Source organism: Natator depressus, chromosome 10, assembly GCF_965152275.1.
Source record: "Natator depressus isolate rNatDep1 chromosome 10, rNatDep2.hap1, whole genome shotgun sequence".
In the NCBI taxonomy this organism is placed as follows: domain Eukaryota; kingdom Metazoa; phylum Chordata; order Testudines; family Cheloniidae; genus Natator; species Natator depressus.
In genome coordinates, this window is record NC_134243.1 from 2,384,478 (window position 1) to 2,456,566 (window position 72,089).

The 72,089-nt window shown below is 42.0% G+C and overlaps 1 protein-coding gene across 2 annotated transcripts; it reads right to left on the minus strand.

The window, feature by feature from the left end:
* Window positions 1-3,757: 3,757 nt before the first annotated feature.
* On the minus strand, window positions 3,758-46,513 carry RBBP6 (RB binding protein 6, ubiquitin ligase). 2 transcript variants are annotated; one of them, XM_074964969.1, is made up of 18 exons: window positions 46,313-46,513; window positions 35,141-35,240; window positions 33,240-33,278; window positions 31,275-31,311; window positions 25,964-26,008; window positions 23,352-23,440; window positions 23,145-23,241; window positions 21,774-21,913; window positions 19,673-19,845; window positions 18,138-18,241; window positions 17,264-17,568; window positions 15,148-15,247; window positions 14,988-15,066; window positions 14,844-14,901; window positions 13,229-13,594; window positions 12,768-12,869; window positions 8,665-10,413; window positions 3,758-6,708 (listed from the first exon to the last, which is right to left on the minus strand). In XM_074964969.1, the coding sequence occupies exons 1-18, from the start codon at window positions 46,476-46,478 to the stop codon at window positions 5,130-5,132; spliced, it is 5,328 nt and encodes a 1,775-aa protein (XP_074821070.1). In that variant the 5' UTR covers window positions 46,479-46,513; the 3' UTR covers window positions 3,758-5,129. The 2 variants fall into 2 exon arrangements, with proteins under 2 accessions (XP_074821070.1, XP_074821071.1); XM_074964970.1 differs by lacking the exon at window positions 33,240-33,278 and having other exon boundaries at window positions 3,759-6,708.
* Window positions 46,514-72,089: the final 25,576 nt, after the last annotated feature.

Genomic DNA, 72,089 nt, shown 5'->3' on the forward strand with positions numbered 1-72,089 from the left:
TGTGTTCAACTGCAGGGAGAAGCCTAAAAAAATGCAGTGAGAAACAGTGTAGCTTTATAGACCTTCAGAGTGCAGGTAGAAATTAACGGCAATTTCTCCCCACCCCCACCAACCATAACTTGATCGAAGACTTTGTGGAGTGGAATCGGTTGCACGGCTGGCGCCGCTTAGGGGTGTGGAACATTACAGGAGATGGAAGAAAACAAAAGATACCATAAAAATAGAGCACAATGCCTGTAATTATAAGAAGGCCATTGTGGCAACATAAGGAAAGACCATGTAGTGCATCAAATTCCTATTTAGCCAGATGACTTCCACAGTGTAAATTTCAGGCTTTATATCGTGGGACTCAAACTTTTGCTTGAAATTCCCCCCCTCCTGATACGAGTCTCCATTCTCCTTTAAGGCTGGCAGGGAGCTCAAGGTCTGAGAGGAGACACAAGCAGTTTTGGAGTTTTTGATTCTTGCCCCAGCACATTAAGGTATGTATCTAGCACCAAGCAGCCATTAATGGGGAATGAGGGGTTTAAATGCTTTCCCATATCTGAGTTTCATATACTAATTTCAGAACATTCCAGTGCTTTATAATAACTGGTAGGATCTTGCACGTATACCATCTTTACATCTCTCGACTATTTCATTTATTAAGCACCGTACAAAACAAGATGCAGACGCTCCTGGCCAGAGTTTACCGAACACTAGAGATGGGGAGCAGAGACACTACATGGAGGCATTATCTAATACAAGGGCTTTAATTTTCTTTTCATAGCATAGACTAGATCTGAAAAGAGAGATTGCCTTAAGGGCCATCTGTTATTGGCAATTAAACATCCCTGTGCCAACTACAAGTAGTGTTTACATGGAAACCAGTAGTAGTATTTAAATTTATTTACATTTATAAAAATGTACAAAGATACCTTAGAGTGGAGGCATCTTTGTCATAAGTTACAGAAGCAATCAACTAAAACTAGCAATCCAGGTATGTTTAACTTCTTCTAGCACAATTTAGTGCCAAGATGAGTCAGCACAATAAACCAGTCAGTGCACAACAGACTTCTTTGGGAGCTCCGCTCTAACAACGTATGTTCTTACTGGATTGGCCATTCTTGCAGTTCCCAACCCTACCAGGGCCCCAGCCTTGACTGAAGTCTCTGGGTAATACCACAATATACATTTTAATGGGTTATTTTAAAAACACCTGTGCATGAGTATGTGGGGGGGTGGGTGGGGAGGAAGTGTGTGTGTGTGGTGGGTGTGAGAAGCAGCCCTCAATCTTCTACACTGATCAGTGGTACCATGTTCTCAGAAGAGGGACTAAAACAGGTACACATTTCACTGACAATTAGGACTTAGGAAACCAATGTAGTTAAAGGCCAGGGCATGTTCCTCTAGATCTCCAAAAAGTTTTTCAAAACCTTTATCCAGAGGCATAATAGGCAGTACATTTTGCAATGAATATTTATTTTTGCTGCAGAGGCAGGGTAGTGGTCTTCAAGCTTATAAATTCCCAGTTTCAGGATCAATATCTCACTGGGCAGATGACAATGTTTTGTGATCTCTTTCTGTTGCATCATTGTATTTCAACTAATGTGACTGCAGTTTCTAGAGCCAATTGTTGTCACCAGCCCAATGCCAGTTCTTCCAGCAGTTGCATGAAATGTGATCACCTGGCTGGCCTTAGCGAGGGCAGTGACAACAACATACACTGTGTATAAAGCAAGCCTAGTGGGGCTGACAGGTGTATTCAGATTGGTTTTTTTGTTGCCCCCCCCCCCCCCCCCCATAGGGGGGTGTGTTGGGGGTGGGTGGGTTTGTTTTTACCTTAAACATTCAGATTGGAAGAACTGATGGCTAATACAGGACAAGTAAGTTTATGGCAGAAATAGTGAAGTCTGATTTTAGAAAGAATTAGTTTTAATCATACTGTTCAAAGCTCTTATTTCAGTTCATTTTTGTTAACATCTAACATGCTTTTGGGAAAGTTGTTCAATAAAGAGACAAGCCTCACACCTCCATGCCTTCAGGTAATGGCTGAGCACTTAATCTCTGGAACACCAGTAAAAACAGGTGTAGGTGGGTGGAGGGAGCCTTAGTTGCTAAACATTTATCAGCTTGTAAAACTGAAGTGATCACTGATTGCAAAGCCACTTTCAATATTTAACTGTGCCGAATAGATCGCAAAGGCAATAAGGTCCTCTGCAGTTCATAAGAGCCATCTCTACATCTCCAATTCCTGCACTTTACCTTAAAGTACCACATTTCATTCTGACAGGCCATTCCATGTTAGCTCAAATCACAGCATCAAATATCTAATTCCTTCTGTATTGCAAATGCATTCTGATGGCTGATTAAAGACTGGATCAAGGAGAGAGACCCTTCATTAATAAACAAAACCTTAGACCACATGGAACACTAGTGGATTTTCCCAAGGTTGGAAGACAGAAACTCTCATAGGTCATTCTGTGGAAGCGATTTATATCAAAGGGACTTGGCCATTTTGACAAAATTTGAAAAGCTGGTTTAGATGTTAGAAACAAGCATCTTTTGCTGTGTGCATCCAGCTCTCTTGACATTCTTGGTTAAGGACATCTCAGTTTCACTACATTGAAGTCACTGGAGTTGCATCAGAGATTAATTTGACCCCACAAGTCTAGAAAACATGTTTGGAGCTACTCCCTTCATAGCACACTATGGACTGCATGAAAACAGAATACATTAATACCAAAGCACATTTCCTTCAGAAATTTGTTGGCTATAAAAGGTTGCTCAAAAGTGACAGTGGTACCGAATCCTCTTACATTCAGGGTTGAACACAACAGCTGTATTTCAGTCTTTTCCATCCCAAGAAATTTGTAAAGGAAGATAGGTGATCACAGAGATTCTGCACATATTACCTCAAAATTTACTGGAGACAAGTGTGAAAAATCTCCTGAAAAACCCTAATGTAGGTTTTACAGCTCTGACAGCAAAGGATATATAAACTGAAGTTCTAAAAACAGCGGCGTTGAGAGTTTTTTTAGCATTGGGTTATGAAGAACTACAGCATCTTGTCTTTTTTGTGAAGGCACATGGTGGTAATCAACTTCCAAAACCTGATTGCTAAACAGATGTCTTATTTTGAGCCTAGACAATAAAGAGCATGTTAACATTTTCTTCTAACTGGAGTTTTAAGAATTTAACTGAAGCCTGAAGAAGGCTGCTGTACTCATCAGGTCCAAACAGGGCCATAGTGGTGAACCCTTTTCCATTTTCAGTGGCATCACTCTAGTGAGTAAGAGATACAGGAATACAGAGAATAGAAGGGGTCAGTTTTACAGATGCATTCGAATACCAGCACATTTGCTGCTTACTTAGCTATGAAATAGTTGCACTGGATTGGAATGTAGGAACATTTAGAAAGAGGTGCATGCAACAATTCTACTTCCTTATACATTTGCATAATTGTTTTGGTTCTTCAAAGCAAAAATTTGACTGCCTTATCCCTAAAATCTGCTATTCCTTTGTACAGCAGAAGATTCCTTAAGTCCACCATAAGAAAAATGCCTTACCATAAAAATGGGAAATTTGCTGCTGGAAAATGTAGTCCAAAATTCATCCTGATTTACTATTGTTTTAGCTAGCACAAACACCTGAATGCTCATCTTTAAGCCAATGCTTACTGCACGAAGGCCCCCCTGTAAACCGGCTGGAATGAGTTTACTTTCTCTCCTGATTGACTTGTCAAACTGCTGCCACCACAAACAACGCCACTTTTGAAGAAAATAGTCTCCACAAGCAGGAAGCCCTGAAATGCCACTTTTAATTTAAATAGTTTCAAACAAAACTCAGTTTAGATCAAATCCCAGAGCCACTGAAGTCAAGGAGTTTTGCCACCAGCTTCAACTGGTTATCAGGATTTGGCTCTTAATTCACAGTGAAAAACACTTCTCACCATGTTAACTTTCCAACTGTTGAACAACACTGCTGTCACTTTAATAAAAGAAAGTGACGCTATAGGTCTTCTTTACATTATCAAAATCATTACTTTTACACTTTTTCTGCATTTCCTCTCACCATTCAGAAATGTTTATATAAAAAGCTTGCCTTTCTAATTGGCTTCTTCCTCTTGACAAACTTATTCACGAACCCCAAAATTCAATGGTAGCGATAAGTCACTTCCATGATGATATACAAGGAACTGTGTCATCACAGTATAAAACAGCCCATTATAAAGCAAAAGCTTCTATTTTGAAGACGCAAATATCTTGGTGATCAGCAATGATACAAAAGGAAATACAGAATATAGGACATGTTTCCTAAAATACATTTGTAAACATTTGCCAGAGTGTGGCAATGGCTCTTTAACATAAATTGGAACAACGTTGACATGTGACAGCTTCATATATATGACATTTTTAAGAGTCAGTACCGGCTACGTAGAGTGGCTATTTATTCAGGTAATATACCTTTTTAAATATAAAAACATCTAGTTGGCATAACCTGGCACATAAAAAAAGCTCTTTTTTGCAACACCACCCTTATTAGCTCAGCTCAAAACTTTCCTCACGTTCTACTTTTTTTTTTGTTTTTTTTTTAAAAAAGGTTAGAACTGTTACGTTCAGTACATTTCGGCTGCCTAAAAGCTTTTATTTGTCATTTTTGTCTGCTGCTGTTCTTATCCATACCCTGTTTATGTTCAGCTACTATTGCAAATTCCACCACATTGAATAAAGTTTACTGAAAACTTTTTATTGTAATCAAAAAGTGACATAACAGGGCTGTAACGTATTCTGCAAATCATTCTGCTGATATTTCAGAACGGATATCAGCTTTTTCTGCCAGGCAATTAAAAAAAATTCAAATGTGAAAATTTTCACAGTACAGTAAACTCCACCCAAACTAATTAACGGTGGTTAAAAATAAGATGCCTTAGCAAAACCTTTCATGTTACATGGTCACAACTCACAATTCTGTACAAAATGTTCACTTTATAAAGCTCTGATGTAAAAATCAAATAATCAAGCAGCAGTATTTTAAGTGCAGCACAGGGTCTTCCATGTCATTATTTACAAAGCTTGAATTTGTTTACATTATAACAAAATTTAATACAGATGACTTAATAATTAAGTCAATTTTTCTTATCTGTCATTTTATACAGCGACAGATTTCACTTTTTGGTCATCTTTCTCTTTCTCCTTTTCTTTATCTTTGCTCTTCTTGGATTTTTTCTTCTTGTGTTTGTGTTTTTGGCTTTTCTCCAATTCAGATTCATTTCCAGTGTGTTTCTTATGTTTCTTGTGTTTTTTATGCTTCTTATGTTTCTTTTTGTCTTTTTTCTTTTTCTTTTTCTTGCTGTCCTGACTCTCTGCTGAGCTTGCGCTGCTGCTGTGGCTCCGAGTCTGACTTTCAGAAGGGCTCTGACTACGACTGTGGCTAACACTCGGACTACTTTGACTCTGGTTTCTACTTACGCCAGGTTGGCCAAGTGTTGCTTTAACTGCAGTCTCTTTAGATTTATCCACTGCCTTTTCTTTCAGTTCTCTAGTATTTCTTCCTATAGAGTCTTCATCTTTTGTCGACACATTACTCTCGCTGTCACTTTCATTGTAGTCTGGTACAAATGCAGCCTCATCAGTTTCTCTAGTTAAGTCAGAAGAGAGTCGAGAGGAGTGGCTTAACGGAGGCTTAGGTTTGATGGTGCTCTTGTCACTTTGCCCAGTAGCATGTTCTCTCTCATTTTTTGCATCCGGTGATCCATGTTTGTAAGATGATTTATTGCCACTTGTGTCTCTGTCTTTATTGCTCTTTGTTTCTGTTATGTGTTTCTCTCTCTCTTTACCTGAACTTCTATCTAGAGATTTGTGTTCGTCAGATGAACGTTTGGACTCATAAGCTGTTTTGTGATCATGCTGTCTTCTGTCCCTCTGAGGACTATAGCTGCTCCTTTTGGACTCTACGGTTCCCTTTTTGGACAATTCTGTACGTTCTTCTCTTGGTTTACTCTTCTGGCCTGATCCAGACTCTCTATTTCGAGAAGGGGAGTCTTTTCTCCTTGTTAACTCATTCTTTTCATCTCTACGCTTGAAACTAGAATGATCCCTGCTGCTATCATAGTCAGATTTTTTGTCCCTGTTAGGAGTAAAATCTCTAGTGGAAGAGCCACGCCCAATATCATGTTTATCTGAAGATCTGCTGTCTTTGGAAGATTGAGATAGGTTTTTTAGGTTTCCTTGTTCAGTCCCACGTTCTGAGTGGCCTTTTTCTGGTTGAACACTGCTCTTCCTTCTCTCAGAAGTGTCCTTGTCTGACACAGAATGATCCCGCTCTTTGGTTTTCCCTTTTTCATTTGACACAGAACTTTTTGAACTTTTTGCTTCATGCTGGGAGCTTTCATAATTTGCTTCTTTTGCAGTTTTCTGTGTTTTTTCCAAAGGCTCATTTTCTTTTTCATTGTGTTTCACAGGGTTTGTGGGCTTAGCACTGACATTTTTTACAACACTAGCAGGTTTTCCTACATTTGAAGGTGTTTGTGTAGATTTAACGTCTTCCTCTTCAGACTCAAAGTCATCTTTATCCCACTTTGACTGAGGAACCTGAATCATAATAATGACATCTTCAGCAGGGGCTGTTATATCATTATTATACTCTTCCATGGTCTTAATGACCGTTCGTTTTGCGTCTGGCTTTTCTTCAGACTTTCTAACAGGGCTGCCTCCAGTAGAGCTAGTGCTATGGTGGAGGGGTGGGGGGGTGGGAAGTAAAATATATACATTAATAAAGACCTAAAATCCAGTTACAGCAGATTATTTTTGTTAATCAAAGTGATATACTCTATAAAGTGGTTTTTGTTTAATTTCACAATTTAAACTCTAAATCTTCAATATTCCTTCCAAACAAATTCATATTATAAAAGTGGGCAAGAGAGGATGATTCCACAGGGTAAGAATTACGAGCAATAAATTAATATAGCATCTCCCTACTATGCATTTAATTAGTTTATGCACTAGATCATCAGATTGGGGAATCTCATCTGTAATTCCTGTGTCCCCTAGTTCCACCAGTACCAGACAAATAAGATAGTCCTCTTCAACTTGCAGTTCAGCAACCAATGACACTCTAATTTTCATCTGTCCAGCTGACACATGCCACCTCTGTGTTAGTTTTTTTTCTAGATATCACATTTATTTTTAAAATGCATGTTACAGTAATCCAAATCTCCCATCCTGGATGAGTATTATCTTGTTTTTAGCAGTAGCTACACCTGATGGAACAAAGGACAGCAACATGTTCTTCCCAGCCCCCACAATAAATGAGGCATAGTACACACCGCCAGTTGGGCAATACTATACATGAGTAGGTGACAGATGGGAAGCAGTCGCAGCATCAGGTGGTGTATCTCTGCACCCCCAACCTGGGTCCTGCGTGGAGTGGAACCTGTCTGAATTCGAGGATTTCGCTCAAAGCATGCTTGTTTTACACAAGTTTGATTTTTAATAGATTAGATTGTAGTTTAAGGGCTTGTCTACAGGAACAATTCGTTCACAGCAAATTGGGGTATGAATCTAGCCCCACACTAGCCTGCTGCAGACTAAGGCCTGGTCTACATGAGGAAATCAGGTCGGCATAACTACATTGCTCAGGGGTGTGAAAATCCACACCCCTGAGCAATGCAATTAAACTGACCTAATCCGGGTGTAGAACAGTGTGAGGTGAATGGGAGAATTCTCCCGCCGACCTAGCCACTGCCTCCTGGGGAGGCGGAGCACTTATCACAAAGGGAGAACCCTTCCCCGAGGTGAAGGTAATATCTTCACTGAAGCACTGCAGCTGTGCGCCACTGTAGCAGTTTGTGCTTAGACAAGCCCTAATTGCCCATGTGGACCCTGCTGATGTGCATTAACAGTTCGTTAACGTGCTTTGATCTAGTTCCATTTCAAAGAGGACCAGATAAAAGTGCATTAAACTGTTAGTGTGCCTCAGTAGGGTCAGACCCCAGCTTGCTGTGAACTAAATGTTCTGGTAGACAAGCCCCGACACTACAAGAGTTTGTACAGGTTGAACCTCTCTAATCCATCCGGTACCCTCGGGACCTGACTGGGGCCAAACCAGGTAATTTGCCGAACCACGGGAATTCAATGCAGAGTGCCAGCGGGTCTCCACTGGCATTCAAACTAGGGGTGCAGCAGCACCCCCAGGCTTTGCGCTGAGTGTGGCCCCCCACCCAAGGGCCCCGCTGCCACCCAGCGTCCCTGCCACCGGCCCCCCACCCAGGGGCTCCGATGACAGCCTCAAGTCCCAGCTGCTGGCCCCAGGTCCCCGCCCCCAGCTTGAACGCTGCAAATCAGCCGTTCGTGGCACTCCAGAAGCGCTAGGAGGGAGGAGGAGGAGGAGATAAGCATGGGGCCGCCAGCGCGCAAGAGGTGCTGGTGGAGGCAACAGTGGATGCTCCGCACCCGCTCATTTTCCCCCGTGGGTGCTCCAGCCTATGCCGGCCCACAGATGTTGCCAGACCAGGGAGTGCCGGATTAGAGAAGTTCAACCTGTAGTATAACTCTACCATTGCTTGATTGTGGTTCATATGCTCATTTTATTATCAATTTAGTTGTTCCTGTCATTAGACAACTCAAAGATTTTATTTTATGGAGAGCAGAAGAGAAAACGAGCAAAGAGGAAATCAGAAGGTACCTGGTGTAATCTACAAGAGTTGAACTGGATCCATCAGCTGCTGTTACTTTTCTTCTCATTTTTCCTTTCACTTTTTCTTGTTTAACTTTGCTGCTGGGTGGCTCAGGTTTCTCGGCAGGTTCTTTTGTAGGAGGTACATTTTCCCCACTTACAATCTTTTTGCCCGTTTCTCGGTTTAGTTTAATCTTTTTTGCTGGGGCAATCAGAGAAGCACCTTTGTCCTTTTCAGGGGATCTCTCTGCTTTTTCATCATCAGGCTCAGTTTTTCCCTTTGGTGATGGTTTCACTTCAGCAACTTCTGCTTTAGAGGTTTTTAATGAAGTGGTTTCATGTTCCTTTTCTACCTTTTCCTCTGCCTTTCTTTTTCTTTTTTCAGGTTTTGTATCAGTAGGTTTGCTTTTTTCCATCGGTTTTTTTGACTTCTCTTCCTTGCTTGATGGCTTTTCTGGCTTGGATTCTTTTGGATGCTCTTTCTTTGCTTTTTCGTCCTTGGCTGGTCTGGTTTCTGGATGCTCTTTTGTCACTTTTGGGTTAACTTTCCGTGGTGTGCCTAGCGCCTTCTCATCCTTTTGCGATGAAGTCGATTTAGTACTGTCTGTCTTTGGCAACTCCTCCTTTGTTTTTTTCACAGGAGGCTCAGTTCGAGGAGACTTTTCACGATCAGCCTCTGCTTTTTCTTGGGGTGCTTTAGATGGTTTTACTAAACTGTCTTTCTTGGTAGTGGCAGTTCCTTCTGTTTTCCGTTTTGTCTTGTCAACTTTTACTTTAGGTTTATCTTTCTCTTTTTTCTCCTTTTCAGATACTGGTTTAAAAGCAATAGAATCTGCTTCCATAGGCTCATCTCTGACAGGTGTAGCATCATCCCTACTTGGGAGCATGAACAGTGAGTCTGTTTTAATTTCGTCCCCCCCACCAGGCTCTCTGGGCTTTCGTGAGCCTTCCAACAACTCAGCATTGGGAAAGCCTTCACTCTCTTCCCCTTTCCTTCTCTTTCTATGCTTTTTATGTTTATTTCCTTTGCCATCTCCTGATGGATTTTCAGCTTCCTTTTCCTTTGATTTTGTAGGATCTTTAATGTTGTGGCCTTCTCGGCCTGAAGTCTTTTCTGGATAATTGCTACCTATATTGCGACTTCTATGGCTTTGTCCACTAGCAAAATCCTCTCTACGACCCCGAGCATATGGGGAATTCTCTCGCCTGGATCCTGGTGGACCAAATCGGTCTGGAGAAAAGTTCTCTCTATTCACTGGAGGTCTAGGCTGAGCTCCAGCAGCATAGCCCTTGTAAAACTTTTCATACCACTCTCGATAGTTCCTTTCCCATTCTCTGTATCTTTCCTTTTCAAATGGATCCCTAAAATCCACAGATCTGCCATAGTATGCTTTCATGTCATATGGTGGAACTTCTCTATACCGGTTAAAATATTCTCTCTCCCCCTCTCCTTGAGGTACAGTCCGCTTAGTGGGGGATTGGCCTCTAAAAACTGGAGATCTTGATCGTGAATGGTATCTTCTATATGGGGGTGACCTTGATCTTGAACGATGATATCCATGGGACCTTGACCTAGAACGATAGTTACGACTCTTCCCCCTGCCTCTTCTTGGGTATGGAGGTGATCGTGAGTATGAACGAGAGTGTGAGCGACTAAAGGATCGAGAGTAGGAACGGGAGCGGGATGAACCTGATCTTGACTTAGAGTAGGTATATGAGCTTCTAGAGTAAGATGAAGCACTATATGGTGACTTGGACCTTAAAAACAAAAAACCAAAACAAAAACACTTTTAATGTAAAATAATCCCTTCACTCTGCTTTAAAAAAAATTAAACCCATCCTCCCAAAAAAATGTTTTCCATATTTTGTTACCAAAACCACAGTAGGCGAGTTAACACAGTCATAATGACATTGCAAACTTCTTACGAGTAATCTGTTGTGTAGGAGTGTCTCTGCATGACATGCAAAAGTTGCTCTTATGTTTCGGCTAGCATAACAATTGGTGCAGGAAGACTACAAGCCCAGCGTCTAGCCCCATCACTCATTTCCATCATATTAACTACCATGTTTGTTAATTGATTTAAGGTGGTGTATAGTGGCCTCTACTGGTATGTGTAAGCACAGAAAAATATTTTGCTACTCAGCAAATCAGTCTGTACAGATCATTTATGTTGCAACAGGATGCTAAAAGGGCAAGTCTTAATGGCTGAAGTGCAGAACCAAGCATTAGAAGACCATGAATTACTTGAAGGCAAAGCTAAATCTTAACAAAATGCCAGCTCAGTCACAATTTAACTTTACTGCTGATTTGGTAATTTGCACAGTGTGCATAATATTCTGTACTGCAACATGACACACGATATTATTTAACTAATGCTTTCAGTTAGGACTCCTCACTGGAGGTAAGTGCAATACATTGATAAAGCCTAAAAACAGTGACCTTGTTTCAAGTAAAATTATATTTAAAAGCTTTTAGCTTTCAACTTGTAACTTTTGGTAATATTATAAATGATTCAGTATTACTACCAATACTGACAGGTTTCAGAGTAGCAGCCACGTTAGTCTGTATCTGCAAAAAGAAAAGGAGGACTTGTGGCACCTTAGAGACTAACAAATTATTCCGACAAACTGAGCTGTAGCTCACAAAAGCTTATGCTCAAATAAATTTGTTAGTCTCTAAGGTGCCACAAGTCCTCCTTTTCTTACTACCAATACTGTGATTTGTATAGTATTACTGACGAATTATTCAGACCAACGTTGCCGAACAGATCTGTACTATTAGGGTGGGAAGCTTTTGAGGACTTTCAGGACCCTGAAGATATTTTGCTTGTAGAAACTTTTAAAAAAGATGCCTAATTTAACATGACACTACACTTTTATCAGTTCCCCATGAAGTAGCCCTTCAACCATAATTTAACAAAAATGTTTTCAAAAAATTAAATACAACAGCAAATTAACTTTTTCTCATTTCTGAAAAAAGCTTAATGAAGTAAAGTGAACTTAATGCTAGTGAAAGGCACCAGATACGCAGTCCTGGAAGTTAAACGCTTCCGAAATATCCATAGATTAGATGACACACAGGCAGAAGTAGTGGAGTCTTTTCACACATTGCATAGAAACACCTACAGAGTCACGTAGGGAATTCAGTAAGCACATCTACTCAGTTTTAGGCCTGTGATGAGATGGTCTACAAGGGTGTCACCGTAGGCATAGGGATCTCCCTCACCCAAACCAGACTAAGTCATAATTCCAGATGGGTCAAACTGCTGCAAGATTATAACAATTTCCAGTCAATTACAATCAGGACCAAATTTTGCCAATGATCTTACCAATGAACTTGTATCATATTGCTAATCCCTCTGAAGAAAGAGGGACGGAATAGAACTCTTTTTAATTCTGCTAGATTAGTTGGCTCTGCATTAAAGACTGTGACAGAGTTGGGCAAGATGGCTACAGGATAGTAATAGAAGGCAGATATATTAGCCCCAGGCTAAGTAGGTCCCTTTTCCCTGGGTAAGGTAACAGGGAAGGTTCCAGAACAATCAGGAACCTTCCGGAGACAATTAAGACAGACAGGCTGATTAGAACACCTGCAGCCAATCAAGAAGCTGCTAGAATCAATTAAGGCAGGCTAATCAGGGCACCTGGGTTTTAAAAAGGAGCTCACTTCAGTTTGTGGTGTGTGTGTGAGGAGCTGGGAGCAAGAGGAGCTGAGAGTGAGAACGTGGACTGTTGGAGGACTGAGGTGTACAAGCATTATCAGACACCACGAGCAAGGTCCTATGGTGAGGATAAAGAAGGTGTTGGGAGGAGGCCATGGGGAAATAGCCCAGGGAGTTGTAGCTGTCGCACAGCTGTTCCAGGAGGCACTCTAGACAGCTGCATTCCACAGGGCCCTGGGCTGGAACCCGGAGTAGAGGGCGGGCCCGGGTTCCCCCCAAATCCTCCCAACTCCTGTTCAGACACAGGAGGAGTCGACCTGGACTGTGGGTTCAGAAAAACGGCCAAGCTGAGGGCTGCCGTGAAGCTCCAAGGTGAGCAAATCCGCCAATAAGCGCAAGACCCACCAAGGTAGAGGAGGAACTTTGTCACAAGACATGTAAAACAATTACCTGGAAAATGAGCGTCTACGTTCCTTTTGAATCTTCTTGTATTCCATCAATTCCTTAGCAAAATCATTTGTAAACTCATCAAGTTTGGACTTTTTCTTTTCTCTGTTAAAATAAAATTATAATGATAGTTTGAACATATAAACACACACAAAAAAAGACATCAAGAAACAAACATTAATATTAAAATATTTACACTGCATGCAAATAAAAAAATGAACATCCTATATTTTTGAAAAAACACTAATATTTCCTATATGAATTTCATGGCAAACTTTAGAATTACAGTTGTCTTGTTTTAGTTTTGTAGGTTTACCACCTTGTAATGCAAAGCACATTGGAAAATTTGCTTTATATGTCACTTTTGCTTATGACAGATGCACTTTAGTGTAATTGCTGTCCAATATGCTACTGAAAAAGAATAATGAAAAATAATGCAACTTCATTCAGAGCCAAATACTTACTCCTCTTTAAGTCTCCGCTGCTCTCTGTAAAATTCCTCCCTAGATAAAGGAGGTGCTTGTGTCGTTGGGATGGTATTTGAATGAGCCGTTGGTACTGCTGTTGGTACCCAAGGTGTTGATATGTTTGCAGGAGCTGGGGGGTATCCCGGTGGGGGGACATTGTACCCAGCAGGTGGAGGCTGACCAGGTGGAAACTGAGGAGGAAACTGTGGTGGAGGTACCCCCGGTGGAAGAGGAAGTGCATGGGGAGGTGGAGGAAACAGGGGAGGAGGAGGCACAGTCACAAAGACAGGTGTTGATGCTGGTAATGTTGGGGCCTGAGTCCTTTGTGTACGTTCACTATGCGGGCGTCCTCGATTTGAACTTCTAAAGAAACCCAAAAACACGTGTCACTGTTTGTTACACTCTGCCCTTATTTTAAAAGAGGAAAGTGAAGGAAGCTGGTGTCCATCTGAGGGCATTTCCTGTCCTTGTCCTCAATTTAAGTCTCAAACTCCACCCTGCTTATATGTCTGCTGATTTCATCCTATACTCCTCTTGCTCCTGACTCTCCCCCTCCATATCCTCACTCCCAACTGCTCCCTCAATCTTCTTTCCTCACTCTTTGTTTTGCAATTTTGGACAGATGCTCCCTATGCTTACAACAGTCTCCCACTTTGCGTGTACCAAATGCCCACCGCTCCTCTGCCAATCTTTGACACATTTAATACTTTGCCCTTTGAGCACTTCTCATCTTCAACGCACTGTACAAATGTTAACTAATCTTCTGTTGAACTTCTTTAAACTTCTTTCTTAGCGTCTTCCTATGTTGTTGATCTCACGATGATGCATCTGCACTTTCTTGTGCCTGAACTGCTGTCCTGTTTACTGATTTTGAGAGTTTAATATATTTGTGGTATGGACCTTTTTCCTTTTCTTTTTTTTTTTTTTTTGAAGTGTTTTGTAAAGAGCGAAGGATGCTTACAGCACAACAGTAATCAAATAAATGATTATACATCCCAGAAAGAAGGATCAGCTGGATGATGATATATAGGATTGAAAGGAATCAGCTTCACCATTTGAAAGCACTAAGTCAGAGAACCCAAAATTGCTGTCAGGTAAATGTTATGGGGGTTTTTTTATTTGCATAAATTTACTCATCTTAAACAATATTAACCAAATTCTTTAATGAATAGAACTTATAGCTGTGAAAGTGATTTCCAGCAGCTCCCAGTGGCGAAGCTGAGTCCTTCAGGCCTGTTCTGCAAACTGTCACAAGGGAAGTTTTCTGCCTGATTGTTTAAAATTATATTTGAGATTTTAAAATCTTTTTCACAGTTTATTCTTTGAAAGTGGGTTTATTTTTTGCAATATTTTGCAGATTACACTGAAATTTTTCTTTAGGTAATCCTAAGGGAATCTAGTGTTCCAATTTGTTAAAACAAATTCAGACTAAAGCATATAGAAATGGTGATTACCATTTGGCTTAAATTCACCACACCTGTCTACATATACTTAGATAACAGGTGGTTTACAATGAAATATGTTCAATAACCAAGTCACAGTTAAATTTAACAAATTAGCAAACTGATTAAAAGCACTAGAAAGTGAAATATTTTTTTGCAAATATACTTACGGTTCCCAGCCTGGCCTATTGCCTGCAGAGCGAACCGTATTGGTTCTTATTGGCTGACCTATTTGGGGGGGGAAAAAAAAATTCTATTCAGTTTATCTGAAGAAATATTTCTATAAGAACAGGGCTAAAGTTGTGGTTACTCACCAGTAGTGGGTATTGACTGTCCTTGTGAAGTCAGCTGGCCTTGTAATGCTGGCTGTCTTAGTACAGGAACCTGATAGCCCTTAGGGATCAAGAGGGAAAAATCAGAAGAGCAGCTTTCTCAAAACATAAAACTCATTACATATGCTCAAGTAAAATTTACCTTCTCTTCCATCACAGTGCTAATCGATAGAGAGGAAGAAGTTTTAGAATGTTCGGAGGCCGGCACAATAGCAGTAGGAGGTATAACACTATCAGCATCGCTGGAAAAAAAACCAAAGGACATAAGATTTGTGACATATTCAAATATGGTGTTTTAAGTTATTGAAAGAAAAAGGACTGAGGTATATAAGAAAAAGCTGCACAATTTTTAATTATTGCAAATAAGAAAATGTTGCATAAAAACAGATTTAGGACTGTAAAAAAGGTAAAGTACAAGTTTACTGAATGAGAGGGTCAGAAGGAAACAGGTTTCCAGAGTAGCCTCTATATTTTCACATGCAAGTTTTAGAATGTGTACATTTAGACTTTTACATATAGATCTCGGTTCCAGGGTATGTAAAATTTAGTACATACATACTTTCAAATAGAAATTTAGTGGCTGGGATGAGATCATTTTGAAATATGGCCCTCAGGTGTTTAATGATATAGGTATGCTATACTGTATTTGTTTTGTATTGTATTCTTGTATTTTGCTATGAAAAGCAGCTGTGTGTAAGCTCAAAAGCTCGTCTCTCTCACTAATAGAAGATGGCCAAGTAAAAGTTATTACCTCACCCACCTTCTCTCTCTAATAGGTAGGCTGACACTTTGTTTGACAGAGGTACTGTCTTGTAGGTTCAAACAACAGAGCTGGAGATGTGAGTCTTCAACTACAGTTTATTTTTTTTAAAGCAGACTTTAATATAATTTAATAGGAAGTTGTTCTGGACCTTAAATTTACATTGTGAAGAGTTACATTTACACAGCTGCTAAGTAATGCTCTCTGATTCACTATGCCTCAAACCTACATATGTTACTGTTGCTTTGATTTATGTATTTCATTGCAGCTAGGTCAGACCCTGTATGATGTAGATGACAGAACTTGAACAGAAGGAGCGATATGAATGTAAATAAGTTTTACCTGTAGATGCATTTTTGTAGTTTAAGAAAATGCACCATGTCTCCTCAATAGTAAGAAAAGCAAACCTAAGGGTATGTCTACACTGGAAACTAGAAGCGCTCCCGCGGCGGTGCTTTGAAGTGCGAGTGCGGTTGCACACAAGCACTGGGAGAGAGCTCTCCCAGCACTCCTGGTAATCCACCTCCATGAGGGGATTAGCTCTCAGCGCTCGGAGCCTGTCTACACTAGCGCTTTAAAGCACTCAGACTTGCTGCACTCAGGGGGGTGATTTTTTACACCAGCAAGTTAGAGTGCTATAAAATGTCAGTGTAGACATACTCTAACAGGAATCAAGAATGCTTTCCAATTGGAAGAGACTGATGTATCAAGTAACAAAATGGTAACTTTAGCTGCTGCTGTTCTCTGCTAAATTTAAAGAGTCTTCCCCCAGAAAAGACACTGGGAGAAGAATTCCTATAAGAAAGTAATCCTACACTGGGAGAGATTTAGTAGTGACCAAACAGTCACCAAGACATGTGCTTCTGGGGAACTGGCTGCTCTTGAGTGATGCATGTCACCAACGTATCACAAAACTACGTCTTTATTTAAAAGAATGGTGAGCATCTCCATAGGAGCAGACTAACGTAACTAATTCTTCTACAAAGAAACAGATACACATGAATTAAATAAGACTTGGTGTGCCGTACCTCAAATAGATAAGAAAAGTCTATGGAAACAAATGCTTGAGTACCATTCTCCCAGTACCACACGGAGTCCCTACTAAAAGCATAAGGTCTCACAAGGTCATGAAGTGTTCATATGTTGGATATATATAATGTGTCAAAGAACACAACATTGATTTCAAGGAGGAGTGGCAGGGGAAAACTAAGTTTGTGAATTCCACCCTATCAGAATACAAGGTGAATGAAACTTGGCATCCGGATTACTCTCAAGACCTGTTAAGTTACAGCAGGGAAAAGTGAAAGACAATATGATAAATGAGATCCTCCAAGGCTGTACTTGGAGCTGGAAAGGAGAGGTTTGTCTGTCAACCATCACTAAAGCACATATAAACAGCTACCAGACAAGATAACGCATTAGAAGTCAATGAAAGTGGAAAACCAGCATTAACATTTTTATTTCTTTTTCAGTTGCGTTAAACTACAAGTTTACTTACTGAAAAGGTCCTTCTGGTTTTTCAGAGTGAAGAGATATGGACATTGTTGCAGAGATATCAGCAGCAGGTGTGGTGGCAGAAGACTGATTTACTGGCAAAGTAGTTGTCACAGATGATTGACTAGGAGTCAGTGACGATGTTAGAGAAGGCGCAGAAGTGATTGGAATCATTAGAGGATCCTGTTGTCTGGAAACTGGAGGCCTTACTGCAGGTTGCAGGTTCCGCTGAACTGTCTGTCTTGGTGGTTGTATCTGCTTACGGAGCCTTTTTGTGTAGCCAGTTTCATTTTTGAAGTTGTTTACAGCCTAGAGGTAGAAAAATCATTGTTACATAAAAGTTACTAGTATGTATATTATGATCCCTATAAAAGACTTCCTTCACTAAGTGTTACGGTTGAACTATTCTCTCTAGTTTTCAGAGCTAACAACTGCACGGAGGTAAAAAAGGAAGTTCACTCTCTGCAGAGCTATTGTACGAGGCTGTCCTCAGATGGGAATAGCACTGCATTCGTTTGCACTTTCTTCATATTTTCAAGCTTCTCTTTGCAACAGTGAAAATTGGAAGCATGATTTCTTTTTGTGTAAACCAACATCAGAGCATCCTTTTGACAACATATATATTCAACAATGAAAATATGTCAACGTTTTTTGCTGAAATCTAGAAGTGAGCCAATTTTCTAATACCATAAATCAGGAAATTGCTCTGTATTTTTAAAGTGATCATTTCAAAATAAGCCATTAACAGATTTGAAAATGCAAATCTCAACCAGTCTTAATTATAGTGATGGCTCCATGAAGTAGAATTTTCCTGCCTCTTAGCTACTTACAAATAAGATGAGCTTTTCGTACATACATTATATGTAAAGTGAAGTTACCTGGCGTAAGAATTTGTTGGCAATTAAAGCATCAGGGGAAACATCTGTTTGATGACAAGTTGGGCAGGTATGTTCCTCTGATTCCAGTAGTGATGTTCTGATACCTGTGAACAAACAGAAGTACCTAGGCTAACAAATATTTGGGTCATACTTTACTCTCATATCCCTAAAAGAAAAGGAGTACTTCTGGCACCTTAGAGACTAACGAGTTTATTTGAGCATAAGCTTTCGTGAGCTACAGCTCACTTCATTGGATGCAGTGAGCTGTAGCTCTCAGCTTATGCTCAAATAAATCTGTTAGTCTCTAAGGTGCCACAAGTACTCCTTTTCTTTTTGCGAATACAGACTAACACGGCTGCTACGCTGAAACCTCTCATATCCCTGTACACAACGAACAATGGGGTCCAGGGGAAACATGGACGGGGCGGAAAACATTTAAACAGGGACTTATTGAGAAGTTCTAGTATGTAGTATTATACTTTAAAACAAATTCTGTGACCACACACTCATAATTAACAGGTTTCAGAGTAGCAGCTGTGTTAGTCTGTATTCACAAAAAGAAAAGGAGTACTAGTGGCACCTTAGAGACTAACCAATTTATTTGAGCATAAGCTTTCACTTGCATCCGATGAAGTGAGCTGAAGCTCACGAAAGCTTATGCTCAAATAAATCGGTTAGTCTCTAAGGTGCCACTAGTACTCCTTTTCTTTTTTCATAATTAACAGTTACTTTTACTAACAGATAAAGAAATGACAGGTTGATTACAAAAAATATTTTTTGTAAAAATAAGGATTTACAGAGTATAAAAAAAAAGAACCATTTCCATGGCTTTTTGAAAAATCCACCTTAAATAAAAAAGCACCACCTTGTTTGTACTTAAACATTGTTTAGTGTTTGCAAATCACAAAGTACAAGATAAGTTAGTGCATGACAGTCAGTGAAACTGATTTAATTAGTTTATTTTCATTGTCTAGTGGAGTGGGATACAATAAGTAATCTATCTCTAGATTAATGGGTAAATTTTATTCCTAAGAAAGCATTAGTAAATTAGGTTAAGATTATATTTTTAACTAACGGTCCTTTTAAAAGAAGAGTTTGAACAACAGTCTATCTTTCCTCTTGTTTGAGCCTCCAGTTAATTGCCAGTGTTGTATTTGGGATACTAACAATTTATATGGCAAATTGATGACAACTATTACCAAATCAAACAGAAACAAAGGAGAAGAAGAGCTTGAGAAAGCATTTATTCAAACTAGATGTCTTCAACATCAGGGACTATAAAAAATAATAATACAAGCGTTCACTTATGTTTTTCCATCCCTATGTAAAAAATTCCTCTAATCTGAGTTCCAGCTAAAATCATCTCCAGCATTCTTCCTTTACCCAAAAATAAAATGCAAGAATGTTCTGGTTAATAGATACCCCTGTTTCAGAATAAAGAGTAGTATAGCATTTTTTGTTAATTCAGATTCCTGTTCATTTTACACGATCATTTGGCATCTGAGTTAACTATAATGTCAGTCTATGGCACTTACATTCATCACAATAACTGTTTCCACAGCAGGGAATGACAACTGCATCGTTCATTATATCTTTGCAGATTAGACATAACAATTCATCTGGAATAGGATCGTCTTCTTCTGAGGAGGAGGATGGTTCCTCCGGGAGAAAAGGGGGCTTTTCCTTCTTCCCTATAGCATAAGCCTCCCTGAAAGAAATAATTTAATTTAAGACTATCTGTTTAAAGAAGGGGCATAAAAATCTCAGATTTTATAACAGAATTAATAAATCAAGAAAACACTTGCTAAACAGAATTCAACCATATACTTAGTATTATATATTACGCAAGAGAGATTTAATCTCTAAACAGGTAAGTGATTATTTATTGCATAATTAGCACAGATCAAACATGATACTGTTTCTACATAAGGAGGTACACAATGGAAAAATGAATTGAGATTTAGAAAAGGTTGAGTTTTAGCTGTATAACAGGTACCTTTTTAAAATTACAGTATGAACTAGATATAAAGGTTATGTAGATCCCTCTCCCTCAACCCACCACACCAATATTTTCTTGGTTTCTAACAACCACACAATATTACATAAAAACATTTGATATATATTGGTATTTAATGGGATTTTATCAGGGCAAGTAGTTATTTCTATTTTTGGACAAATTTTGATGTACACTACATACAATGCAACCACATTCATACCATCTGCCATCACCACCAAAACGTCCATATAAACCCAAGTATTTGCATTGATGTACTTTTGTAATCCTTATCCTTCCCTCCTTCTTATTGAGGATTCTGCACTATTTAAAAAAGTGTGTTTGTTGGATTAGGTCATCAGCATGTGTGTTTGTTGGATTAGGTAGGACCTTACAGAGGATAACTATTTTCTACTGAGTTAAAACAAATAGGGTGAACTCAGATTTCCTGAACTTCCAGTGCCTTTACTGAGTGAGAGCAGCATTTCCACCAGACCTGAGTTTGCAGTGTGTTTTGCACGAAAGAGTTTTGGATTTCAACATATGAACAGCTTCAGCATCAGCAAGGTTTTCCACAGGCACGTAGGTATTTATTAATTCTTGCTATTACTATTTTTTTGGTGCATCTTAATCAGTTTACATAAAAACACTAAAGACCATCTGATCTTAAGACCTTTGGTGTCTTGGCTGAAACTGGCAGTTTCATCTAGAGCTGCTCAGTGTTTTGCAAGAAACCTATGAAGTAGATGTAGCATAAGCTGAAAATCAGCTTTTTTAAAAAAGTGCTTAACTACAGCTGCAAATATTATTTAAAACATCATCATCAGCATTCCTATAGCAGTGAACCTGAGGTAGAGAGTTTAGGTGACTAGTGCAATTCACACCAAGTCAAGGGCACAGAATCTCAACTCCCTGAGCTAGCCAGTAGAGAATGCTGCCATCTCAGTGTTAGCCATTTTTATAAAGTGTTCAATTTTAAGAAGCTTTTCATTCAAAGACCAACTATTCATTTTCAAAACCTTTCTATTATACTTAAATGAAGGATTTATTTGTAAGCCAAAGCTTTCTAGCCAGCAATGGAAATGGACAAGATCAGATGCTGTTGCTGTGCATACCCCAAAATGTTTCAGGCTTTTGCTATGTTTACATAGCCCAATATTCACTGTCTCAGTGCTAATTTCTGTGAACTAATATGCATGCTTTATGACACATTAAAATATTAGCCCAGCATATTTCAGTCAAGGTTTTCAAATCATTTTACTGCCAAAGTGAATTATTTGCAACAGCAAACTGAACACAGTCGGAGGGGCAGAGAGGGTGCCTAGACATGGTGACACACACACACCTGTGTATTGTGTGCATATATCTGCATAGCAAGTTACGAGCATATGTACGAATGGAACAAGAAAAAGGTTAAAAATACATTTACATCAGCTTCAGGGAGTACCAATATTTTCCCAGTTAGAGCCACAATGACAAGTTTGCCACGGTTGCACCCCATTAGCATTATACAGAGCAGACCGCAGCCACTCAGATACTGTGCCAGAGCCCCTGGAGACCACAGATGCCAATCTACATTGCTCCATTTTGATGTAGTCTCTGTTGGTTATACTTTGGCCACCTCTGAAGTACTAAATACTTACGCATCAATAGTTGGTATTGCATATTTTCCTGTGTTTGTAAGCATAGCACCCTTTGTATTGGGATCTTTCACTTCCATCATGAAACTCCTGGGAATTCCTGTGCTTTTTTTAATCCTGGGAACAGACTCAAAATTTTTGTCCTGTTAAGAAAAAGAATCCAGATATATTTCAGCTTTAAATGGAACCCATTTAAAAGGGCATCTGAATGCTTAAGTGTGTGAGAGTGATAAAAAAATTTTATTTAATTTTTTTTCCTTTGCAAATATGAGGACTGCATGATAAATACATATAATTCCTTAACTGACTAAGACACTGCAAAGAATCAGGCAGGTATTTTGAACAAAATGGGACAACTCCTGTGCTTGAAGTCAAACACAAGCACAGGTCTTTGCAGTACTAGGCCCTAAAGTGATAATCTCTCCATTCATGTAATAGTGGCCGTAAAATATTTATGCTACAGAGTAGATGTCACATACATTTGAATCTACAGGAGGAGAATGGTTGGAAGACGCATCCTCTTTACACTCATGTGTACAATGATAAAGCATTCAAATGTGAATTGGTTTATTCATACAAAATCGATATTGAAACTATGGAGGATGTGACAAGTCTCAGGTAAGCATGAAGCATTCCACAGCTTGCAATATGAAAGTGCAAGACGCACTGGGATGAGGTAAAGAGAGGGCTTGCAATACCAACGCAGTGGAAAGTACAGGACATATCCCCTTCACCACAATCTCTCTCCTTTTCTTTACTGATAAACTTAAAATATTTTAGAAGAAAATTCTTCTAAATTTTCCTTGATTTTTGACACCTCCGCACACAGTTTTTAGAATCCATTCTATAAACTCACATTACTCCACACACTGAAATGAGGCTAACGATCATGAATATAAATAACTAAACCTTTACTCCTTACTTCAAATGTGCAATTACTACTTTTAAAAATAGATCAGATAGATAAACATATTGCAGAGGTCCCCCCCTCCCCCCTTAATGTCTTGCAATTCAGAGGAACACAAGGCAGAAAAACTTCTCAGAATGGAATATTTATCTCTACAGTGCATTCCTATTCTGGAAAAAGATACTAACTCTGAAAATGAATTTTTTTAAATACATAAACTAAATCCAGCCAGAAATCTGAATTACTAAACAAAGCTCTCCACTCTATCAGAGTGGATGTCCTGTCAACAAATAGTATACAGTTAAACACTATCAGCTACTATGCATAGGCACAAAAGGAGAAATTCAGAGCAGAGTTTCAGCGTTTGCTATGAATTATCTTGCCTATGTGTTTAAGTTAGATCATAAAATGCAATAAACTCATACTACTAAAAACATAACAGTGCAAATCCCTCCATAGACTCTTACCCCATTTGTTGGACAATTCTTTATGTAATGACCAGGTTTTCCACAACGAAAGCACGTATAGGATGGTGGAGGTGGACCCAAAGGTTTCTTCATGTAACTAAAAAGGTTTAAAAAAGGTGTGTCTACAGTTTTTAAACAGAACATAAGCATATCTGTACAATTTGTCCATAATCTTCAAGGAACAGATTTGACATTATAAACACTTACTTGATTGGATCATATTCATGGCCAGACTGTGACATCATAGCTTTTATTTTATCTTCTTCGGAAGCATTGGCTTCAGCCAGATTGGCAGTCTGTTTAATAGGTAATTATTTGACACACACATTAGAAACACAATTAAGTCCACACAGCCAAAGACAACACCACTCATCCAATCCTGTAAAGAGCAGCACAAATCTAACTGAAGTTGCATCAAAATTGCTGCTTATATTTTATATTGTCATGAAGATGTTCTGGGGAGTCCTTAAGCCATTACATGATGTTTGTGTGCCTGTTAGACTACTTGAGAAAAGCTTTCTTGGACACTCAAAACCTTAGGCTCTGTTTGTACCTTACATAAAGACTTGTGTAACTGCTCCAATTTTCTTTAAAACAAAAGTGGACTTGGACTTAAGCTAAGTGTACAAAAATCTTATTCAGTACTTTTAAGTTAAAGAAACTGAATATTAAGCTCCAGACTACATGAAAAAGTACGCTCAGTGTATTTGTATTTATTCAGAAATATGGATAACAAGTAGCAATATTTACATTTCAGTGTTAAAAGGACACTCAACTTGAATGATTTGAAACTTACTCTTTTGTTTGTTTTGTTTTAAATAAAGTCTGGGTCTCTGATATAGCACCCTTGAAGAGAACGTGCTTTTAAAATTCCTTTAGTTTTTTAAATAAGGGTATGTGTATTCCCCTCCTGAAGTTTTTAGAAGGGTCTTTTCAGTAAAGCAGAAATTGACTATACACAGAGTTCTGTCACATGTAAATAGACTAAAAATGTATTTTTCTTAACTTTACACTATGAAGTGTTGTAACTACAGCAGATACAAAATTTGTAGATAAATAGCTTTCAAGTTGACTGTCTCTCTTTAATATGAAAACTGTAAATGTAATCCTCATATGTGGAGCTAACCTTTCAAAATACTGAAGCCAACTGAGGAAAAAAAAATTAAAATTTACCAGTACTCGTTAAAATATTTCATTACACACTAGTCCAGATACAAGCAGGGTCTAAGGGAGTGACTGCTAATTACTTGGATCTTCAAGCACCTAGCATTCAGATCAACCACTCAAAGTATTTTATCTTTTTATACATTCATTCACAAAAGCAACCAACTAGTTTCAACATTTTATTAAATGGTTGTTTCATATACATAGCTTTTCTTAACAGTAACATCATCCAGATTGACATCTATGAAACCATTTCCATTAACATTTACAGAAAATGTGATTTACAGATACTTAACTAATTTGTTTGAACCCAAACAGTTTACAAACACACCCAAAAGCACAAAACATTAGTAGGAATAGACCAAAATTCCAATATGGCATTTAATACATAATAGGAATAAAACAGAAAACTGTTAAACACATTGCCTCCATGCTAAGCCAATCTGCGCTGAAGAGGTTAAAGTAAGTAACAGTTTTGAGGTGCTTTATGTTGTGTTTCTGCATTTTTCTGAAATACTTATGTTCTATCAAAAAACTTAAAAAGGAATACACCACGTGGACAGCTTTTCACATCTTAGAATAAGAAAGTTGACATGAGCTTACAAAACCGAGGACAGATTTAGGGACAGCACTAATGGAAGCCAATCTCTTTAGATGGCTATTTTTCAAGTTAAATTTCTTTGTTGCCAAATGAATGTAAGATTTTCATGTTTATAGTGGAGGGGAAGCTGCAGATGGAAAGAATTATATTTTTCCCTGGAAAACAAACACCAGTCTTTACTCTCAAAAGAAAGGAAGTCTAACTACTCTGTATAATGTCCTAACCTTTCTAATCTTTCAAATTTTAAAAGAGCAATAATTTACTTGGCTGATACTATAGTATCTTTTTAGAAAGTGTAGTCACTAGTGCTTTCCCAAACAAAGTCACACATCATTGAGCAGAAAATGCAAGCAGTTTCATAGCAAAACATGGGATATACAACAGTTTCAATAGGTCACATTTGCCAATATGCCACAAATACACATTGGTATATTCCTATAAACAATTGATACATTTACACAATTTACAAGTCTGTGTTCAAACAAATTAGATTGTATAAATGTTGTCCACTGTATATATACTACAAGTCTACAACTTATGAAATTATGTGCAACACTCAAAGAATTGGTCTAGCACTGGAAAGTCTAGAAATCCAAAAAATAACCGTGCAATTGTCCATGTTAACGAAAAGCTTCTATTTTGGCTGTTGCAAAAAACTCTGGCAAGTCCATAACTTACAGCCAAAATATTATTAAATTCTTCTTTAAAAATTGTGCTAGTTTCCAATGGAAAATTAACGGAACGTATGAAAGAAACGGTAAACAGCTTCTGAAGTGCTTCTTCCTTGTGTCTTGAAGATGAGTAATACTGCAACATTATGCTGAGGCTGATAAGGTACTCCCCTTCTATCTTCCCAAACTGGGAACTACTCTTTACAGGATAGTATCAATCAATATATACACAAATTTTCAAGTTAAAGTCAGCACTTTTCACTAAAATAAAATTTTGCTCATATTACAAAATTAGCCAGATATAGAACACAATATAAGACATTTAAATATCAAGCAAACAATTCATTCAGTTTTATTTGACAAGAATATATATGTATATATACCTTTGTAAGCTGGGCCAGAGAAATAGATGCAGAAGAGTCATCAATCTGTTCACAAAAAATTAAACACACATTCAAGTTCCACAGTCAAAACATAGCGATATTTAGCCTCTATTGTAGTTTGAACGTCTACTCTGGGTATTTTTTGTGTGTGTCATTGACAGAGGCATTTTCCAAAGTAGTGCAATTTTTATTTGCACAAAAGAAATGGGGCCCAAAACCACGGCAGCTTTAAAAATGTGCGATAGATCAGGAGAGGCCAGCTTCTAAGGGGAAGACACTAAAATAGTGAAGCAACTTGCTTAAATCAATGTATTGACTCAGAGCCTCTTCTCCCCTTGATGAGACCCCATAGCGCCCTAAATCAATAGGACTCAATATATTACGGACAGAACAAATACTTCTCACTTTGTAGCTAACTGGGTTAAATTTTTTAAAATAATTTTTTAAAGTTAGTTTGAGAAAGAATTGTGTTAACATATAAATATATGTTTACTATATTTTGTAATTTAACACTTAATCATGAATGAGTGTGGTTATGCTTTTGTGAAGTACACAGTCGCCTGTTGCCAAAAGAAAGAACAGGCATATCAGCCCAGAGATAAAATCTTGTCAAAAAAAATCCATTTCATAAAAGCAATCCTTCCACTTATCTATGAGTCGCAAAATAAACTGTCTGGATCAAATTAGGACAAGTAAAAAGCTGTATAATTCTATATGTCATAAGAGTTTACTAGAACAGGGAAGAAATTAAACGAGTCCATTTTATTAAAACAGAAGGGCATATTATAAAATTGAACTGAAAACGTGCAACTGACTTTATAGAGATTTCAATATTTAACATCCTTCACGCCCCACGCCCCCAAAAAGGACAGTTTTTAATAGCAGTCATGAGGAGCAGTTATGGACTCCATTATGGACAAAAGCAAGAAAGCGTACTTTCAGTGACGAAGATAGACTCAGGTCCCAACCCTGCAAGCTGCTCATCCATGCGACCCCCATATGCTTGCCCAAACAAAGTACCTTGCAGGAAAGTGGCTGATTTTAAAGGCTTCAAATGGATCATTGACTGCAGCATAAATTAGATTGCCTATTCAAAACGATTGGTAATATGTAATTTTTCCACACATGAAAAGGAAAATTCCTGTGCTCTTTGTAGAGGTATCAAATTGTAACATGCCACCACCACCACCACGGATGAAATGATTAAATAATCAAAATAATACTTAATTATCAAAATAAAATTTGTAGAGAGAAAATATTTAGAAATTTTGGGCTCAGTGGTTATTTTGTCTTAAATTAAGCTGACTGGAGAAATGGAATAAAATTTCACAAGTTAGAGACCTCTCAAGTGAAGCCAATACTATCACTAGCATAAGCTGGAGAAAGATTAAAAAGAAAAAAAAAAGTAATGGAACAGGTTTTTAAAGAATCCTATAGAAATTCTACATTACTTAATGTAGTAGAAATATGCCACAGAATAATTGTATTATTCCAACTTTGGGGAAATGTTTCTGTAATGAACCTATTCTTCATTCAATCAAAAAGGTCCCAGAGTTCATGATTCCTCCACTACATGGGACTCTTCTGCACATGAGCAGTACTTGCAACACAACTTATACACGGATTTTTACTGAACTGTCACAAAGACTTCAAGAAATGATACTCCTGAAAATATTCCATGGAGGGGAAGAATTAGAAGACTCAGAATATGAAGCCCCTTTTCAATGGTAATGCTTTGCGAATTTTTTTTTATTATAAATTTCAATTTAAGAAAATTTCAGTCTGCTATAAAATCTCGATATGCTATGTTGTGATGCTCTACATTCAATTAGGTTAAAAAAGGAAATGTAGTTAAATAACCAGAAAGCGGAGGTTCCAGAAGTCCCTCCTTTTTACATGTGGAAATAAAGAGGGCTATGGTTTACAATTACAGCTGATAAAATTAGTTTCTGAGCTTCTGTGTTTAACAATTTATGAAGTGTTATGAATGTTTTATCAATTTTTTGCCGATGCTAGACTCCTCAGTGTTTAATAGTACAACTGCAAGAGTCCAATGGATAGCTTTTCTAAATCGGTTATATTTTCTACCTTGAGCACAGTGAGATAACATAACAGATAAAATTTTCTCATGCAAAAGCATTAATGGTTTTAGACACAAGTCTGACCTGATTTCTTAAGGAAGGGGGTAATGTTGTTATTCCTGAACATTAAATTACCACCAGAGGGAGTGAATAGTTGATTTAATGTCCGAGTATCTCCTGGTGGCCTCCCGGCCTGTTTTGTATTCTTCTCCTTTTTGCTGTCAACTTTTTCAAAATTTCTACTATAGTATGTGGTCAAGCTTCCTGCCAGCCACTGGATTCAGACACATGGAACCTACATGTCCAGGGTTCTTGTGACTCCAGGTGAGAGTGCAACAGAACAGACCTGATACTGTAGTAGAACTTGAATAATCAAAAAGGTGAATGATTGGATTGGATCCCATGTCACCAGAAAACTGCTCAGAGGAACTGGAGTAGAGTTTGGGGGGGGGGGGGGGGGGGGGGGAGAAGAGGTGAGAAGGACAACAAACCATCCAGTCCCAAACTTTACACATAGACCACTGTTGGAGAACTATAGGGATTTCCGTTTCAATTATAAGGCCTACAATATTCAGGATTCAAGTTAACTGAAGAATCGGCCAACCAGGATTTCAGCTGCATTTTAGTGACTTGTGCTCTGAGCAAAGGACTGTTTTCTGTATTTCTACAGCACCTAAGACAACGGGGGTATTGATTCTGATTAAGGCTTCTTTTTGCTACTGACATACTGATACTAATAAGGTAGTCACCAGTTTTAAAACAAAGGTTCAGAACCCTAAATCATATTGTGACAATTCCAGAATGGGCACAGTGTAGGAGGATATTAACACATAAAGAGCAAGGCAATGCAGAAATAATCAGTCAAGATAATTATCAAATTACTTGAATTTATATCAGGTATACTAACCCATTTTAAACTTGCTGCCCTATGTTTTGTTTTTAGTGTGTCAGCTTTCAATTAACTTAATCCTAGTACACTGGAGCCAAGTTCTGCTTTTAGATACATTCAGCGGGAGTTGTGCACATATAACTAAGGACAGAATTTGTCCCTGATTTTAGGTTGTGCTGGGCAATTACAGGTAATAACTGTGCCCACATCTCTGGAAGTGACTTATCCTGGATACTGCAAGGCTTGAACCCCTACTGTCTTTGAGATTTAAAGATGAAAAGCACTAAGAGCTAGGTATTATCATTAACAGAAACTGCATATGTAGAGGACTGGCAAGATCAGGCCCAAATTGATTTTTTTCTGCCCACAACCTAAATAGCGTCCAATCATGCCAACAAGACAAGAGGGAATATTTTTCCTTTGCTTCCATTTTAATTTAAATAGTTCTAATTAGAATTAATACAGCCATTCTTTAAAGTATATTTTTTAAAACTGATGAGAAATCTATATCAGCTCATAATAAGATGCTACTTAGAAATGTAATACAGAGATGCCAGGGAACACACAAGGCTAAAAGAATGTTAACTTTATTTATGAACATGTGATCTGTGTTCATACACATGCTAGTAAACAAAAAGGAAAAGAACTGTTTTCAAGAAATAAAAACTCATCTGAATTAGACCAAATACTGTAAATGTGGTTCACATAAATGCATTACATTAACTTCTAGGGTCACTGGGCCAGTCAAGCTAATTTGAGCTAGCGCTGAGACATAAGTATGTCTAAAAACCAATTTGAACCAACTGCTAACAGAATTTTGGATTGCAGATTAGGTTTTTAAAGATGTTAATACCACAAGTACAAAAGACTAGGATTTTAGATTTATTATGTTACATTTCTTGAGAACCAGAGGCTATATTCTTCACAGACCACCGACCCAAAGGTAGGAATTTCTAGATTCTGTTTTTTTAAAAGCTTATCAAGCAATCAGATCCAATGATCCAGGGTTAGTGTAATGCCTCATACCATTCTAGATAAAAATCAGTTGTACTTAAAGAAAAATGAAAAATAAAAAACACCAAGTAATAATTCTGAATACTAATTAGGACTATTTTGAAATGTTTGAATTATGCACAATATTCAACCCAATCAGCAAGTCAAAGTCTACACCATAACCAGTTAAATATTTGTTTGTGTAACTATAATTCTGTATTTTGCAACAGACTAACAATCAGTGTGTCAAACCTAAAGAAAAATGCAGCCCCTTTTTCAACTGTAAAAGCAGAAGTGGTGGTATACTAAAGAAAGGCCTGGTCACTGACAGCTTAAGAAGCATCCAACTCAGAATTGACCCAGATCAGAAAATGTGCTGCAGGTCAGAGTTAAGGAGGTTGGTAGGGGGCTTCACCTGGATTGCACAAGGGTCTAGCAGACAAGATGACTAATTAGCTGAAATTCCTACACCAAGTTTTAGATACTTTAGTCTGCAGACATACTAAACTGTATATCACAGAAAGTGGAAGAATCAAATGCAGAACTTTAGAATACCACTTTGTGTACCAAAAGTTAGTCAAATTCATGGCAACCGTTTCAAGACATTTATGTATTCAGAGGCGCCCAAACACTCCTTTTTAATCTCACAGTTTTATGGAATGTAAATGTTCAAGTATTTAAGGACAGCAAAATGAGCCATTTAGCTGCAGAGAAATGCGCCCCCTCCCGAAATGCTGGGATATATTTGGTTCAGCATTTGTTTGAACCCCAAGTCAAAAAGTAAGAAACAATACCAAGTTTAACAATAATGGTTTCTCAGTGGTTTTTGATAACATTTTCAAAAACCATTAGGCAAAAAAAGTATTGAAAACAAAAGCTAAGTGATACAATGTGAAAATGGCAAAAAATACACTCCAAACATTTTTATTGCAAGAAACAAAAAAGCACACAACAACCTGTACAAACATACATATTACTAACTATAGACAGACAGATGTAGAACATGGCACCATGTTCAATTGTGCAAACCCTGAACCTTCATGATCTGAAATTGATCATACATTATCTGTACAACACAAAGTCATACAGGAAGTATTCTAGCATATTCAATATGAAATACAATGCATTACTTGGCACAAATACTAGTATTCACATTAAAAGTGTGCAAATGATGGCATTACTCAATATTTTTACTATTTTGCATCAAATACATTGTATTTACAATATATACTGTGCTTTGTTGGAAGTTAAATTTTAAGTTAATGTTTAGAAAATTAATTTTCTACATTATTGTTTATAATTAAGTGCAGTGTGTAGGAAAAAAGTGTGAGATTGTGTTTTTACATACTGCTTTTGAAGTTCCACTCACTGGTTCAGTTCGACTTCTAGAAGAAGAAATAAAAAGTTGTCAGAATAAGAACACTGTTTACATCCTTCAAACAAACAATGAAAACATACTATGCTGTGATTACCAATATTATATGATCTGATAATTTAGTAAATATGGAAATTTAGGTGACTAGAGAAACTGTTCTCCCTTGGGCGTCACAGCATTACTCTGAAGTTACATTAATATTCTGTATTTTCAAAACAAGTATTGTAAGACTCATGTTTGTGGAATAAAATTTATTTAGTAAAAACTGAATTTAAAATTCAACAAGTCTGCCTTTGGACAATTGCCAACATATTAATGATCCTAAATATGAACTGCTTCATGCTACAATTCTGTATTCTCAGTCAGACTATCACCTATCTAAGCAGGGGCTTACAGTAGCCAAACAACTCTGACATTCCTAATGCAGTTATACTAAGGATCAGCTCTGAGACTCACTGACTGTATTTGATTATTATTCTAGCTTCTGAAAAAGAAAAAAGTGGTAGTCTAGACAGTTATTGGCCTAGTGGAAGGGAGGAAGTAGTAGACATGATATATCGTGATTTTAGTGGCGTTTGACACAGTCTCGCATGACATTCTCAAACAAACTAGGGAAATATGCTCTAGATGAAATCATAAGGGGGTGAACAAATGGCTGAAACACTGTACTAAGAGTAGTTATCAATGGTTCACTGTCAAACTGGGAGGATATAGCTAGCTGGGTTCTGCAAGGGTCTGTCCTGGGTCCTGTATTTTTCAACATTTTCATTAATGACTTAGATAATGGAATGCAGAGTATGCTTATAAAATTTGGGGATGACACCAAGCTGGGAGTGATTGCAAGCACTTTGGAGGACAGGATTAAAACTCAAAGTGACCTACACAAATTGGAGAATCAATCTGAAATCAACAAGATGAAATTCAATAAAGAAAATGCCAAGTGCTACACTTAGGAAAGAAAAATCAAATGCATAAACACAAACTGGGGAATAGCTGGCCAGGCAATAGTACTGCAGAAAGGATCCAGGGATTAGAGTACATCACAAACTGAGTATGAACCAATATGTGATGCAGTTGCAAAAAAAGGCTAATATTCTGGGATGTATTAATAGGTGCATGTATGTAAAATGCAGGAGATAATTGTTCCACTCTATTTGACATGGTGAAGCCTTAGCTGGAATATTGTGCTCAGTTTTGGGTGCCACACTTTAGGAAAGATGTGGACAAATTGTAGAGTCCAGAGGAGAACAACAAAAATGATAAAAGGTTTAGAAAACTTGACCTATGAGGAAAGGTAAAAAAACTGGCCATGTTTAGTCTTGAGAAAAGATGACTGAGGGGGACCGGACAGTCTTCAAATAGGCTAAGGGATGTTATAAAGAGGACAGTGATCAATTGTTCACAATGTCCACTGAAGGGAGAACAAGAAGCTTAATCTGCAGCAAGGGAGACTCAGGTTAGATGCTAGGAAAATTTTTTCTAACTATAAGGTTAGGGAAGTACCGGAATAGATTACCAAGGAAAATCATGGAATCCCGATCATTGGAGGTTTTTAAGAACAGGTTAGACAAACACCGGTCAGGGATGGTGTAGAGGTATACTTGGTCCTGCCTCAGCATGGGGGGATGGGCTAGATTACCTCAAGGTCCCTTCAGCCCTACATTTCTATTGTTTGAAATGTGTCTGATATTGAAATATTATTGGATTCTATTGTTTGAAATGTGAATTTTAACTTGTAAGAATTGTGCTAAAAAGTAGAATGTTTGAGGTACGGTGAATAATACTATAAATCCTCAGCAATGTGGTCCTCATACAGGATTTCTTTGTGGAAGCCCAAACACCCTGGTGAGGGATCTGTTGATTTTAGCCACGAAAGTGCCCAGATAGTAAACCTTTTATATATGCTATATTGACTAAAAGTAGTAGTAGAAACATCACCTGAAAGAAGTTTCTAGGATTTTGTGCGGTTTAGGAGTCCTGTGACAAAAAAAAAGTCTTAATTACCAGAATTTGCTCAAAATAAATCCTGAATATTCTACAGTATTTAGGAATTCCTTTATTACATTTGAAAGTGTGTTGAGGTTCTACATATTGATTCTGGATCTGCAAACTACTTAGAGAACTAGGCATGCAATTGTTGGTATTGTTAATAAGAGTTGTATATTTAATTAATGAAGTTGCGAAAAGTCTCCCATGAGCTGAGGCAGTTTAAAGCCTTGCATGGAATTTATTTATGCATGTAGGACTTGTGCTTACAACAGTCACTACTAGGAAAACTGTTCCATGCTCACAATCAAATCAGAGGTAAGTACATCCCAAAGGTGGGGATAGGTGAGGAAGTTCTTTAAGATATACACCACACATTTGTTGATCAATGTGTTTACCTTGAAGAACATGCTACAAGATGAACAGTAAATTTTGAAAGGCATTGCATACAACAATACTGTAGTTCTGGGCTTGTAATCTAAAAGCTGCTTATTTTTAAGTTAACTATACTAATGAGCAGCTTAATAATTAAATCAGCACACAGTATGCAACTACTCAGGAGTCACTTCTGCACTTTGCCTTCTACTTGTTAGGCTAGGAGCACCACAGAAGCAATGGTCAGCCTTTATGGAGAGAGCAAGATGCACCATTCTTTTTGTACCCCCTACAGATTTCTATCCAGATACTTATTCGATTCAGTAACTTACCTGTTACTATCTAACACTTTACTTTGGAATAGCACTGAAGCACCAGGGAGATGCTGTCTGCTCAGCCACAGATTAAAATGACTCATTCAAACAAAGCTAGTGAAACTAATGTAGAAGTGGGATAATACAGGATGAAAGAAGGGTAACAAGCAACCTGCAATCCTGACTTCATTGGAATTTCTGACATTTTAGTCAACACTACATCTGTTACTCCACACTGGGATTAATACGGAAAACAGACATTTGGCGCTCAATGGTAACATAGTATAAAACAGAATTAATGAAAGAATCTTTTAATCTTGTTCACATGCAAAATGGCTGACCTGATTACTGAATTTCAGGGTGGGGAGGGATTATCACCTCCCTCACCACACACATTTGGGAACCTTGTTCTTTTTGCCTTCCACTGAAGCAGTGATTGTCTCTTGGAATCTGGCGGGCATATCCCACACAAAACCTCCTGTGTTTGGAAGACATACAGAATGGTGGACCTTGGTCTTTCCAGTACTGTTTCTATGAAAGACTCCATGATTGTTGCCAATACTAATACTAGTAGTTTGTTGATAAAGTACTTGTCCTGCCCTGTCCCAAGACAGAAGTACACCCATCCACTTACTGACAAGTAGTCATCTCTGACATGGGAATGAGTAAGTGTGTGTGTGTGTGTGTGTATATACACACACACACACACACACACACACACACACAATTATATACACACACACACACACACACACACCATGCATAAGAGATGAGAGAGGGGAAAACTTTGGCCAAGCATTATAGGTTTTTCTTATAAAAAGTGCTATGAAATCTTTCCTGTCAATATAGAGCAAAAAAGGCCTCAGTTTAAGGGCACAACCAAAAGACCAACTCACAGAGTAAACTGAACAGAACTCTATCTACCTCAGAATGTAACGGTGGGACTAGAATCTGGAGTCCCAAGAAGGACAGATATTCAAGCCATCCGTCTGGCAAAGATCAAGAGGTTACAGGTCTCAAGCTTTCAGCTACAACGTGAACCAGTAGTAACTCTTATGAAAAGAAGAAAACCTAGACACATTTGAATGCTTCTAGCAAACTATTCATTACCAAAGTCTAATAGCCGCAACACCTGCTAGAGTATTTGATTTTATGAATACCTACATGACATATGTTTTGCTTGTAGATTTAACTCCTCCAATAGGGATTCTTCTAACAATTACAGATGAGTTCTTAGGAATCAGGGCACTATCATCTGTGTATTCTGAAAAGAGTAAAAATGCGGTAAGAAAGATCAATTTCCATTCCCAAAAAACATATTTCTCTTTTTCATATGCAATTTGTTAGGTATTTAGAAGAATTCATTTAACTGAGAAAAACCAAACCCAGAATTTTAAAATAAATACCGAAAGGTTAAAATTAATCCACACAAATAAACAGTAGATTTCTATTAATTGACCACCAATTCTAGAGGGTTGTTGAAAACACACACACACACAGGCAAGTTCTACACTGTTACAATCAGAAAGGTGACTAAACAGGTACTTTCTTACTCAAGAGATCCAACCCATGGCAAATGTAGGATTTCACTGTAAAATGAGGACAGCTTGGCCCATAACATCTTCATAACTGAACTGGTAACTATGCAAAAGCTACAGTGAATACAGATCTGAGGTAGAGTTTGCACGGCAGGCAGTTCGGAATAGTAATCTTTTAACTTTCAAACTTAAATATGCTCTAATGCGTTTATTTACTTAAGTTACTAAAATATGTTTGAATGTTAAAAGTGAAAATTTAAAAAAGCCAATTTATCACTATTGTGTTTATTTTTGGCATTTCTTCAAGCTCAATAAAAATCAATGCCATCAGTTTCACTTTCAGCGCTTGATGTTTGGATTGAAAACAAAGTAGAATAAAGTCTGTATTAATGGTTTAAACTGGATTTCTTTTAATTATGGAAACGTGTCTATTCTTTCTTAAACTAAGCAACTGTCTTAGAAGTAACTGAGAAAAACTCCACAATGCCCCTTGTAGATAGATTCACTTTTCAAAGTAAAACCACTTTAAGACAAAATTGTAGGTTTAGCAACAAGAAAGACTTAACACTTTAAAAAGCTAAACATTTAAAATAAGTTCTACATAGTGGTGCATTTGTCTTCGTGAAACATATTCTGATCTAACCTCAAGCTCACATAAACCTGCAAGTCTTTAAAAAACAATACCCAACATCAGGTTACTTTCAGATTCAAAATGTGAGTTTTGGGACTACCTCTGCTATAGTGTAACAGTGAGTGGTAACTGAGTTTCCAAGACTAATTTAGCTTGCTCAGGATGAAAGGAACATCTTGATATATGTGAAGCTGCGTCACATTTTGATTAAAACATTCACGGTACTAAACACTGTGATTAAGCTTCTGTAGAGAGTTCCATTATAACTTTTTCATTTCCTCATAACTTTCTGGAGTTCTCCTTTGGGGGTCTGAAGCTTTCTATGCTAAGTTTCAGACCACAGGTGATTTATTCGTTTTTGAAATCTGAGAAAAAAATCTTTTGGTCATTTCAATTATGAGACAAAGAGCACGTCTTTAAGAGAGATTGTTTTGTTCAGCTAGTTTTTGAATAAGTATAGAACCACAAAAAGAATGTTGAACCCGTACTCCATGAAGAAATGTTTCTGCACTAAGTTTGGAGGGGGGAAAAAAAGCTGGGACTAAAGATTAATTTCCAAGCCTGGTCACTGGGCCCCTCCTTGAAGTGTAGCAAAGCCTATGAAACTTCATTCACTATGGCTGCATATACACACCCCAGAAACCTGAACCTCTGGAAACTGAACCAGTAGGATAGCACTAGTCTAAAAACTAAAGGTGCCACGTAGCCACACTGACACCTGCTTTTATCTGTATTTTTGCCATATGTTCGCACTTGTACTTTACTATGCCATTACAATTGCACAGTTCCCAGCACAGCTCTCTGAGGCCATCGCTTTCACAAGATTTCTAAAAGCCTTCCTTTAGGGAGTCTACCAGAAATGAGAGAGAGAAAACCAAAACTTTTGTAATTCCCTGGAAAGGGAATTCTCAAACCCCTAAATGCTGGAGCCACCTTCTATATCTTTTCTCAAAATGTAGGCTAGGACAAATGTTCAGCTCTCATTTGGCAAATAAGGTTTCTGATGGTGCTTCTGTACAGCAGTTGTGGCAGAGAACACTGCAAAGAGCAAGAAAAGCAGTTAACATAACTTTTCCTCTGTCATGCAGCCTCTAGGCTTAGAATAGCTGGTTCTAAGTGATACTTGAGAAGAATATTCATCCGGAAGACTACTTGGTTCAGAGCTTGACCACAAACTGGTGAGATCAAGTTCTTTGAGATCAAGGATGAGCACCAGTAGCTGGGTAACTTTAGAATGAGGAAGGAGACTTCTCTGCCTCTGTGGCTAACTGGCTCCAGTACTGCAGCAGCAGCCTGCCAGGATGAGCACACTTCTTGCCATGAAAAAGAGGTCTGACTCTCTATGGCAGCTGGCTACCCCACCCCAGATGGTTTCAACACAGTGGACATCAGTCTGGGTTCAGGAAACATGGCTAATTATTAGTCATGGAGGCATATAGGGGAAGACATAGTGGGATCAAGACAGACAGTGTAGTGTGCCAATGATCATTGAGGAATTCAAACAACTGGAATTCCTGAACAGTGCGGGCGCTATTGAGGGAACTCATGTGCCCAATCTGTGAATTCATATTCCCATATAAAGTCCAAAACGTAGATTAACAGAGAAAGTTACTGCTCAATTGTGACATGGCTTTGAGAGACTTATGACAGTTTCCTGGTTATTTATATAGGGTGGCCAGGCAAAGTGCAAGATGCACAATTTTTCGAACAGCTGGACTTCTAAAAAATGGGCAGAGGAGGACTACAACGCTGACAGTGGCATCTGTCCCCATTGTGATTCTGGTGATCCCACACGCCCGTTTCCTCTATTTCTAATTAATCTATTCCCAGATTACACCAGACTGAAGAGATATCAATTCAAACATACACATCAGGTGCGCACTGTGGTGGCTGGAGAACCATAAGGTTTTGTGAGACTAAAAATAAAATGGAGATGTTTGTTGACCTCCAAAGGCAGTTCAGTGACCAATGCAACATCTGCCTGCTGCATTTTAAAATATATATTAAAACAAAGGTAGTCTTCTATGGAGAGCTGAAGAAGTAGGCAACTAGCTATGCAACCTATGCACAGCTGGACACACAAGCAGTTGCATCTGAGACTGTTACTTAAATACAAACATTGTGCAATCCTCTTCAGAAATGCTTTGTATACACACACTGTTGGTGTGAACTGTTGGTTCAGCGAAGTAAATATTGTTTTATTTTTAGCCATTTATATTTCTTTGCTGTGGGCTTCTTGTGTTTGGCATTTAATTATCCAGTTATCTTGATTTGTATAGTGGATGAATTTATGGAGGAGTGATTTAATGTACCAGAGAATAGTAACTGACAGCTGCTTCTGTGAAGTGCCTTTGCAGTTGTGAGCTTATACTCTTGGTGATTTTAATGTATTTGTTTTTCTCATGCTTTATTAGTGATTTGTATTAGTTCTGGTGAGGAAGTTTCATGGAGGAGTGAATTCATGTATTCCTATTAAAGAACATTATGCTTGATGCACAAAGCCTTTATTTTTAAGAAAATGTTTTATTATACAAACATTTGCAAGTCAGCTGCAAAAACAAAACGAAGTAACATCTGTACAACATGAAAGACAACAGACAATCATTCACAAATTATCTTATTGGGATTCCAATTTTTCTTTCCATTGGCTTCTAAAGGCATGAGTTGCCAGAGGAATAGAAAGCAAGGGAGCTGAAGAGTAGGTGGCAGCCTCATAACTATTATCCTAATTTAATGTTGTGTTTTACAGACAATGCAGGGATCAGTTGTTCAATCAACAGAGTCATTTTCCTGAACACTTTGCATCAGTTGAACGTTTCCCTTTAGAACTCTGTCTCCCATTCTAATTTCTCCTCTTCCTGAAATAGTCCTGCCTCATTGTGCTTTGCCCTATATTGCAAAGTGGCCCTCATTCTGTGTTCCTTGAACCAGTACACTGACATATTTCACCACTGAATCCATTCTGCATGACACCATGCCTCTTCTGGGACATCCATCCTACTGGTGTGGCCACTATAGTGAAAAATAAGTAATGAGTTAACCATAGCAATACTCATCGATCCCTAACCCTAGGAATACCAAGACGTGCAACAGAAATAAATTCCGTTTCAAATTTTAATACCTTCTTACAAGTAATTTTCTTCCTGGATTAGACTCAATGAATGCAAAACATTTATAAGAAAGAGGGTTCATTAGGGTGCTAGATTAAGGCCAAGAATGGAATTGAGGGGATAGGTGCTGGTCTACCAATGTTTATTTATTACAGGAAAACACAACACTTGAAACCATTTAACTGGCATTTGGGGATAAAGGAGTTCCTGAGGAAATGAAGGGAGAAGCTGATAAATTAGCAATTGAGTTATCTGAATAGATGCTTTTTTGACTGTTGCTACACACTGAGCAGAAGTCTTAATTGAGCTGTCCACAATAATGCCCGGATCTTTTCCTGAGGATAATTAATTTAAAATGCAGTAAAGTATGAATTGTTCAAACCATTATCTTCAATTTACATTACTTTGTGTTGGTCAACATTAAATTTCATCTGACATCACACTGCCCATCACCACAGCTTGATGAGAGTACTCATGTTAGTCTCTCTCAGTCTTTACTAACTTAAATTGTGTTATGTGCAATTTTGCCACCTCACTTCTATTTCCTTTTCCACACATATACACACCACTCCTATTAAGGAATCTTGTCAAAATCTGCTCTTAAACTTCTGCTAAGATGATGGCAGCTAATCTGGTGCACCAGTCTGCTATATAGCTTAATACAGCCAACATTTTTTTTTACAGTGAAGTTCTCATTTTTAGATTTTTTTTTTTTTAAACATTGTGGTCTCTTGCTCTTTGAATCCACCATGCTGAGGCAAACTTCCACCCTGACAGGAAGAGTGGCTCATACAGCCAGAGGGTGGGGGAGTTATGTAGGGGCATGCCAATATTGTAGAATTATGGGGAGAACCAAAGCAACTAGGTATGGAAAAAGCTCATCAGCTACAGCTTATACTGTCAAGGTGGTGGAGAAAGGACTTGTGGAGCAGGAGGAGAGGACATTTCTATCCTCACGTAAGACTATTATCTGCCCTTTCAAGAAATGACATTCATAAGAACCCAAAAAACTCTTCCCCAAAATAATTAAGTCACAGACTCCCACACCCTGTCCCCACCAGTATATTTTACAATAAAATGACATATACCTGGTGTTGAGAGCTCTGGGTTTTCAGATTCCTTGTCCTGCCAATCTATCTTGGCTGCTATTTCTGGATCTTTCATGCACACAAAACAGATCCTATGAGGTCAGCAACATGCCTGGCATCTTCAGAACCAGCTCCATGTTCCAGTGGTCCAAGTTGTTGATGGAGCCCTCTTCCATCAATGCAATGCATGGGACCTTTGTGCTATGCAGAAGTATTTCTGTGGCTCTGGAAGGTTGAGCCTCAAATAATTTGTCCAGCTCATTATAAAAGCAGCACACTTTTTGCCCTGAACCAGGCCTACTGCCACTAGCTCCGGCCTCATTATACAGGATGTTCAATCCCTTTACCTTTTCTTGGCATTGCCTTCCCCTCTAGTGATGCCCATCTCCACCAGTCACTCAGACTCCCAGTCTCACACTATTATGAATGACCAAGATCATCTGGGCCTTATCTCCTTATATGGTCATTAGTGTTTGCACAGCAACCTCAGGTAGCTAATTCTATGGTCACATGATGGACACCTCCAAAACATGCTGCTGACAGAACAAGAATAATTTCAGCAAAGTTGTAGAAGAAACTGATAGCCATGGAAATAACATACATTTGAGTTCCATTCTGTATGTAAAGCTATTTGCACAACTTGACCCTACACAAGAAACTTCAGGAAGTAGACTGACGAAGGTCACCTAGGCAGTGAATGCTGCACTGTGAGATCATAGCATGAGGATTACTTGTACAATTGAGGGACGTTACCCAAGCAATCCCTATTCACATGAGCGCTGCAATAGATATTAGCACAGTGGTTAGCCTTTCTTCAAGAAAGGTTTCAGAGTAACAGCCGTGTTAGTCTGTATTAGCAAAAAGAAAAGGAGTACTTGTGGCACCTTAGAGACTAACCAATTAGCTCACAAAAGCTTATGCTCAAATAAATTGGTTAGTCTCTAAGGTGCCACAAGTACTCCTCTTCTTTCTTCAAGAAAGGGTCATCTATACAGTGGATGTAATGCCTGTGTACCATTGGAAACATTTTAATACATACAAAATGTGTTAAAGATGTGTTGGGGGAATCAAATGGTGGTTAACACAACAAGTTTTGTAATGTAGATAGCATTTAAGTGGCATCACTAAAGCCGCATGGTAGAAACCAATTTAGACAGGGCTCAAGACTTTTTACTCCTTTAAAGAGTAGAATTAGATGACTGTGGTAAAAAAAAAAAATCAGAGCTTGCAAGAACACTATGTATTCTACAACTATCCATCACCACTATAACTGATGTAGAGTTATGGACACATTTTTTCCAGTACACAGAAGGCCAAAGGAGAGGATGAAGAACTGCTCATTCCCCTTGCCATGCGTGGCAAGGGAGTAGGGCAGGAACAACTGCCACTCAAGAAGACTGAACTCCTGAAAAAAATCTACAAGAAAAACTGCCAAACATCTGGTTAATGGAGAAAATCATGAAATCAAAGATAGTTATGAATTCCATGATCTTAAGGTTCTCCTGCAATTTTTGATTAATTCTGTAGTGTCTGAAACTCTCCACTTATTATAAAAGTATGATCTGAAATAGATTTTTGTTTTCTTTTTGTAAGTGTATGTATAAAGTGGGCCTGAAAGGTATTTTTCCCTTTTAAGGAAGTGCCCCATACTGCTTATTTACCACCTTAAAAATACGAAGGGTGTCCAAAGTCTGAACTTTACTGGTTTTGCTTTTTCAATTTCAGAGAACGTTTACTGTGAGCTTGAACACCTTCCTTGAACACCTTACCATTTGATCCTCAGTTGTTTCGGCCTGACTGTTTTAGTGCCAGTCCATGTGAAAACTAGCTGAAAAAATGTAACTAGTCCTCCCATTACTGTTCCACATTGTATCAGTTGTCTTTTCAAGTATCCCAAAATCACTGCTTCTGTGAGCTGTGTCAGAAACTGTGGGAAAAGTATTCATAAGGCACTGTAATTAGAATGGTTCAGAAAGCGCTAGTGTGGTTTGAGGCTGAGCATGTGTTCTTAACATGATTCAGCACCAAAGAGCATGTGCCTAAATTGGCGCTACAGAACCAGTTCAACAGTTGTCTAGTATATACAGACTGAAGTTTCTGCCTTGTTAAATCAGCCTTGTAGAAAGCTGTCTGCAGCGAAACAATGCACAACCTTGGCTGTTGCTTATCCCCTCATCCTATTGGGTAGTTTCATTTTTGAAAGAGAAACTGCTAAGGAAGTCAGCAATTGAAACAATAAATATTGAATTACAGAAGGGTTGGCTAATTAATTCAAACTTGCATTAATAAAGTATGCAAGTACTGGTTTTGGCTATGTACTCAACTTCCATATTACACATAGTGTACACATTATAGCAGACAGTTAGTGATCAAGAAAGTGTTAAGTGCTCAACTTCTGTGCATTTGAAGTTGTAACCTCCATATTTATTACTGTTAACTATGCCCATTTAACATTCATAGTACGCCTACATATAATTCATCTGCTGAACATGACAGCTAGTACAACAATTGCAACTGAATGTTTATTGACAACTCATGTAATAAGAAGGAGAAAGAACACCTTCACAACTAAAACATACATCAATGAAATGTGACTACATATGGGCCATTGAACTAAGACTTCACTCAAATATATGAGGTCACTAGACACCGTAGTGGAAGAGAGGAAAATTTGACATGGATACTTCCACTGACTGAGAAGTAATTTTAAAAGTATCAGAGTAACAGCCGTGTTAGTCTGTATTCGCAAAAAGAAAAGGAGTACTTGTGGCACCTTAGAGACTAACCAATTTATTTGAGCATAAGCTTTCGTGAGCTACAGCTCACTTCATCAGATGCATCATGCTCAAATAAATTGGTTAGTCTCTAAGGTGCCACAAGTACTCCTTTTCTTTAAAAGTATCACAAATTCAACAATAGGGACTACAAAAAAAGCTCTCAGCCATACTGCTGCATTTCCTAGTGTCTACAGCTACATTTTTGCATGGTAGGACTGTGAGAGGTAGAGGATCCTTTTGAAAATTAATGCATGTTCCTGGATTGAGTAGTAACAGACTTCGTGATGAGCAGATGTACCACACAATTCTATCTATCCAAGTTATTTACCACACTAACTTATCCACAAAACACTTAGCTGCTCAACTGCACAGTGGCAATGAAGATGGACATTTTAGGTACAGGACTCACTACATTTTCCTACAACTTTACGTGTGTGTGTGTGTGTAAACAGCATCTAATTCACTTGTGTATCTTGCCATATTTATTCAACGATATCACAACCCAATGTTTGACGTCAACTTGCTTTCAAGGACTGTAATATTCCTAACTGAATCAGGTTGGAAAAGAAAACCAATTATAAAACAGACCACTTTAGTTAACACAAAAATCTCAATCCGCGACCAGAGGGGGAAGAAGGGGGAAAAAAAAAAAAGGCTGCATCTTAAACCTGTCTACTACTGCATCTGTCCTATCCAAGCGAAGCTGTAATACCACCTCTCCCTGAGGTATCACACTATCTTTTACCACTATCCTAGTTCACTAAACCACCACCATAACCTGATTCCTATCACTCCGAAAAACTTACTTCTTCCATAATGCTCAAAAGTAAATAAGAAAAATAATCTGAAACTAAATTTTTCCTGAGTTTTCCTCTCAATTGCAAGGTCTCTGGGGGCAAAAACTCCCTTCATTCAGTCTTGTATAGCACAAAGTACACTGTAGTATTTAAGTACTAATCAAATAGAATTTAATGAAAAACATGAAGCTGAATTGTAAGAATTTTTCTTTATCTTTTTCGTTGTTATCCTGAAGAAGTTTACAATTTATGACCAGTAAGTTGGCTAGGCATCTGAAACTCAAGGCCACCAGGCAGAGGGATTTGGGGAAGAGAAATAGAAAAGTTTACGTACTTATAAATCTACTATTATACAGCTTTGCTTTCAAGAGCCAATACTTTTTTGCAACATTTTGCATTTCCCTCCAAGTTCTACATGAACCCTCCCCGAATAATCATACAGACAAAATAAACTCTCTCACCTATTTCAGCATTCCATTTCCAGAGATTTAAAGTCACATTAACAATATTTATTTCCATGTCTTATCTTTCCTCCTCTTATCCAAAACTTGTCAGTCCTAACCAAATTAACAGACTGATGCTAGTCAATCCATGAATGGAACTTGAGTTATGTTCCTTCCATTTTAATCAACACTTCCTTTTAGGAAGGCAAGCACTCAACTTCATAGTCTGGTGAAACATTATGGAATTCTGTGTTTATTCTCTAAAGAAAATATTAACCTTTTACAAAGAACTCATCAAATCAATACAAATTCAAAATGAATGAGCCATAAACCCTAACCTCGAAGTTGTCAGAGTCTCTTTAAAGTTACACTTTTCTCTGAAGATTGTTTACCTGCCTCTACTACAAACACCTTAGGGTCCAATCCTATAAAGCTCAGGGCCTAACAACATTTTTTTTTCTTAATTTATCTTCAGTTTCCCATGCATTTGATAGCCTTTGTTTCAGTTGTATATTCTGTCTGTGAGTCTTTCACACAGCATCAGGGAAAGGAAACACGAAACAGTTGGCAGATATAGCATCCAAAGGTTTCACTTTTCAATTTTAGTTGACTAAATTGGTAGCATTCCTTTAAAGGTAATATAGTGCATATTAGAAGTCAGACACTTCTTAAAGTTGTTGCAAGTTGAATTCTAAATTGAATCAGATGTTAAAGTTATACCAATGGCTGATCCACCAATTTAAGACTCCTGTGGAGAAATATGAAATGAGAATCCCCCCAGAGCCAGCAGCCCTATTCATTGCATGGAAATAATGGTATTTCTAAAGACTTCTGAGAAGTGTATGTGCTATTCACAGAGCCATTTACAATAGGACAGGTCATGTACCAAATATATCAAGGTTCAAATGGGATTTAACCAGGTGAGCAGATGCAATTAGTTTGTAGCGAAGTAGACAGACAATAAAAAAGTGATTGACAGTTTGAACTTAAAGAACTTCCAAATGATTGTAAGTCCTATGTTTGATTAAGAAAAGAATGGGAGTTACCTGTTAATGCAAAACTAAACATACCCACGTTTGTGTGTGAATCTCTCTTTGGAAAGCATGTCGTAAGGATTTAATGAACACTATAACATGAATATATATTACAGAAAAAAACTAAACAGCTCCTCTTTACCCAAGGAGGTAACAATGAGCCCAGTTTCTATAACTCTGCCATCTAACCACCATTATCTAATTCTGTAACCTCACAGCAGACAAAACTAACTCAAAGATTCTGTATTGTCACAGTGTGTAGTTCAGGAAGTAATCCTCCCCAATTGTATTAAAATTCTGCATCTTTCAACCTCCTCTTTTGATGCCAGTAGAATTCGGGCGCTTTGTTACTATAAAACTTTGCCCCATGTTTCCCTGCCAGCCTATAAACCAAGAAACCCAGAAGAGTTCTGGGAAATCAAGACTTCGGTGTCAAGGAATTCAGGATTTGCCACAGCAGATCAAAGCCCAGCCAATTAAACAGGGCACTCTACCTATGACAATGGACGTACTTTCTCAGCGGTAGTTATTGAGAGAGAAAAAAAGACTACAGAAGTGGCCTTTTTTACTCCCTGAACATACATTCCAAGCCATATCTACTGATTTCAGTTACCACAATCCACCTGTATTAGCTTTTACGTCTGGTAAATACTTTGCGCCCCTGCTCGGCCGCAGGAGAGGGAGCTGGGTCTGAACTCCGACTCCCGCACCAAGAGCGCCGAGCAGCCAGTTCAGCTCCCGCGACTGGTGACGATGCGCGAGCTAGACAGAGCCCAGCCCCCAGAGCCCGCGGCGGGCCGGCCTCCGCAGCGACGAGCAGCCTCAGGCCGGCCTCTCGGTTTATCACCCGCCCTCGGGGGGGGGAAGGGGCAGTGGTCCCCCCGGGGCGCCATGTGCCCGCCGCGCCCCGCCCCGTACCTTCTTTGGTCTGCGCGTTGGTGATCTGCAGGTCGCAGTCGGCCGCCTTGAGCTTCTCGCGGCCCATGATCTGGCGCTTGAGGTCGCACAGGGAGATGTGGAGCCCGTCGAAGGTGACCGTGTCATAGTTGAGCTTGGAGGAGAACTTGTAATGGACGCAGGACATGGTCGGGGGCGGGGCCTGCTCCGCGCGGGGGCCGCGGTCTGAGGGGGGAGACGGGTCCCGCGCCGGGGACGGGGCGGGGCCTGCGGGGGGAGCTGAGGCCCGCTCGGGCCCGGCCGACGAGCAGCCTGCTGGGGGGGGCTGCGCGCGCGCGCGCGCTCGGGGCCCGGCGAGCGCTCACAGGCCGCCACGCTCCGCCATGGCCAGGCCCCGCGCTGTCAGGCTGGGCTGCCGGAGGCCTCAGGACTCCATGGCGGCGGCGCCGGCCTGGGCCCCGCAGCGATCGATCTGGGCCCCGGCGGCGGGGGCGCTGCTGCTCCTCCGGTTCCTCCTCCTCGCACCCCGGCCGGGCGGACGCTGCGGCTCGGGCTCCTCACACAGCCGCTCTGAGGCCCGGCTTCTCGCTATGGCGGCTCCAGCGGCCCCTGCCTCAGCGCTCGACTAGGGGGTTTCCCAGCCGGCAACCGCACGGGCAAGGGGCGAGAAGCGCCGCACTGCGCATGCGCCTCACAGTGCGCCACGCCCTCTTTTCCTCACGTGACCCGGCGCATTATGACAAAGGCGCTGCCTGCTCCGACATCACGTGACACGGTGGGGGGGGTGGCAAGGAAGGGAGGGGTGAGAGATGAGGAGGAGAGAGGGCGTGCGGGAGAGAGGGATGGGGCTCAGGCAGGAGGAGAGGGGTGCGAGCTCCTCAAAGCCCCTGCAGTTCCAGTCTGCCTAGGACTTGGCTGAGCCTCACTTCATGTACTGTCTGGGACTGCACCCCCAGGCAGATTTAGCACCCCTTAAATTCCGCCCCAAATAAGATTTCACCTAAAAAATTCCAGTTTCTAGCCCTTCTGCTTGCAAATAAAATCTTCCAAAGAGACTCAGTTCTATGTTACCTTCCTGAGTAACCTAACCTGAGTCTACACGAGGCTTTTTCATGCAAAAATACCCAATGTTGGTACCACTAGTTTGACTTTATTGCTAGTAACAAAGGAGGGACCTTTAGGATAGACAGGACTCCTGGGGCCTCCTGACCCATGAAGGACTACTAACGCCATGCCATAGCGGTATAAACATCCCCATCTAGATGGTCTGGTGGTCCCTTCTGGCCTTAAACTCTATGACCTTGTCTGTACTAGCATTTCCAGGAGGGGTCTGCAACTGGTGATAAGGAAATATTTCAGAAGAAAGGCTAGTGTAGACAAGTTTGTATTCATGCAGTAGGCTGTTAACTCTAAAACCTTATGCTGATGATTTTGGCTAAAATTCCTGTGAAAATCTTGCAGATTTTGGAGGCAAACTTCAGATTTCATCAAAAATCCTTACTGCTTTCTATTGCCACTGACTTGTTACGGTTTTTAGGAAGCTCAGAAGAAGGGCAGATCAAAGCAATGGTAAATACACAAGAGGTTGTTAAAAATACTGTGAAAAAAACTATATACAGACCACTAATCACCAGATCTGAAAAGCAATCTGTTACACAATGCAAGTGATTTTCTTAAGGTAGTAATAAAATAACTGACACTGGAGAAGAACTAGGTTACATGGATTAGCTCTTGGGAGCCTGCCAATATCAGTCGTGGGATGGACACATGACAGACTTGCCAAAGGAAATTAATTGTATTATTTCTTGGCCTAAAAAAATTAAATTCAATTAAAATAAAAGAAAATTGTGTCTCAGAATGTCCAGTGAAAACTTGAGTTAATGAATTTCCAAAGACAAGGTAGGTGAGGTGATCTCTTTCCAGCTTCTGTTAGTGAAAGAGACAAGCTTTCAAGCTTACACAGAGACAAATGCAATTTTAGATGACAAAACTATTGATGTCTATAATGTCAAAGGACAAATGATTTATAGTGATTTCCTGGATTATAGAGCAAACAGGGTCTGTAGCACATAGGGCAGTTATAATGTATATAAGGACCAACAAGTATATAGATACATTGAGTCTTTAGAAAGCACTTTGAGATCTATGTCTGAAAAACATTATATAAGAATAAGTATTTTTATTATAGAGCCAATCACTTCCCATTGTAACTTTAATCCAACTTTTAATTGCATTGAACATATATTATAAAATAATTTTAAAAAACAGAACATTAAATAAGAAAAATTGTGCTAAATTACAGTTAAGATTGCGCTGTGTAGTTAAAGGACTGTTGAACACAACTTTAAGTAAACTCAAACATTTAAAAAAATTGAAATCACTAGCTAAGGTTACATAAACAATTTTGACACAAACCTTAATATACACACCATTCAGCAAACAACAAGCAACTCCCATCTTTTCATGTACTGTTATATATATCTTCCTACTGTATTTTCCACTCCACGCATCTGATGAAGTGGGTTTTATCCCACGAAAGCTTATGCCCAAATAAATTTGTTAGTCTCTAAGGTGCCACAAGTACTCCTCGTTTAAACAAAACTCTGTGATCAGCAGACAAATAATATTAATTCTGTCCATGTGACAAAACTCAGTCTTTCCTTAGACTTTATTAGACCTTGCAGTTACTATCATTGTTTTCAGTAGAAGTTGGATTGTGCTCTAAAATAGCAATATAAATACAGGGGCAGAGTTAAGGTTGTTCGATTACTGGTTTGGGGGATTTTTTCTCCTTAGTGTTATTTCATGTGCACCAATTTATGGTTAATGTAACTTTAATTTGTGACTTCCATAACTGTTAATGCTTTGGTTTGATGATGTGTTCAGTAGTAAATCTTCTAATTTGCACATAGTAACCTGAAACGTAACTTATTGTTTTTTTAATTTTGTATTGTATTTGCAGATTAATGAGGAAAGAGGAGGAAAAAGGAAGAGGTTGATGAGGAGGATATGTTTTATTGTTCTACTAGTTAGTTTATAGATCAGTAGGAACCGCCTAGGGAACTATTTACTATTTTAGCTATATTGTTTTAGAAATGGCTAATTTCTGTAAATTTACAGGAATAAGTGATAGAGTCACCTTTTTCTTTGTATGACTGCGTCCACCCTGGAGGTTGTACTGCTTTAACTCTAAAGCGGTACACAAACTGTGTGTAGACAGGGCTTTTGGTTTTGAGGTCCTTGGAGCGGGGAGTGACCTTGAGTGTTTGGAAAATGCCTAGTTAGTACATAATAGGCTCTACTTTACAGAAGAATTAAGTAAATGGCAGCAGCAGCTGCCTGTTGGCAACAGACCAGCAAATAAGTAGGACTGTTCTGTGCATTGCTGTACATTGGCTTCTCCCTGTCCAGAGTTTGTTTTGTTGGGTAGATCTTTAATTCCCTATTTCTTGAACTTTGGGTAGGAGGAAAGTGGGAGGGCAAAAAGGACTCTGCATTGCCTTGAGAACCAGGGGAAATTACCAGTCTGAGAGCCAGAGACCTGTTGAGCAAGTTCTGGAATGTCCAGATCTCTCCACCTGTGACATCACAGGGTTCCACACCATGTTCTGTCATCCTTGAGGCTCCTGACTGAGGTCATACGGCTCTTATGAGCACAGCAATGCTCATAATAAAGTCAAGCTTTACTTGTAAATATTTGGCGTCTCCCATCCTAATAATTACCCTGTGTGGAAACTGGCATTAATAGACAAGAACTTGATTCATCCCCATTACACAATAACTATTGCCTTTGGCAACATGTTACATTTTTGGCATCTTGATCGAGACTGAGAGTCCAAAGGCAGGTAGCCAAAACAAGGATGTTCAGACCATAAGCATGGGGCGCCCTACAGATGCCTATGCAGGTTTTCACTTCTGTTTGTGGGGCGGATAGGGACATCACACCAGGATTTAGAGCTAACATGCCAAATCTGTTCCAGATGATTAAGTGAGTTATGAATGGCAGCATGTCAGATATATGCAATCACTACTTTGATATTTATAGCCAAAATATCACAATGTCTAGTACCATAACACTGTAAAATCGGGCACATTCACAGTAGCAAGACCTCCATCTTTTTTAGAGCATATCTTTTAGAAGAAAAATCCAATTTTGATTTAAAAATTGCCAGGGATGGAGAATCCACCACAATGCTTGTTCCAATGATTCAGTACCCTTACTGATAAAGATTTGCCCCCTATTTCTAGTCTGAATTTATCCAGCTTTGGCTTCCAGCCATTGGATCTCATTATACCTTTCTCTACTAGATTGAAAAGCCCTCTATCATCAAATTTCTGTTCCCCATGTAGTTATTTATAGACTGTGATCACCCCTTAACTTTCTTTTTGATAAGATAGACCCAGAACTCAATCTATTTATCACTATAAGGCATGTTTTCAATCCTTTAATTATTTTCATGGCTCTTCTCTGAATCCTTTCTAATTTTTCAACATACTTCTGGAAGTGTGGACACCAGAACTGGACACAGTATTCCAGTAGCAACTGAACCAGATGCAGAGATAATATAACCTCCCTATTCCTACTCCTGTTTACACATCCGAGAATCACATTAGCACGTTTAGCCACAGAATTACACTGTAAGCTCATGGTTAGCTGATTTCACGGGCAGAGAAAGATCTGACAGGCATTTGAATGCCTATAAATGATACTTGAGACTCTCATTGATTGTCACATTCTCTCTCTAAAGATACCACATTGATTGAAGTCCTACTTTTGGATCTGAGCTCCCTAGGGTGAGACAGGAATTACAAGACTAATTAGAAGTGAAGAGTTCTTTGGGGTCTGTACCAGTCTTGGAGACAATATCCCAAATTCTGCTGTTGAGAGCTGAGTGCTTCAGATCCAGTAAGGCCTTCAAATGAGATTCCTCTTCTGAGTCCAAACTGTTCTTGGCATGAAGTGCTTCCAAGGCCTTAAAATGGATGCCTGCCCCCCCCCCCCCCGCCCCCAGCATTCTGGGTGTAGCTTTGCCTCGTGGCTTTGAGGAGAGAGACCCTGAGACGATGCTTTGTGATTTGGCACATCCACTCAGAACTGTCCCTAACTTTCACACATCAGTGCAAAATGGTCCTTCAGCATAGGACACATTGAGGCCACTGAGTTTAAGGTAAGTGGACTTCACCATGAGGCTAAAGAACAGATGAGTGTCATTCTCCTTGTTAAAGCATCAACACATTTCAGAAAGTATTTTGACACTTCAATGCAAACAGCTTTGATTGTTCAGACCTTAAAATGGCGATGACATCAAAGCTAAGCCACCTACGCAAAAGGAATTTCCAGTTTCCCACTGTGAACAGCTTTCTACTATGCAGCATACGCTAGCCAGATATGATGTGGGGAGGTTCTGGTCTAATAAATAACTCCACAAAACCAAGAAGGCTGTTAGCCTTGGACCAAGTTGTTCATTTGGAATCTGGCCCTTTGACTCCAGTGGAGCCAAAGGAATGTGTATTAAATATTAATCATACTTTCATAGAGCAGTAACAACCACACCCATTATAGCAAACTGGGTTCCCATTCATGAAATTCAGAATACAGGTATGTGTCCTTATATGTTTGGGGAGGGCAGGACTCCTCTGCAGAACTTCTTCTACCCAGAATGTTTTTAGCATTTTCTAGGAGGTAACCATGAAGCTTTCAAGTCTCCAGTTCCAGAGGTGTTTTGGGGGTTGTATGGAAGTACTTACGGAGGGTGCTGATTGACAGCCCAGCTGCGGAGACTGGAGTCCTCTGTTTATCCCCAGATAAATACAGATACAGTAAGGGATGAAGAAGCGCCAGCTTCTCACATCCTGCCCTGCCAACGTGCATCACCCCGTCATTTGGCCACTCTGGGAGCCCAATTATTGTGTATGCTTGTCCACTGCAAACTGGACAGAGACCACAAACACATCTGATGGCTGTTCCATGGGCTAATGGTTTTTGGCCAGTACCTACCTATTCTGAATCCAAACTGATGACCCAGAGGTGAAAGCCATTTTTGTTTAAGCCTATTGGAGACTTCTAGCCTGTTAATATCTTTCTACCCACCCCATAAACTCTCTAGTTACTTTTTCATGAAAGAATCCATTCTAGTTTCAGGATAATCCATTAAAGATTAGGATCCATCTGATTTGTTCATAATGGCCAGGGCTGTACTGCCAGTCAGTCATTTATAATCAGCGTGCTAACCCTTTATAGCGTGCTGGGTTGGGATGCCAGTGCTCAGATGATGTATCAGCACAATACATCATCGTATTACCTTTACTCTGTTGATATATTACTTCTAGGGTGGCACTGACTGGGAAGAATGGGCCCAGGGGCCCTAGTAAGGTGTTATTTATTATTTTAAATACTAATAAATATTATAAATATCTTTGAAGAACTGCTCTGCAGTTTATGAAGTGCAAGGAAGAAGAAATAATGAACAGACAGGGTGAGGGGCTCAGAAACCCTATGATGCTGAATAGCAATTTGATTTCACTGGGACCAGCTGTGTTGTTTTTGGCAGTGCCATGTACGTTCAAAAAGCAACGCAGTTTGGCACTGTCCCCTAGTCCAAGAGGCAAAGAATGAAACCCCACAGGAGGGCTTGTGGTACTCTTCCCTAGAGCCTCTTTACTATGTGGTGCATGAACCAAATTACAGTGTACTAATGACGTTGCTGGATTCTGGCAGCATGGCCAGTGGGTATGAAGATTTGGCATGGATTTCACACTATCACATGTGCTGAAGGTTTTATTTAAAGGACAGTGTCTTCTTTCTGTCCAAATATGCGTACCACACACACTCCTTGTTCTTTCTTTCAGGGGCCTATCCTATCCCTATTGTTATTGGGCTGGTACGCATAATACTTCAATGCATAATGTTTGTGCCTTGCTCTTTTCATCTTTAAATTGCTTTGCAATCATTCATTAAGCCTTACGGCGGCTTGAAGAAAAGCATGGTGTAGCTCGAAAGCTGGTCTCTCTCACCAGCAGAAGTTGGTCCAATACAGATGTTACCTCATCCGCCTTGTCTCTGTAATATGCTGGGACATAACTACAACACCACTGCAAACAACACCCTGGAAGGCAGGCACCTCTCATACCTCCAATTCTGGGGAGGGCAATGAGGCACAGAGGTGAACTGATTGTCTGAGAGGTTTCAGAGTAGCAGCCATGTTAGTCTGTATTCGCAAAAAGAAAAGAAGTACTTGTGGCACCTTAGTGACTAACCAATTTATTTAAGCATCCAGTTGCATCCTATGAAGTGAGCTGTAGCTCACGAAAGCTTATGCTCAAATAAATGGTTAGTCGCTAAGGTGCACAAGTACTCCTTTTGATTATCTGAGGTTGGTCTGCCAGTCAGTTTCAGAGCCTGTTATAGGACTCAGCTAGACCACACCTCTCCCCTCGCCCATGTGATGGGATTCCAGTTTTATCACATGCCTGTAACCTGAGGCCAGGAGGTTTCAGGTATTATAGTCGCTCTTTACATTTTCATAGTGTCTACAATCACTAACCAATCAGGAACTGGATCGAAGAAGTCAGTTCTGACAAGAGCCAGCTCCTATCATCCTCTCCTCCTTAGTTTCATTATCAACTGCCCAGTCTCACCTCCTTTCCTTGCTGTAGCTGGGAATGGCTTACACAGCACTCCTTCTTCATACAGGTACACGTATGTCCCACTGGTTCAGGAGTAGGGGACTTTACAAATCCATCAGAGCAAGCCAATCCCCCTCCTTGTTCTCCAGCTGTCTTGTAGGAATATTTCACTTCACTCATGCTGTTGGGTACTTCTGATCCAGAATGAAGCTAAAAACCCCAAACACCACCCATGAATTGTACTGGTACATTTTCCACAGGGAGAAAACTCTTCAGAGAAGGGGAGTGTTTATTGCAGTGACAAGGTGCCTCTGCCCTTCTAATTCAGTTCTACTGTAGGTCTCTCCTCTAGCTTCCCATCGCCCAGTCTGATCTTTGTGGGTTCAGCCTCCCCTACCTGATTGTGTGGGTGTCTAATCTCCCCACTGCTGGGTGCTTTGTGAGGCAGGAAGGATGACCAGATAGCAAGTGTGAAGGATCAGGACACTTTTTTTTCCAGGGTGTGTGGGGAGGTCGAGTTGCCTATATAAGACAAAGCCCCTAATATTGGGAGGGTCCTGATAATATTGGGACGTATGGTCATTCTAGGCAGGACTGGAGTCCAGGGCATGGTGCCTTAAGTGGCTCTAGACATGGTCACGCTACTGCGTGTGTTAAAGGAGCACCATCAAACTTCAAATCTCCCAGATTACCTGCAGTCCTAACACAAGCCCCAGTCTCCCCAGTAACATGGGTCTATACCTGACCCTGTTTCACTCCCAGTTCTGCTCTGCCAACTCTGGGTATCCTCTCATTCCCATCCCCCCCCGGCCATGTACCCCAGTTCACATATTCAGTTAGAGGCTTTGCATCCCTCCTTCAACATCTTCCCTCTTGGGGTGGCAGTCTGACACCCCCCTCACCCCCGCTCAGAAGGGAGGGAGGGTGACCAAGAGCCCATTACGTGGTCACACCTCCTGCGTTATGCAACGTTACTAGGCTGAAATGTAGCCCAGGGTTTTCATTCCAGTGAAGGAGATGCCTGTGGAGTCTATCTCCAGCTGGAGACAGATCGCCATCTAGGGGTTTACACCAGCCCATGTCCTGGGAAAAATTAATTCTGTGTCAGTGTAAGGAGGAAACAGGAAGTGTCAGAGATGTTTGTTGAGTGTTGGTGGCAGGCTCTGTGCTCTGCAAGACCCAGGTAAAGGCACGGCCCTTGGAGCAGATTACTTACAATATCTGAGGAGGGCTAAGGAGGAAATTCTCCACTGAAGCAAGAGCATTGTTTGGAGAACACGAGCATTAGCTTGGATCCCCTCACTGTGTTTCCCCCTCATCGTTACGTCCTTCACGCTAGGTCACACCATGTCCCCGAGACCCGCCACATGGAGGATGAACACAGATCTTCCCTGCTCTGCATGGAAGACATTGGGTGCAGGTGTTCAGTTCTCTCAGCAGCACTGCCCCCTTCCAGGGACCATACAGAAAGCTCTCTGTAAGCTCAGGATGTGCTCAGGGGGAGGGGGAAGACCAGGCAGGGCCAGGCCAGCCCAGCCACATTGTCCCACCATCACGCTACACAGTTTACTAATCACAGACAATCCAGGTTCACTGGAGCATGCTGTCACGGTGCCAGCCAGGTGGGCCCCTGGGTGTCCACAAGGCAGCACATCCACAGGACTGACCCTGTGCGAGAAACCAGAGCTCACCCCACATGGGTTGGCTTTGGAAACTCTGGCACTGCCCCACAGGATGATTTGGTGGGGACTCTGCATGCTGATCCTCACTCGGTGTTCATCTCTCACAGGCATCTACCTGAAAGGGGATGCCCTGGACCACTGTTCTGAACAACACTAACCTGGCTGTGACATACAAGTACCACAGTCTCCCACTCCAGCACCATTGGGGGGGGGGCAGAGGGGGTTGACAGGGGAAGAGTCTGGTGGAACATTGCTTCATAAATGGGATAATTTTTAAATGAAAGAAGGGTTTAAATTATGTCATCTTGGGGGCTATTTTTATTAATCTTTAGATAAAATTACAGTCATGACAATCACAAAGGAAACAAGCACAGCGTTAAAACTCTCCTCATTGCAAAAAATCCCAACTTTCCCCCTCAAGCTTTGCAAGAAACCCACTAAAATACCAGAGGAGCAATAAAACAAAGAGGCAAAAATCCACTTTGCAATTCAACCACAAGAGCAAAGGATACTGCATTTTGGCACAGACAGTAACAGACTCACAAGAAATCAATTCACTATCAAACACGTCAGTGTCCATAGGCACGTAACAAAGAATTAGACTAAACGTCCTCATCTGAACATCCATCATCATCTTAATTCTCATGTAGATGAGATTCCTTTTGGTCTAATTTTGTTAACTAGGAGACTTTGGCATCATTATAATTTTTTTAAAAAAAATGTATTTTAGAAGCCTTTTCTTCGCATCAGTATTGCCAGCAACCAAACAGATGCTTAAAACCCAAATGGGAAGAATTCAGGGAGTAGTGCCAATAATTTTCTTCTATGATTTTGAGTAAAAAAATGTCTATTTTTGCCATCTAAAAATTGAATATTACCCTTCCGTTTCCACGGAGGGTGGGAAAGACAAAATACTTATATAAACAAACCTCCGAATCATATATATATATATATATATATATATATATATATATATATATATATATATATATACACACACACACACACATTACAGCTAGAATAAAAATGCCGGAAGTTTGGTACTTGGGCTGAACTGAGCTCACACTGAGGATTAGCACATTTTTACGTATGGAGAAGAAATATTAAAATGTCACCGAGGATTGAAAAGTCACTTCCGGGCATGCTCAGGAGGCATGTACTACATTTTGTGGTTTTTTATGCAGTCTACTGAAGACCCCTCCCAATCTGGGACCTTGCTGCATATTTTCTTTATCCTGCCTGGCAGGCCCAGGGACTCCTCTTTTCAGGGCGACTATAAAAGTTTCATTGATACACATACAGCACAGTTCTCCCAGAAAACAAAACACACCTTAGCATCAAGGAGAGGAGAAGAGCAGATGAGAAACCCAACCAACCAAGGTGCGTGCACATTCTGTGAGCTGAGGGCCTCGCCACAATCCCAGCTGCACCCTGCAGTGTTCCACAAACCCTAAACCTTCATTTAAGACCGCCTAGGTTCTTGGCCTTATTTTCAGAGCATCCACAAATCCCACAGAAGTCAGAGGCAGCTCCAGGCGCTCAGCACCTTGGAATATCAGCTCATCTCTATTTTTCCTGTTGCAAATATAAAACCAAATCCAAAACCCATTGAAGTCAATGGAAAGGCTCCCGTTGAAGACAGTGGGCTTTGGATCAAGCCCATACAGACTTGTAATTCAGAAGAAGATGCCCTGTGATGCCAGCCTTGCAGGTAACTGCCTCCAAACAAACAATAGCTGGTAGGGAGGGAATTCTCACTTCACGTCAGGGATGTCCATGCAAGGAAAATAACTGGAATAGCTATTGCAGCAGAAGCTATTCCACCACAGCTGTTCCTGATGAGCTCTTACTCTGGAACAACACGTCGCAGAAAAAGACACTCGGAGTCCCAAACATGAGTCTGCATACGGGGAGCTACACTGCTATAAGTACAGTAGGAGAATTATACTGATCTCTCCCTGCGCAGACAAGCCCTGAGTGTATTGCTGCTGATCTCTCAAAAACATAAAACACGTGCAGCCTGGCTGCTGAGGGAGCGTTTCATGCTGGGAGCTACTCCACATTAGCAACGGGTGTCCCCTTCGGCAGGTGTTTCTTTGATCAGGCCCCAGAGTGATGGCGTTGCAATGGCTCTTTATATCAAACCTGGGCACAGCAGGAAGGCACCAAGCACAGGGATACTTCCTAGCTGATCTTCAGAAGACAACGACGAGTGTCCTCATTATTCTAATGAGATAATTTGGGGAAGAAAACAAATAGGACCAAGACTTGCCCTGTGATTTTCCCACATGGGACACGGACTCTAGGCTTAGGCTCTATCGTCAGGCTGTGTCCATGGTCAGCAGGCTGTCTGAACAGCCCCAGCTCTCAAGGGGGGACCGAATATCCCCACCGGCCCCTCTCAACTCCAGCGGCTGACAAGGGGGAGTGGGCAGGAGACCCCCAGCCTGGCAGCAGCATGGCTGAATCTCTGCCCTGTGTTACACACAGACCCAAGCCCGTTTAGTTCTCAACAGGACTTACCACTTACGGCCTTATACCTAATCACTGCGGAGGAGCGAGGCAGCATTCACACCCGTGCAGAGGAAGAGACACCACCCCAGAGCTGGGGAATTGCCGCCTCATTCCCTTCTCTGCTCAGCGTCCCTCACTGTTGCTAATGCCCATTGCTCCCTTCTTTCCCACCACAGCTGCTCCCCTCATGCACTCTGCCCCGCCCCCATGACTCTCTCCTCCCTGCTGGCTCCCTGTCTCTCCCCCTCTCCATCCTTGCTGCTGTGCCTACTCTGTCTTCAGAACCTCTCCCTCTCCCTCCAGCTGCCTTGGAAGCTTTCTGGAAGTGTCTCTTTATAGCTGCCTTCTGGCTCCAACATGTGTCCTTCTCTCCTGCATCACCCAGGGCATGGCTCACCAGGGCCCTATCCAACACCTGCTGGGCATTGCATGGAGCCCTGTTTGAATCGCCCTGGTAGAAAACACACGGTCACGTTTGCTCCAGCGATTAGCATTGTGGCTGTCTCTCCCCAGAAAGCTGGTGGGGAATTCTGCCTGTCGGCTGGCTGGCAAACCCTAAATCACAGTGTATAAAGACAAGGTACAGAGCTCAGCTTAACAACAGCTCCTCTTCCTCAGCAGCATGTATTAGCTCCAAGAAGGTGCTGGAACGTTACCCAGTGCCGTCATGCTTCTGCGTTCTGCTTCTCTTCTCAGTCTAATCACAGCTCACAGCCTGCGCTGGAGAACGCCTGGAGTGACCTTGCAGTTTAATGAATCCCTAGTAACTAATTATTCAGCTCAAGGAAAGAAAGTGACAACATTAACAATCCTTCCCCCTCCCATGCACGGGAGAGTCTGAAATGTCTCAGCAACGTTAGCAGCACGGGGCGGAGGCTCCACGCTTGCGGTTTGCAGAGCTGGCTTGCTCCCCGGGAGCTGACCTTCACTTTGGGCCTGCTCCAGATGAAGTCAGTGAGGAAGGGGGGTCTTCTGGTTAACACATTGGTCTGGGACACGGGAGGGGCCTGCATTTAATTCCTAGCTCTGCAACAGACTGCCTGTGTGGCCTGGAGGAGAACCGTCCCTGCTGAGGGTCTGGAGGATAAATTCATTCCTGTGTGCGAAGGGTGAACTACACCAGTGCAGACCCCATGTTACCCAGTGCAGTGCAAGGGCACTGGACGTTTGTATCAGCGTAGCTACCGGAGTGTTGCTAGACCACTACCAAGAGGCCCTAATACCAATATGAAATATGCTAGAAACTCCAGAAGGACACAGCCTGTCAGTGCTGCTAGCTGACAAGATCAAGCCATGTTGCTCTATGTGTTGCCCCTGGTCCTTGTTTCTATTTAACCTGGCCTAGTTAAGCTACTCAAGGCCAGAGCAAATGGCATACCAGATCCTCCCTTTGCAGAGATTACTGCAGACATACACATTTGGCAGCAGAGGGCATCTGGCCACTTCTGCCGACATTCACAGGCTTCCTTCTACCCACACGGTGACATCCCACCACCCTGGTCAATACTTACATCACATAGCTAATGGGTGCAGGTGAGTCCTATACAGAATTTGGGCGCATGCTCCAAATCACACCCATACACAGCCTTGACAGGACAGCAGCTACCGCCCAATATCCATAACAGTTTGTTGCAGAATCTATTTCAGAGCTAAGACTCTTTCTGAAAATCCATGTCTGCTGCAACATCCATGCTGCTCACCTGCCGTCCCTGTGTAACTGCGTCATTTTATTGCCGCAAACCGTGCCCTTACCCCTCATTAACTGACAATTATTTATAGCACGGTGACACCCAAAGGCCCCAACCCAGATCAGGATCCTAGTGCGCAGGGCACTACAAAAACACAGAGGTAGATATGGTCTCTAATCCAAAGAGCTCACACTCAAAGAGGATGAGCAGCATAGGTGGGGGAAGAGGTACACGTTTATAATATACTGTACAGAGAGAGAGGATATAATTAAAACAATAAAGAAGCAATGCTGCCTCTCAGCCCAGCTGTTTAGATGTTGGCTGGTTATCTATTGGTATCGTGGCAAGGTGGATTTCAAGAACGGATTTGAAGGCCCAGGGGATAGCGGCCTAACGGATTTGTCCAGGCTGGAGTTTCCACATGCCCTCACCCACTCTTGGCTCTTTGGTTGTTCCCGTTGCTCCACCACATTCTGAAATCAAATAGTGAGCTCTTCAGGGCAAGAACCAGCATTGTGATGAATCAACTCGTCATTTACTCCTGAGGGCATTCTGCACCAAATAATTACAAATTCTGCACCGAAAAAATAAAAATTCTGCACACAAGATTTAAAAATTCTGCAAAATTCTGCAAATTTTATATGTCAAATAAATGTGGAGGCTCCAGTATGGCATTGGGGAGCACAGGCCACTGGCTGCACAGAGATGGGAGATCACTGTGCAGCTCCCCCCCGGGACACAGACTCAGTGGTGAGGCTGCACCCAACCCTGACATAGCGCAAGGACCGGGCCTGCCCCAGAAACATCCAAGGAACTTGCCCATCTGTGCCAGGTGCACCAGCTGTGGGCAGGCAGGTTCAACAAGACAGGATCCAAGTGTGGAGGGGCTTAGTGTGGAGGGATCCAGGTGTGGGTTGAGAGGGTTTTGTGTGGGGCCATCTGGGTGTGGGCAGCTCAGCGGGGGATCTGGGTGCAGGGGGATCTGGATGCACAGGGCCTTATTTGGGGTTCTGGGTGCAATGGTAATGGGACTCTGCGGGGGGGTGTCCAGGTGAAGGTAGTTGGGGCTCAGTGTGTGTGTGGGGGGGCCTTGGTGTGGGGGGGCTCAGTGGGGATCCAGATACTGGGGGAGTGGGGATCCATGTGCAGCCAGTTGGTGCTTGGTGGGTGGGGATCCTGGTGTGGATGGCTCGTTGGGGTGGTCCAGGTGTAGTGGGAGTGGGGCTCGGCAGGGGGGTTCTGAGTGTGGGGAGTGAGGCTTAGCGGGAGGGTCTGGGTATGAGGGGGTCTGGATGAATCGGGGTTGGGTGGATGGGGGAGCAGCTCCCTGTACAGGGATCCCTCCCCCTGCAGCTGAGGAGTGATGGGTGCATGAAGCAGGAGCAGGGATGAGGGGACAGACTTTGTAGAGCTTCCTGCAGCTAGGGGAGAAATCTGGGGGTGGGTCTGACTCAGCCCTGGATGCTGTGCAGGCGAAGAGGAAGTCCTGTCCTCCTCCGCCCAGCTGGGACTAGCAGCTGAGCCTGGCACAGGGTAGGAGCCACCCGCCAGGTCTTCCCCAGTCCTGCCTCCTGCCCCACAGTGATTTACCTCTCTGCAGGTTGCCCTGGGCCCCTGAAACATACTGCTGGGAAGGGTCATGTGACTGCTCTTGTATCTTCCTTTTGCTTCCCTGTCAGAAAGTCATTTTTCTGCAGGGAAGCAAAGAACTCTGCGGGAGACATAAATTCTGGACATGCGCAGTGGTGCATAATTCCCTCAGGAATAGTATTGTACCTACACTGGGAGGTGCCTATGCTACTGGGCACTCAAACTGAACAGAAACAGTAGGAGTAGATGGGGCCCAACATGGTGCCAGAGCCATCTCCCACAAGATTCTGAATTCTGCCGCATCCTGCCCCACCTACTGCATGCATCCCCCTCCCCATCTTCTCCTCCTCTTTCCCCGCTGATGCTCTCAAGGGCCAGGTGGGGGGTGAAGGGAGGGAAATGGTACAAAACTACTTGGGCTGTGCTCACAATACCTGAATTGCTGGACGTCTCTGCTAAAGTAATCGGCAACAAAATAGTTATCAACGTTTCCATTCGCATTGTCAGCAGTAGGTTAGAGAGCTAGCACACAACTCAGACAAACAGGGAGGGTGCACAGTTCCCAGAGCTATTGTTTCAGGTTGTCTCGAGGTGCAGCCATCAGGTCATGATTGTGAAGTTTCCTTTGCAACCAGAAGTCTAAAAACTTTTTTTTTTTTAAATGAAAGCTTCAATTCTGCAGAAACTAATGGGGCCTTCAGGCAATTCCAACTCCTGACTGATGCTCCGTGAGCAGCTCCTTGCAGATTGATCGTGTTGTGACACCCCACTAGGGCAGTGGCACAGCCACAGGGAAATGGGGCTCACAGACAATGTTAGCACTGAGAGAGACTCTCACAAGCTTCATTTTAGCCTGCGTGTGGCCTGGTTATAAGGTTTATTATTTTGCATTTTTATCTTTACATTGTGCAGAAGGATGGACTGCTCCCCAGGTTTCTCGGAGTCACTGCGCTAATGAATGGCTGGACTGTTTTTAAAAACAGCTTGAGATTCATGCAGGGAAAAAAACTTGCTGATGGAGACTAGGAGTTCATGTGGAATTGACTCCACCTAGGGAGAAAGGGATCTGATGACACAGACAGTTAGGAGCTCTCCAAAGCCAGGCTCTGTATCTCGCTGCAGCCGGTCTGTTCTGCACTGTGTACAATCCTGCCCTGGAGAAAAGGGAGTTTCATCAGTTTCTGCTTTGCCACTAGAGGTCATTTGAACACTAAAATAAGGAGCAGGTTAGTGGATGGCCAAGGCATGATTTGATTTGCATCTTTGCAAGATTCTCCTTTTCTTTTATCTCCATAGGCAGATACCTTCTGGCATTCTGTCTTGCCGCAGAGTACACCATGCAGGACATAGTGTGTGCTCTAGAATGTGTGTGTGGGTGTCCCTCTTCTCCAAGGCAACTGCCTAGTATCCATTTAAAAGTTTTGCCAGGATAACGGTTTGTCAGTGTGAAGGAGCAGAGAGATGGCTGCCAGGCACAGCAGGGGTTAAGAACACCTGTGGGTTCAGCTAGCCTCGCCCCGTTATACCTGCAGCCAGTGCCAGGTCCGGAGGGGAGAGAAAAGAAGGGAGCCTGGCTCAGTCAGGGCCTGACTGGCGAAGAGGCAGGAGCGCTCTGTGTGCCTGCTTGATGGCACAGACGCAACCTGCCTGCCAATGCAGCCACTGGAAGCAAGCAAGCAAGTCTTCCCCTGCCAAGGGCAATCTAGCCCCAACTGTGGGGAAACTGGACTAGCAGGGCCATGCCCCCAACTAAAGGACTTACAAAGGGAGCAGCTCAGACAACAGGTCCTGAGCCCCCCATCACAGCTGGGAGCAAGATCCATCTCCTCTGTCTAGGCGTGTGAGCAGCCCAGTACTCTGAGCCAGGACCTGAGGGAAAGAAGGGCAGGTCCCCCCCTCCAGCCCCTAACCAACAATCTAGCCGCTAGGCTACCTGGCCACTGATGGCCCTATCACAGTCAGTAATGAGTGTGAAAAAAAATCACCAGCAGCAGACACAGCTGTGCTGGCCAAAGCCCTAGCATAGATGCTGTTAGACCAGCAGAAACCTCCTTTTGCCAGTATTGCATACTCCATGCAGGGAGCTGGTTTAAGCTACACCAGTGAAAGAACTCTCTGGGAAACAAGTTGGAGGGTTTGTCCTTAAGGCTCTATCTGCAGACTCTTCCTAATGTAGGCAAGGCTACGGCCTAAGCCAAGAGCATCCACATGCTGGTGCCCGCACTTCTCCTCCTCACTCCTTTCCTGGCTGAGGGACAATAACCTCATTGGTGTGACCCGCAAGGCAGATCACAGATCACCGCGGAGACTCTGAAGTGCTCTTCCACAGCTGGTCACGGGAGGGTGCCAGAGTGCAATGCATGCAGCATCCTCCCACACCCAGAGCCATATGATCCTATGCATGTCAGCAATGCAACATTCTGAGTCCCAAGAACTATCTGGAAAGCGGACACCCAGCTGGTCCTGCCCTGAGCCTCCCCAGAGAGGAATGATGGCCCAGTGGCTCAGGTGTCAGCCTTGGACCTAGGAGAGCTGCATTCAGTTCCCAGCTCGGCTGCAAGCTTTCTGCGCAACCTTAGACAAATCTCTCTGTGCTTCGTCTCCCCATCTGCACGCTGGGGCTAACAGCACTTCCCTGCCTCACAGGGGGGCTGTGAGGATAAGGACATTAAAAATTGTGATGTGCTTGGATAGTGGGGGGTGGGGGGCATAGACGTATTGTAGCTAGATGAGCAGCATGCAGCGCTGTCCATTAAGCCACCCTGCTTTCCCCACTCTGACTTTACTATTACATCGAGCAAAACGCATTATTTATAATGATAAATAATTAAATTCATTTTGTGAATGTTATCGAAGGATCCCAAAGCCTCCCCAGAACATCCCCCACCAATGCCACCACCTCTGAGGTGTAGCCACTCCCAAGAGGCAGCAGAGCAGCTGCTCAGCGTCAGCCAGCAGCATTACACACCCGGTTAGGACAGGAAGGGAAGACGAGCCCTGCACCTAACTGAGACTTGGGGAGAATGTAGGTGGGGAGAATGTAATTGCACAACGCTGAATTTGTGGAACTTTGCCCAGGACATCTAGGGTAGCTTTCCTACTCTTGCAATATGTGCCACAGGATCTGCAATAACCAAGAGTGTGCAGGGCCTCAGTTTTTGGCCTCACCCTAAAATTATTTCTCAGTTTGCAGATTTTTTTTTTTAAGTTGAGGCCCACAACATTTGCTTTTTGCTCAAGACTGAACTTCAGCTAAGGAGGTTCCTTCTGTTACGGAGACAACGGATCAATAAGATAAAATTTGCTTTTGAGTGCAGATGATTTACAGAACTTCTGTTTGTAGGAGGCCTATTTTGTCAAACAAAATGGTTTTGATCACATGAAGTCTGGGCCTGCGGCCACTTTGTCTCCAATCATTTGGAGTTTAGGATGATTGCTACTATAGCAATTACTGCTTGCTTATAAAAATGAACTCAGGAAGAATTTGGTGCCAGTTATGGGACAAGGTACTTGCCGTTTAGTGAGTCACACTAGGAATGGCAGGAAATGTGGTAGTGACATTTGCCTCAGGAAGCTGTGCTCATTAGCAGAACCAGTGACCGTTTATCTAGAGTCCAGCTTTGACAGACAAAGGGAGTAGTTCTTGGCCTTTCATTCTCTCTGAACGCAAGCGGAAACCTTTCCAGTCGCGCTGATGTGGGGAGTCTGTTTGCTCTGCTACAGGGTCACAGAGCCACTGCAGTGGAACATTGTGCCTGGTCTGAAATCCCAGAGTTTACCGGCTTCTGCATCAAAACTCCTGAATGGGGTAAACGCGAAGACTGGAAGCTGCTGAGAAATTCAGAGCTTTACCTCTTGGCACCTTAAGCCCAATTGTCATGCTAAAGGTCCTCAGAGAGGGGCTGACAGGAAGTATTAAACCGTGCACATGAATGAGCATCACCACACTTCGCCGTTATAATAAAAAGGCCTTTCCCACCCTTCCGCACTAATGGGATTAATACAATGTATTCCTGCCCTCCTTGGGCTGCTGGAGCAGACCTGCCATGCCTCAGGCCCAGCTGTGAAGGCTCCGAGACGACCACTGCCGCCCTGGAATGCTAATGAAGGGCATACGCCTGCACAACAGGAGGGGAATGTACGTGGCCTGCCTCGAGGGGCCCCATCTTCTTCCTCTGAGGCAGGATGGGTCCCTTTTCTCTGGTGGGGTCTGGCCACAGGGTTCAGTGCGGCTGTGCTAAAGGAATGGAGTCCCTGCCTGCTGGCTCCTGCTGTGTGTCATGCACGCTGGGGGTGGGGTGAAGCCGCTGACAGGCAGAGCTGCGACCGATAATAGCCGTCTGGCTCGTATAGCCACACACATAGGTGCCTGGGAGCTGTCTCTGCTCTACTCTAGAGCATAGCCTTTCATGGAACTTCCTGGGTGACGCCCCCGGGGCCCGGCCTGCGCACCACCGCACACTGCTGCTGCTTGTCCCGCGTATGGGGAGTGTGTGACTTCGGCTGGGAACGCTTTGGGCAAGGCCCAGTGAACGCTGCGTACATGACTAGTGCTCTGTGAATAGTAATCACGGCATTACAATGGCTGGGGATGGTTGGGAGCAGATGGCACCTGGGATGGGCAACAAACCAGCTCCCGAACTCAGACCAAGACTCTTCTGGAATCCGAATAAATCGGTTAGCTCTGTATTCTCCATTCCAGTCTGTTTTCCTGTAGCTCTGCCTTGGACGTACAGAAATAATACAGGACAGGGCAGTTCTGTTGGACAGGGCCGATGCCCCCACTTCCTAACGTGCTGCAGAGGATTGAGTCAGACCTGAGGGGGCAAGATGCATTAAGCCGTGACTGGAGTGGAGATGGACAGCTGGTGAGATGAAGCAGTTCAGGAAAGCTATTTCCGAGCAGGGAGCTGCAGAGGACAGGGCTCTCGCACTGACACTGGTGAGAACAGGTGAAGGGACTAGGGAGAAGAGGCTGCTGCTGGATGAGCAGGGGAATGAGCAGAAGGATGGAGAGACACAAGGCCAGCTGGGTGCAAGTTTCATGGCGGGTTTTAAAAACAAAGAATTCCAAAATGAACAAGGAGCCATAGTTTGTGTATGGGCTGCACTGCACTTCTACCCTCCTTCTCACAGGCAATTCTGCACCTGGCAGAGGCAGAGGGCTGGGACCGGAGAGGCCATTGCAAGGAAGAGGTCTGGGTGGGCAACACTCCACAACGGAGAGTCTCCTCTTGGGAATTAATACCATGAACTCTCTGAAGGGAAGGGCTGCGACCCCAGCCCAGGCTGCTCTGACCCCTTCCTGTTCTCAGATCCCCACCTGGATCTGCCTCTGCTAACTCCCTGCCTAAAGATTTATGAGGATCTTGCTCATCATTCCAGGCACATCTCCCCACGCACATCAAAGCAATTCCTGCTTTCCTCTCCATTTACAGCTTCATAATACATTTTAAATCAAAGTTAATTAGGGGATCAAAGGCCCCTTCTTTATATCCTCTTGAGTCTGCCTTTCCCAGCACTGACCATGCATGGCTGCCTATCACAAGAGACAGATGCCAAGTGATGGGAGCTAGTGCTCCAGCATCACCCCTCTCCTGCACTGCCAGCTCCCTGTGCGATTGCACTAATCACTCAGCAGAGACTGCTGAGTTTGTGAAACACGGCTGTTGATGGGGGAATGTGTTAGTTGACTTTATCTCTTGGTTGCTGCCTTCCTTTGAGTCATCTTAGTTCTGAGTCACTGGTGTTAGTTAATCCCTGGTAGATAACATCCTCATTCAGTTCCTCTCTCTGTGCAGGTATTTTTACTTTTTTACTTACTTTTCCCAAAGGGAATACATAACCCTTCAAGACCAGCACTTTGTCAGCGGCATTCCAGGCCGCCAGCCAGTGAGGGCACTTCCCACACTCGCATTTACCCTTTCACGTTCCAGAAGGGCCTCGGCCTGAATCAGGGATCTCCAGCTGGAGTTTAGATCAGTGGGTGCCTCAGAACACATGCCAGGGCTGAAGAGGCGCTCTTGAAAGGTTTAGTTCAGTCCCTAAGCCCCACGTTGTTAACGCTTCAAATGCCGATGTTTTCCAGATTGCTGACTGGGAGGGCGAACTTTAGTCTCCAATGAGTTAATCAGCCATTTACTCTGCTAGGCCCTGAGTCAGTGAAGCATGCACCTAACTCTGAGCACATGAGTAGTTCCACTGATGTCAACAGGGCGGCTCAAGTGCTTGAAGTGAGGCATGCGCTTAAGCACCATGAGCTTGCAGTGAAATTCACCCCATTTTTGCAACTGGTGCATGTTAGAGGGCTTTCCCTTCACTCTCTCCACTGGTTCTTGTCATGCAGACAGAAAGCAGAAGACCAGAAGTCCGAAGTGCAGGCAATGCGATGTTTATTGGGGTTAGTTCCAAGCAAATATGTCCAAATCTCTACATGCTGGCAGAGTCTGTTTCCCAGTGTTCCATTCCCAGTTCTGATGCCGCAGAGCCTTTATCCCACGTCCCCCTTCCCAGCTCTGATGCTGCAGAGCCGTGCCTGTGTCCCTGTTCCCTCTTCCCCATTCTCATTTCCCATTTCCTCTATTCCCACCTCCTCCTTCTTAGCAGGCCCAAATATACCTGCAGTGCACGCCCACAGACCCACCCCTTGCAACTTAGGGTCATGTTCCATTTTGGGTCTGGGGTCTTCATCCCACCCTGTTTGTACCCCATGGGAGGGATAAGGAGTGAGGTTGTGTTCCTGTCAGGGACAGGCATTTCTTTGGTCTTTTAGTGTTTTATACCTTCCCCACCAAGCCCTTTGCTTCCCCCTCCCACCCCCCACTGGTTGCTTGACTTTGCCTCAACCTCTATCTCAAGGCAATCTTAAAAAGTGTGCTCTCAAGTAACACTTTAACTGCTCTTATCTGGTCCCATTGCACTAACAAATCCAGCTGACTAGGCAGAAGCAACATCACAGTGTCTGTCCCTTGTTTACACATTTTAGTATAAAAGTATCAAAAAGTCAAACCCAAAATTCTATCCCAGGCTAACACACAGACCTATATACGAACAGTGCACCAGGCCTACACATTACTTCAGTCCTACTTAAGCCCTTAAAAGTGAACCTGAGTGGGGCCCAAGCGTAGACAGCCCTTGGCCCATGGATGGGTTCCACCCACAGTGGGAACCGAGCACGGAGGTGGCCCATGAACAAGGCGAACAGACGGAGAAGAACCTCAGTTACCTCACAAACATGATCCAAGGGGTGGTTTAACGAAACAGAGAGTCAGGGAAATCAGGCACATGAAAATATCATCCAAAAATCAGGGCCTCATAAAGTAGAAACCTGTTGACACTGGAGGAAAGTGGCTTCTTCAGCGAACTTCCCTGGGCAGAGCCCCATATCCCCATCAGAGCGATTGGGTGTGTCAGGTACCAGAGAGCAGAATCAGTCGCGCTCTGGACCAGACCAACATCATCCTATACAAAGTCTCTGCCCCGCGGGGAACGAAGACAGAGGAAGCATGCTCCAGCCGGATCCCCACAGCTCTTTTTGACCGCAGATGTGGGTCCATTAACCCAGGTCAAGCCGTGGCCCTTTCAGGAAACCTCTCTCACAAGAGAATACAGAAACCAACTTGTGAGACAGGAGGCGGGACAGAGGATGAGGCAGTGCTCTTCTGGGACCCAAGGGTGGCAAAGAAGCCATTGGTTACAGCAGCAAAAAGCCAATTGCCCGAGGTCACATTGCACAGACAGTCAGAGAACCACTGCTGCTGGGGACTGCCCAGTGGCAACAAGGGAAGCCATCCATGTTCCCCCTCTCCACGGAGGACGACCATGGATGTGCAGGGATGTGGCAGCATCACCTTCCTCCACCCCCTCATGGCCCACTATACCTCAGCGCAGCAGTGGGTCTGCCTCAGTTTCTCTCTTAGTCCCTACCACAGTCCTGTGACCTTCCTTCAGGCAGACGCTGCCAAGCAGCAGGCCGTAGTCCAAAGAAAACATGAACAGAGGATTGTCCACCCCTCCTGGGCTCCCTTCTACCCTACTCTCTCAGAGCGCTGACCCTCCAGACGTTCTCCCCAGAGACACAGACCCTGCCTAGAGCACTGACCCTCAGGCTTTTCCCCTGGAGTCCTTCCCCCAGGCTGGATCCTTATCCCAATCTACCTCCAGGCCATCTGCCTGGGGCTTGACCTCTGCCTGGGCCTACTGCCCTGCCTTCAGCCGCAGTCACCAGAGACAGCCTCCCTCCTGCAGCTGTCTTCCCACCTTTTATGGAAGTCACACAGCTCTTCCCCAGCTGGGTCGGATGTTGAACTGAGCCACCCGATCCCTGGTCCGTCAGGCTCAGCTGGGGGGCGGGGGGAGGTCACTGACCCGTCACAGGTGTGGCTGAGCCCAACTGCCCTGAAAAGACCAGCGAGCCTGTGACACTGGCTTAGGTTGGTGATGGCTTAATGGATGAACTTTAATTCCAGTCTGTCAGTTGAGGTACTCACTCCTCACTGTATCACCTGAGAAGAGCTGGGGGATCAGACTCTATCTGGAATAGTCCCAGAGAGGGTGAGTATTGGCTAATGCTCATGTTCACACCCACAGGTCTAGAGCACTGGAACTCCAAAGCTGACTGTAAAGAGTCGCAAAGAGAATTCACTAAACTGGACAACAAAATAGCAGATGAAACTCAGTGTTGATAAGTGCGAAGTAATGCACATTGGAAAAAACAATCCCAGCTATAGCTACAAAACGATGGGGTTTAAATTAGCTGTCTTACCACTCAAAAAAGAGATCTTGGAGTCGTCATGGATAATTCTCTGAAACCATCCACTGAGTGCTGCAGGATTCAAACAAAAGCTATCAGAATGTTAAAAAACCATGAGAAAAGGGACAGATAATAACAGAAAATATCATAAAAGTCACCACTAAGGATTTTACAAATCTTTACTTTTGTACATGAGTTTATAGCCAGGCAGTTTTACTCTTATCCATGTGGCGAATGCCCTGGGGAAAGACTGGGCTGGACTGACATCTCAGGAGACCGATCTTTTCTCTTTAGCCACACGACCGCTCAGCATCGGCAGGAGCATTTCAAGATTAATAGATTTTAAGGCCACTAGGGCCCATTCCAATCATTGAGTCTGACCTCCTATGTAATACGGATCAGGGAATTTCACCCAGTGATTCTTGCATTAAACTCAATAACTTCTGCTCGAACTAGAGCATAGCGTTTAGAAAGACAGCCGGTCCCAGGTTAGAAACTTCCAATCATGGCGAATCTACCACGTCCCTTGGTAAATGGTTCCAGTGGTTAGTTACCCTCCTTGTACATTTTTTAAAACTTTATTTACAGCTTGAATTTGTCTCGTTTAACCTTTCAGTCTTTGGATCTTGCCATGCCTTTGTTGGCTAGATGAAAGAGCACAGTCAGAAGTCTTAGGAAATGTGAAATGCTCTGGGAGATTAGAGAGGCTACAAAAGCAGAAACACACTAATAATGAAGAATTTCAACTATCCTCATATTGACTGGATAAATGTCACCTCAGGATGGGATGCAGAGATAAAATGTAGACACCATAAATGACTGCTTCTTGAAGCAGCTAGTCCTGGAACCCACAAAGGCAGAGGCAATTCTTGATTTAGTCCTAAGTGGAGCACGAGATCTGGTGCAAGAGGTGACTATGGATCAGTCTCTCAGTAATAGAAACCATAATGTAATGAAATTTAACATCCTTATAGGGGCAAAAATGCCAGAGAAACCCACCACAGCACAGGGTTGCCAGGTGTCCAGTTTTTGTCCGGAACACCCAGTCGAGAAGGGACCCTGGTGGCTCCGGTCATCACCGCCCATCGGGCAGTTAAAAGTCCGGTCGGCGGTGCTGTGGGTCTAAGGCAGGCTAGTCCCTACTTGTCCTGGTACTGCACTGTGCTCCGGAAGCGGCCAGCAGGCCCAGTCGGGAGCCTGCCTTAGCCCCGCTGTGCTGCTGACTGGAGCTGCCCAAGGTAAGCCCATGCCCCAACCCCCTGTCTCAGAACTGAGCCCCCCCCAAACCCGGGAGCCCTCCTCCTGCATCCTGAACCCCTCATCCCTGGCCCCACCACAGAGCCTACATGCCCAGCCCAGCCCATACCCCCAACCCCCTCCCACATTCCGAATCCCTCAGCCACGCCCCCCAGCCTGGGGCCCCCTCCCGCACCCTGAACCCCTCATTTCTGGCCACACACCCCAGCCTGGAGCCCCCTCCCGCACCCTGAACCCCTCATTCCTGGCCCCATCCCGGAGCCCGGACCTGTAGTTAGAGCCCTCACCCCCTCCTGCACCCCAATCCCCTGCCCCTGCCCAGTGAAAGTGAGTGAGGGTGGTGGAGAGCGAGCCACCGAGGGAGAGGGAATGTATTGAGTGGGGGTGGGGCCTCAGGGAAGGGGCAGGGCTAGGGTGTTCGGTTTTGTGCGATTAGAGAGCTGGCAACCCTACCACAGTAGCATTTAATTTAAAAAAAGAGAACTACACAAAAACGAGGAAGTTAGTTAAATGGAAATTAAAAGGAACAGTCAGAAGGGTAAAATGCCTATAAACTGTATGCAAATTATTTAAAAACATCATAATAGAGGCTCAAACTAAATGTATACCCCAAATAATAATAATAAAAAAACAGTATGAGGACCAAAAAAATCCCACCAGGGCTAAACAGTAGAGTAAAAGAGGCAGGG

Coding starts and splice junctions, on each gene's coding strand:
- RBBP6 (XM_074964969.1), bottom strand. CDS start 46,478: ATGTCCTGCGTCCATTACAAGTTCTCCTCCAAGCTCAACTATGACACG. Junction 19,846..21,773: donor GCAATACCAACTATTGATGC/GTAAGTATTTAG, acceptor TATTTCTTTCAG/GGAGGCTTATGCTATAGGGA. Junction 10,414..12,767: donor CGTAGACGCTCATTTTCCAG/GTAATTGTTTTA, acceptor TTTGTTTTTAAG/GTCCAAGTCACCATATAGTG.